The sequence below is a fragment of the Phyllostomus hastatus genome, unplaced genomic scaffold, assembly GCF_019186645.2.
Source record: "Phyllostomus hastatus isolate PE091 unplaced genomic scaffold, TTU_PhHast_1.1 phas_scaffold_501, whole genome shotgun sequence".
In the NCBI taxonomy this organism is placed as follows: Eukaryota; Metazoa; Chordata; class Mammalia; order Chiroptera; family Phyllostomidae; genus Phyllostomus; species Phyllostomus hastatus.
Window position 1 is genome coordinate 59,547,376 of NW_025334033.1, and position 72,089 is coordinate 59,619,464.

Genomic DNA, 72,089 nt, shown 5'->3' on the forward strand with positions numbered 1-72,089 from the left:
GCACACTATACCCAGAGTGCAGTGGCGAAGGAGGAAATGAAAAGTCAACTGCGTTTGCATTTCTGCTCTGTGCTGTCTGGAAGCTGTCCGGGACCATTGTGTTGGTGACGGCACTTCAGAATTTCTTGGTTTCATGCTTTAGAAACACTCTGGTTTATGGTTCATTGAACAAAGTACATCCTCTCTGACCACAATGGTGTGTGGTAAAGCCTTTCTCCAGTGGAGTCTACTGTTCATTTGCATTGGCTAATCCCTTTAATTTACCATCTGTTACGTGTTCTATTTACATATCTTTTAAAGCTTCTCTATTTTCCTCACTGCTGGATAAGAATTTCCTCTGGCTATCAACATTCTTTTTCTTTTTAGTGCCGCATATTACAGATTACCACGTTAGAGTTTCCAGTAAGGGTGCAGAGGTTGTAATGCGGAGTCTCCCAAACACTTGTGGTCAAAGGACCACCTGGAGTGAGGTGAAAATGCAGATTATTTGAATTTGTTCCAGAGACCTGAGTCAAAATTTTCCTTGGGAAGTGATTGGAAATCTATGTTTAGAAGACACAACCAAATTTATTCCTATGGTTATTTAAAGATGAGGTTTATTTAGTTGATTCAATTCAGAACAAATGTCCATAAAGAATGTGAGCACAGAGTTCAACTGATAGATTAAAAAATACTAAAGGTGAATATTGTTCGTCCTTGGGAATGGAGTAACAGAATGAACTTTTCTTTCAAATTGTGGTAAGTTTTAAAAAGAAATGACCAACAGATAACATAATAATTCACCTTTTAAATTTTATTTTATTTCCTATGAGAGAACACTTCTTGTTAGAGTGAGAAATCACCAAGTTGTCAACAGCTCTGAATTTGTTAACTAGATATCCAGGTTTTATAAAAAAGGGTGAAAGATGTAAGATTCATTAGTTAGCAACTATGTTAGCTGTCTAAATTCGGGTGGCTCGAAATGATAAGATTTTTATCATCTCACAAATTACCTGCATCAGAATTTCAGCGTATTTTAGCTGGGTGCTTCACTCAGAGTCGTAGAAAGCTGGATCCAAGTCGTCAGGCATTGGACTACTCACCTGGAATCCCGACTTGGGCTCCCTCAGGTTGTCTGCAAGATTCGCTTCCCTGCGGTCAGAGACTACCGTCCCTTCTGCCTTGTTGGCTATGAGCTAAGGGGATGCTCTCAGCTCTTAAAGGCTATGCACAAGTGCCTGCTCTGTGGTCTGTCTCAACAACAGGGAATTTCCTTCAGGCCCAATCCTTTTTGCCCTTCAAATCTCTCTGATTCCCTTGTGCTACCGTCGCAAGAAAACTACTTTTAAAGGGCTCATGTGATTATATCACTCCCACCCACGTAATCCCACTCATTTAAAGGCAATCGATTTGGGACTTCACACCTGCGGAATTCTGTCACATCGTTATCCAGAGTAGTATTTGACATCTTGGGATGTCATCTTAAATTTCTGTCTACCACAAATGTTCATACAGTGAAGCATTTTTCCCACATGCAATGATTTAAAACTATATCGCAAAGTTTGGCTCCAGCTTCGTACTGGACTTCCACAGTTTGTGCTAGAGTCAAAAGGAAGGGAACAATAGTTCCTAAGAATATTCAAGGACCAGTGTATGATTTTAGATGAAGAAATGTTTCTACACTGACATCATAGAGTTTCTGGTCAATAATCCCTTTGAGAATCTTATGGAAGATTGGAATCTATTCCCCACTTTCCCCAAATGTATGCATACATTTCAGGGCTTTCTAGAATCCCAAATTTAGGGTTTTTGATGTAAGTAGAAGAGAAAAAAAATGAAATTAATCAATATCTGTGTGTGCCTCTGATCAATGATCAAAACAGAAGTTGTGCAGAAAAGAGTAATTGTAGAAGAATAGAAAAATAGAAGAAAAAATGAAAATGGGAAGAAAATACAAAAGATAGGGATATTAATAGCCCTTTAAAGAGTGCTTTCAGTCACCAATTCATGATCTACTACCAGACGTTGCATTTCACTGCTTCAGTACAGAAGAGAATTTAAACATGAGATAGTTTAATATGTGTAGTTAGAAGGATGTTGGTGACATAGTATTTTGTCTGTTATAATATGATATAATGAGATATTTTGTTATTATATATCACAATGTCCTAGGGCTTTCAAGTCTAGTTTTGAGTTCATTTTTCTGTATATTAAAAAAAACTCTATAAAAAGACTACATCAAAACCTAAATGGCCCATTTTGTAGTGCTTTTTGAGGGTTAGGAAAATGGCTTCCTGAGCACACGATATTAAAGCCTGGACAACCTCCGTTCAGACAACTATTCCATCATGTTTTGCCTGCATGACCTCAGGCAATTTAAGTCTACTTTCTCTGTGTCTCACTCTTCTTATCCAAAAAAATGAGATCTACTTTCAGAGCCTCCTGTGATAACTGAATGATTAAATGTCCAGTATGCTGTCTGGTTCATTGGAGGTGCTTTGAAAATGTGTCTTGTCTTTGATTTTCTCAAGAGGATGACAGCCAGTTAGTCCTGGAATTTTAATAATTTCCACAGAGTTTGCTCTGAGTTTGATGCATGATATATACAAGCTTGCTAATTAAATATCTCAAAGTTATATCCAACTAATGTACCAATAATAACTCACATCTCATTTTGAAGGAGTTTCTTTAAATTCCTTTAAGAGCTAGGAAGAGGTAGAAGAGTTTATATGTGCAACTAGGTAAAGGAGAAAGAGGAAGCTGTGACAAAGAATTCAGGCTAGAGAAACTTGTGGAACTCTAGCAGTGGGCCGCCTGGCTGAATTGGAAGGAAGGTCACTGAGGGCACGTAGAGGTAGCTCGTAATTGAGCCCAGGGCCTTCCCTACTTGCTTTGGTCTAAATGCAATTACTTGTATGACTTACTCCTTTTCTCAATTGTACTTTGAATATTTTCAACAATTCCAAAGTGCATTTTTACTATGCCTTCTATTGTAAAAAAAAGAACAACAAAAATAAATAGGCAAAAGAGATGAAGCTATATCTTCAGAATCAGGGTTAGAAAACGTTGAACAATTTAAAGTTAAGACTGAATTCACTGGAGACACTATTTGTAGTTAAACATATATTTTAATCTAGCTCTCTTAGAGAACTTTCTTTTGGCAATAAAGCAAATAAGTTCTCTAAAACAAAAAAAAATATTGGCATACAGAAGACTACTAGAATCTATCTGCCATTCAACAACAACTATGACACCCTTTGGTATAGATGTTATACCCAGCTAAATCTGTATTCACAAATACTTTTGAAGGGAGGAAACAAATGACTGAATTAAGTCTGGCTAACAAGACACCAGTTATTAAGGGAGAAAAATGAATTAAATCATTCTTTGTTTGCCAACAGGTTTATGTATCCACTGGAAGAATCCCATTCTGTGCTGTCCCTACTTTACCAGTTCACGTGCAGCTGTGATTCAGCACACCCTCGTGACCCAGAGGAATTAGGACACTTTGAAAAGTACCTGAACTAGACCTGAGAGACAGTTTATTCATCTGACAGAATCCCGGGATCTGATTTTGTTAGTAAAACACTTGGGTTCTAAGAGCTAAGTTTTCTCATTATGACCAAATGAAATAAAATAAAATAGAATACCATGTGGAATAAAAGCAGGGTAATTTTGCTGGAGAAATAGATAAGATATCTCCAGTATATGACTACTGGCTGTCACCTTCAAGATTTTTTGAAGGAAGATTTTATTTCTTTCTTTCGAGACTCAAAGTGGTTAAGTTCAGGATGTGTGTCAATGAGTAACAGTGATTATCTTAGTTCATTGCTCTGCAAAAAAATGCATGCCTGGTGTGCAGAAAGTTTAAAATTAAATACAGACATCAGAAGGATAGGGCAAAAGGGATTTGTTAGGTGTTTGCGCTGAGATGCTAAAGAACTCCCATTAAGTTACATGTTGCAATAATTAAAATGTCGTTTTGCTTTGAATTGGTTTCAAAACTTAAGCAGATCCAGAGAAACTAGAGAGGGAATTAAGAACTAATTACAGTAAAGTACTAAAGATCAATTTTTCATGGATTGGTAGCTTCATGTTATTGTTTCTTTAAAACAGTGAAGGTGAATATTATGAGGAACCACCGAGGGATGATTGTCCAGGGCTCTGCATTAGTCATCAGTATTATGCAGTTTTATAATAGACTTTGAGTTAACTTTATGTTAGTGATGCATGTGGTACCCACTCTGAAGTTTCCTGCTCTTTTTAGCAACAACAGCAACCAATGACATGCCCAAAGAGATTTACTTACTTATTTCTTAAAATGTCAGTTTGGAATGCTGAAAGTCTGGATGTCAAACCAGTATTTCTTCCAGCTCTGAACTGATGGTATTCATCATATGATCTGAACAATATAATCAAATCTACTCAGCGTTATTTTGTTCTTTTCTTTCTTTTTCTAAAGAGTAACACTGGCATTGATCAGATCAACCATGCCGTGAACCCATGCTTCAAAATGAACAGAACTTTCAGCCAATTTCCTTGTGCTTCTGGGTCAGTTCAGTGGCCTCTTGCGTTCTCTCCCACTGGGAACGGTGAGGGCACGAGTGGGAGCGGGCTGATCCCCACGTGGGGTGTCCGTTACCATTCATTTTGCGACATTATTCCGTGTCTTTGTCATGCTACAGAATTCTATCCTGTTGGTCTCGACGCTTCCCCTAAAAGATCGACCCTACTTGGTTACGTATGAGAGAGTAAGGGCAAAGGGTTTTCTAGAACGTGCTGTGGCAACCGTGAGAATGCATCCCGAAGGCTGTCAGACAAAATGTATGTGATGGACGGAGGGTACCAGCTGCATCTACATTGAACAAAAAACTCATCGTCACATTGACCAGAATCATGTTATATACTGATATTTTTTGTAAAGCAGAGAGGAAAGAATAGAAGTGTTTTCAGAATTTTTTATAGAATCTCAGAATATTCACAGTATTTCATATCTGAATAAACCCAACTGGACCTAATGATGAGAGTGAGACTGAGAACACTTGGTTCCATCCTCGAGTGCCAGGTCCCTGTTGTAACAGCAAATTTTAAATTATAGAAGTGTTTCTTCTCTACTTACTGGATTTTATTACACTGTATCTTTTAGGTTAAATAAACATACTTTTTAGTGTGTGTAATGAAGTATTGAATTTAAAGTGTATATCTGAGTTTACAGAAAGGCAACAGATGAGTTGAGTTCTATTACATGTTCAGTTTATGACAGCTGTTACATGATGTGACTCTTCTTTTTGCTTATCTTCAGCTCATCAGCCAATCCTCACCGAACTGAAGGCAACAGAAGCCACTGACGTGAAGATGCAACCGTCCCTAATCTAATGGGCTGTACCGACACCCCCCTCTTCTTCCTTCCGGAAGTGCTTCTTCAGAGTTAAGCTGAAAACATATGTTCTCCTGCTACAGGCTATGTGAAATGGTTAGAAGAAGGAAAAAAATTAAACTTATTTTAAGAACAGAGCCCCATTTACAAATAAACCTCATAATTTTAACTCTCAACAGTTGTTTAAGTAAACTGACGTACATATTAGATAATTCAAACTGACAAAGAGAATTTCTATTCTATTTGTTAATGGACAGTTTAGTGAATTAAGTTCAATATTTGCTGGATATACATATAAATTCTGGTATATGTTACTTTTTGTATCATTTCTAATTATGTTGTGTTTAAGTTATACAAAATTTAGTTATGGTTAAGTTATATTTGAATCAAATTTTAGTGGAATCCTGACGTCTATATGTTGAAACAAGGACATCAGACTTTGAAATCCAAAGAATATAGATTATCCTTTTGTTATATGCAAATATAACACACACATATAAAATGTTTATAGATAACAAATGTTTATGATTGCTTATTACAAATGTCCTTGAATACTTATTTTATTTTGGAAAAATGTGCTTAAGAATGTGCTTCCAAAAAGAAAAATAAAGCCTAAACTTAATTAAAATGGGAACTGGGATGAGGCACAATAATTCAAAGAGATGTTTTGTGTATATTTTTCCAAACAAATTATCTCTAGATTAAATTATCATTGCATATTTATTATATGCATGTAAATACTACATTAAAATTTGCTAAATCTTACCTTTCTCACTGAATTAACTCAATTTCACAGAATTGTGGACACAGTTCTGACTCTGTTTTAGTGCTTTTCCACGTGGTGTCTTTTCAGGCTGGGTCACTTCGCTTCGAAAAGACAGACTGCAGAGGGTCACAGCGACCTCCCTAATTGCATACATCTTTAATTAGTACAATTGCCTTTGGTATTTAACATTTATTTATATATAGAGTTTGATCCCCAACATACACACATGTGTGTGTGCATGCCCGTGGTCTTTAGTTCCAAAGACAGTGCTGCAACAGTGGGTTTGGTCAATATGTGGCTGTGGCTGGGAAAGTGCATGCATCATTAACAATGCTTCCCACACTGAACATGCTACATTTGTAGCTTTAGGAGCTATTTGAAAAGCCTGTTGTGATTTGCTCTTGTCTTTCTCTGATTGGTGGGAACTCTTCCCCCAGAAAGAACTAATCTATATTAAGGCCAAGGCTACCTCTAATAAGAAATTCTGTCCTCTCACGATGTAGTAGGGCCTGTGAGCTGCAGGAGATACAGAGAGACGTCTGGCAGAGTTGTTCTGTTACTGTCGATGCACCACTTAGAGTACAGCAGGATTTACTGGTAGAATTGATAACTCCATGCAAAAAAAATGTTGCTGAAGTATATCCCACGGGCAGACAGAAGTGGACATTGATTGGAAGGGGAAAGAGAGCATGGTGCCCTCACACTTTGTGGAAATGAAAGATAGTAAAAACTCACAATTCTTTAGTGATTAAACTATGTGTCCAGTGAACTGCACAATAAACATCAGATGCAGTGTTGATGTCGTGTTGCATGGATTCCATTTTGGAGTCTCTCGAATTTCTTAGCCAATAGTGAGAGACAGTGAAAATACTGCTATTTACTAGTGCTTTTTGGGAATGACTCGAAGCTGCTTCCACCTTCTCAGCCCTCACAACTACACGGTGAAGATTTACATTTATAACAAGCATGGAACCCTGGAGGGAGGGCTGTAGCTATGAAATTTACCTCTTAGCATATCTTTGGCAAGGAAATAAGTGACATTAGATTTCCCCCCAAACTCTCCTCACCTTTGAGAAAAATAATGTTCTTAATTCTACCAAAGCACTAGAAATGCTAGGACCAAGCCAAGAATCTGCCAAGAGGGAAAACTACCAGGTGTTTAAATGGCAAACATCCATGGGACACAGTTGAATGAATAAAGATGAATGGGGATGCAACATTTAGTTTGAAATGAATTCAAGTGAAAATTAAGCCAGACTATGACTGAAATATAATTTAATCTGTTCATTTTGCTCTAGTTAACCCCCACACACAAAAATATGCACTGAGAAAACAGGAACATGGTATAATATATATTGTAAAAACATATGGTAAGTGTCCAAAGAGAAGTGTCAACCTCAAAACCAAGCAAACATAGTGCTCTCCCTGGACACAAATTAAACCCGGGAAGCCTGTTAAGTGCATAGCTAGGAAAAAAAATATGACATACACAATAGGAAATGGGAGAGATAAAGAAAATAGGGAAAGATAGAACATAAAGCTGCCAAACCCCACCAGACATTTTACCAGCGTGGGCCCCGTTCTTTCACAGATAGGTAATGACATTTGTAATAGAAAACTACAAACTTGGGATTGGCATGGTGAACGGACTCTTTTGTTTTCATTCCTTTGCCATTTGTAAGAAAACAAACAATTAATAGAAGCATAATTGGAAGTGAGATGGGATAAAGGATGGTGGTCATGGCAGTAGAGACATTTTTCCTTTGTTCCTAGTGGAAACTTCAGGTGCTGTTTATCTTGGATTTTCTGAGAGTTCTAATTGCAAATATTGTCCTCTGTTTTAGACCCTGTGTCAGAGTTTAAGTTCAGTACAGTAGAAAAATCAGCTTATTTTATTCACTGAGAGATTGTATATTAGTTAGGGTTCTCCAGTGGAATAGCACTGGTAAGAGGTATGCATTTGTGTATGATCTACATATACGTATGTAACATAGATAAGATGTATATCTGTATATATTTAGAGGAGCAGAAATAGAGAAAGAGAGAGAGAGAATGGGGGTTAGTTTTTGAATAATTGGTTTTGGCAAGAATTGATTTAAAGTCTTAAGTTGAAGGAAGGCTGATAGCAGAATCCCTTTCTCTTTAGGGGAACTCAATCTTTTCTTCGAAGGCTTCCAAAATTGTCTGGATGAAATCCACACATATAATGGAGAAAATCGATTTATTCAAAGTCTACCGATTTAAGTGTTATATCTAACATACTCCTTCACAGTAACATCTAGGCCGGTGTTTGACCAAATAACTGGGTACCATAGCCCAACCAAACGGATACATAAAGTTGACCATCATAGTTAGATAAGAGTCAGATTTAACACTGTAAACGGGCATCACTTGAAAAACTAACCACCACTGTGATCTTGGCACCCCAAAGCCAGAGAATGAAACTAGAAAGAACAGGTTATTTGGCAGTAAGAATTAATATTTGGCAAATATCTATTTTCTCCTTGTGACTCTAAGTTTCCCAGACAGTTAGGTTGGGACAGGCTACTGATACTGGCCAATAGATTGTATGTTTGCCACCTCTAGACTGAAAGTATTAAGAGCTGGTGCATATTCTTCTGTTTTGCTATTATGAGATGGAGGGTGGGGTGTCAGACCCGCAGTGAAAATTACATAGGAGAAAGGAAACCTGTATTTTTTATAAGCCACACAGACATCAGGAGTTTTCTGTTATGTTAGCCCGGTTAACATAGCAGCATATATTTTGTATCAAAAATCATTCATCTCATTAAAAAAGAGATATCTTTTGTTGAAATTAAAAAAAAAATATATATATATATAAAGAAGAAAATTAAGGTTAGATGAGCATCACTTATACCTTACAGCACTTTCTTCCAACATTTGGGTCAATATACTAAATTAAAAATTGAGTTGTTCTTAACTGTGAATCACAACCAGACACACATATGCAATAAAAACACACACACGTTTTGTCCTTACATTCAAAGACATAGCATACTGTGTTTGATTTCTTGTATTATGATTCTTCAAATGTAATTCGATTATCATGATAGATATTCCTAAAAAAGTATGGATATGAAATCTAATTATTTTATATTTACGTGGGTTCCAACATTATCCTAATTGTAAAATTATCTGAAGTAATCATGCATATCATGACAAAATTGTATGACAAGTCACCCTCTAAATATTCGGGATGTTACCAGCGCTCTGCTCATGTTAGCCAGTTTCCTAACTTTATCTGAATAATTGTGTGTATGTGTACTCCACACGTGGAAAATTGATAAATGAGTTCCACATGTTTATTACTATTTAATGGTTTTGAATATGTTTTATGACGGAATGGCTTAGAAGCAATGTTTTAAAGTTTAAGGTTATTCATACTCTTTTTAAAGACTGAAACATGAGGATTTATTTCATATTAATAGCCAGGTTTCCTGCAGTTGTTAAGATCCACGTAACAATGTTTTGGTCATAATGGAGCAAATATATAATGGTGGTATCTTGGGGTTATAATACAGCTGAAAATTCGCTATCACCGAGTGACACTGCAGTCATCATGATGTCCCAGGGCAAGGCGCTACTCATGTGTTTCTGGTGATGCTGCTGTAAACAAACCTGCTATGCTGCGCGTAGCATAAAAGTAGAGCATATACAACTCTGTAGAGTACATACTACTTGCTAATGATAATATATGATTATGTTACTGACTTACGTATTTACTATATGTTGATCCTATCCTAAGTTATTTTTGAAGGTAGTCTATCTATTCGTAAAAAAAATGTTTGTTGTAAAACAGTGTGCCATTATCCTGCCAGCAGCCTCAGGCACTTTCATGCTTACCATGTTTTGGATTGCATCATTTTCCCTTGGGCTTGATTTCATTTCATGTTTGTTCATCGTGGCCCCTAGGCATACAGAATCCACTGCTAATGTATCAGTAAAAAGCCACTTAGAATAAGGACCTGGAAATAAATTACATGTGATTAAAGGCTACAAAGGTGGAAAATCAGTGATGGTTATGGCTCACCAATCAGGCATGGCCTGTTCCGCCATAGCTGTGATCTGGAAGAGCAAGAGAAAAACAATTGAAGTGCTTAAAGGATCTGCTTTGTTGAAAGCAATGAGACCAAGGAACATTTGGGAAGGACCTATGTCAGACATGGAGAAATTTCTAACGGCCTGGATTAGGGACCAGACCCAGAAGCATGTCTCTGTCAGCACCATGATGATTGTGACCAAAGCAAAAAGCTTGTTTGCAAAGTTGAAAGAAAAGACTGGTCCCAACTGCAGTGGCGAATTTGCTGCTAGCTCTTGGTAATTGATTCAAGGCTCATTATTCATTCATTACCTAATGTTAAAGTGAGTGGTGAGTCTGCAAGTGCTGATGTGAAGGCAGCTGAATAATTTTGGGAAATTACGTGCCAGAACAAATATTCAGTATTGATGAAACCTCTCTATCCTGGAAATGTATGCCTGAGAGAACTTTCACCCATAAGGAGGGCCAGTCAATGCTAAGTTTAAAAACTCTCAGGACAGAATAATGGTCTTGCTTGGAGGTGATGTTGCAGCTACAAATGTGAAACCCTTTGTGATCTGGTGCAAAGAGAATCTCTAGGCCTCAAGCACATCACCAAGTACACAACCACCAGTGTACTACAAGAGCAATAAAAGCCATGGATGCCCCAGGTCCTTTCCCAAGATGCTCTCCTGGACTGTTACATCAGTGAAATGAAGAAATACTGTCTGAAGAATGACACATCTTTCAAGACTTTGTTTGGTGATTGTAGGGGGGCAGAGGAGGTAGGTGGAGGTAGACGATGTTTTGGAGAGATAAATGGTAATGAATAAAAAACAATAAAATTTTTTTTAAATTGTTCATCTTTGACAAGGCTCCCATACATCCTCCTTTCATTGATGATTATTCTACTATTAAACTGGTGTTTCTACCTGTAAATATCATCTTTTTGATCCAGCCCATATGTCAAACAGTTACAGAAGCTTTTAAAGACTACTCCCTGAGAAGGACTTCTGCTCAGGCTGCTGCTGAAACCAAGGAAGATGCTGAGAAACACGGGTGCAGCTCTGGAAGGATGACAGCTTCTACCTCTGCATCAAGAACCTTGCTTGGAAAGGGCTGATGTCACCAAGGAGTGTATGAATGGTATCTGGAAGAAGACATTTGAAAGTTTGGGCCATGACTTAAAAAGATTTAACAAGGATGAGAAGTTTGCAAAAATCAATAAGGCCATGGTTGAGATGGCAAACAACTTCAACCCCGTGAGGATGAGGATGGCAATGAGGAACTTCTAGAAGTGGTGACTGAACAACTGACTAAGGACGTGTAGTTAGAACTGGAACAGGAACAGGAACACACAGCTAGAGAAAACATGAAGGGAATGGAAAGTGAAGGAGGAGAGCAAAAAGAACCCCTAAGTAAAGTCACAGTAAAGTATTTAGCAGAAGCTTTTGCAGACCTCAACATGCTCTTCAAAAAGTTTGAAAACATGGACCCCACCCCAGAAGGTTTCTATTAATAAAGCAGAATGTTCATGGTTAATTATCTGCTTACAAGGAAATCCGAGATGAATAAAAGGAACAAACAGAACAAACCATCCTGCACATACTCCTGAAAAGAGTGACACCTCCTTAAGGGGAACCTCAGGCTGGTCCTGTAGGAGGTGTTCTGGAAGAAGGCATTGTTTCCATAAGAGATGACAGCCCCAGGAGTGTTGTTGACCCCGAAGACCCTCCAGTGGGACAAGGTGTGGAGTGGAAGATGGTGATACTGGTGATCCGGACCTTGTGTAGACCTAGGCTAATGCATGTTTGTATCTTAATTTTTTAATGAGGTTTAAAAAGTAAAAAAAAAAAAGAAACAAAGAAAGAAAAAATTAAAAATAGGAAAAAGCTGATTAAATATAAAGAAAATAATTTTGCACAGCTGTACAATGTGTTTGTGCTTTAAGCTAAGTGTTAATGCAGAGAGCTGAAAATTTAAAAAAATAAAGTTTAAAACAAAATATTTATAGTAGGCTAAGGTTAAGTTTATTATTAAAGAAAGAATGCATTTTGATATATATTAGTATAGCCTAAATGTACAGTTTTCTAAACTCTATAATAGTGTATGATAACGTCTCAGGCCTTCCCACTCACACCACTCACTCACTGACTCACTCAGAACAATTCCTCGTTCTGCAAGCTCCACTCATGTCAACATGTGATACCATTTTACCTTGTATATGACAAAATTGCACACAACTTGATTCACAGCTGATGGATTGTCATATCTGCTTCAGGTTTAATCATTTTGATTTCACATGTGTAGTATATGTCAAATGTGGTATATGTAGTATATGCAAGTTGGTTGCAAATATAATAACAGAATTATCATTTGATACATCTTATGTTTTTCTCCTATAGGGAGTAATTTAAGATTTCTTTACATTATAAAATTACTAAAATTAAAAAGCTCACTTAATATTCTATACATCAGTCATTTTAGAATTTATTTATACATAGATTACCAAAGCAATTTAAGTCAATAAACTATTAGGTAAAAAAATAATTTCAGCCGACCATATATTTGTCCCCCACATTGAATCTCCAGTATAATGAGCTCTGTTACTGTCACGTGGCTCTTACCCTCCCTTAGGCCTTGGATACGGTGTTTCAGCCTCCATCAGCCACGGAAGGAATCATCTTGCCCTTTCTGATTTTTAATTTTAAGTTGAAATAACCCACTTATTCTGACGTTTCTCCTTCTGTAGACTTCTTCTCACCCCCAAATGGGTATGACTTTGACTTAGGAACACATGTACTAGAAGTCTCTTCATTATTTGATTCAGATGAAAAGCAGGGCGATTTCAGGTGAAACATTGATGAACAGATTTCAAAATGACCACCAGGCAGACCTTTGAACCATAAATGATACTCTCACCAAGAACTCATGCCTCTAAATCTCAAGTGTCCTTTCTCAGAGCAGCATGCGATGGCATCTCTTTAAAACTGTTGTGATTTGTGCATTCACTGACACTAAAAATTTGATATACAGAATTTTGGGGAGTACTTTCATTTATCATTTTATTTTTTTCATTGCAGTGTATATTCAATATTAGATATCCAATTTTGTACATAATTAGATATCTACTGGCCTTGACTATTGACTAATAAAGCACAGGCATCTTAAACCGTTACAAGTAAGGACACTTTGAAGGTCATTCCTTTAGCCTTGTGTCATGGAGATGCTGAATATGTACACCCCTGTACAGGTGGTGAAAATACACGTATATAATTTTCCAAGAATAGGCTATTGAGGTAACTTACATTTTACTAGGTGAGAGACATGAAACACTGTATAAGTAGATGAATAGATATGTAGCGAAGTGAATATAATATATATAGAGAGGGACGTTCAGTAAATGGACTCAGAAAAGAATACCTCATCTGTATGCCAGCTCTACCATTCTTAACTAATCTTTTTATAAAAATGGGACTGTAAAACTTATGAGATTATGGATGCAAACGTAATCTAATACTGCTAAATCAAATGGCACATCCTTGTTTAAATAACGCTAATGCAGTCTGGCACATCCTTTAAAACAAATGGACTCCCGGTTGTAGCAAGAAGGTATTTGTCTATCCCTCTAACTATCTTTTCTTAAGATAAAAAACTGAATTTGACCCACCCTTCTGAATAGTTGCTCCAATATTTTAATGCATCTTTTATATGTATTTTTCTTTAAAGGGCTATATTCTTCTCTTGAAGCTTTAGGAGCATTATCAAAGAGTTCTGAAACTGGAGAAGGAAAATCCAGGTTTGCGAGTCCCCGTTCTAACACTTTTCAGCTGCCTGCTTTTGGGCAAGTCTATGACACTGGGTTTCCTCACCTCCCAATTCTGTTGTCAAGACAAAACAAGGCACTATATGTGATAGCTGCATGGGACCGTAAGCTCTATTCAAGTATGAATTGTTTTCATCATGTTCTTATAAAAAAACTTTTAATTATGTAATATATTTTTAATTAACAAATTGTGAATTATACTACAATGTATACTAGCCTTTGGCCATTCTGTGTGGGTTTTTCTGTGTGGGTTTTTCTTTTCCCTAATTAACCAGTAACTGTCATGTGAGAGGTTGAAGGGGAAAAGAAACCTACATTTTCACATTTAAGAGGTAAGAATTGTTTCAGGTCCTAGTGTCCTTGGCTTTTCACAGTATAATGTAGTTTCTTTTAAGCTTTGCATCATGGAGAGTGTTATTGATCTTAACACATTGTTTTGATTCTTATATGAAACTGATCTATGACATAAAGAGCTGCTTTTATAATAAAACAAAAAGAAAAAGAAACAAGGAAGAAAGAGACAAAGGAAGGAATGCAAAACAAAGAAAAGGTAAAGTGTAGAACCTTAAACCCTGATCCTTGACCCTATACTAGAAAAGAAACATAAACTAAGAATCAAGCAATGCTGTTGTTACCTCTGCCTGCGCACTGCTGTAAGGGCCAGCAAACGGAAGCATGGAAACGACCGACATGCAAACAACAACAACACACACACATCTACACATTGCACAGGCCATGACTGAGAGAGAAAAACAACTCCCAAACAGATGTTTCTTTTTCCCCTTTTGAACAAACATTTTATTGAAATTCTTCACACCAGACTTGACTAATTAATCTGGAAAAAGGAGTGACGGGTGCTGCTGATGCTAATCACAGGAAGCAGACAGCAAACTGCAGTCCATTTGTCCCGTCCCTGACAGCAGCATCTGGCTGCTTGGCAGGCTCTGTCAACCTTCGAGTTGACGTCCTAGGAGCTGCCTCGGGTATGTCAGGTTCCTGGGTTGTCGCCGCTGGGCTGAGGCTCACCACAATCATTTTAGTTCATTGTTGGTCACACCGGATCTCGCAAAGTATTCTCCCTTCTGTTTCTGCAATCACAGAAATAGTATAGACAAAGTCGACCCAACAATACTTTTCTGTAATCCTGAAAAATCCACATAGGTGTTTTACTCTTTTTTTTTTTAAGATTTTATTTATTTGCTTTTAGAGAAGGAAGGGAGGGAGAAAGAGAGAGAGAGAGAAACATCAATGTGCAGTTGCTGGGGGCTGTGGCCTGCAACCCAGGCATGTGCCCTGACTGGGAATCGAACCTACGACACTTTGGTTCACAGTCCAAGCTCAATCCACTGAGCTACGCCAGCCAGGTGGTGTTTTACTCTTTAAGGTTGAATTGCATCTGAGATGTACTTTGAATTTCAGCCCAGAAGGAATGGCCAAATGGAGGAGAGTCAAACATTTCTTAGAAGAAATCAAGGAATTATTTAGAGGACCCTAGGAGCTTATCGTGACAACACTGATACAAAACGAAGCCAAGGAAGATTAGGAGGAAATGGAGGAAGTACCCCCAGAGTGAGTCTTATTGCTGGATGGTTTTGTTTAAAAAGAAGAGGAAAACCCAAAATGAATCAGACAATCAATCGAGAATTAAAAATGTAGTGCAGAGGAGAAATGGGAATACAGAGGGATTTCTCTTCTCAATTTCAAACTTTATGAATTATAATTACATTTAATGTAATTGTGTAATCATGGAATATGCCAAGTGGAAAGCTTTGTGTCTCAAGTTAGGCTGCAAGATATTAGTAGCAATCATCTTGAGAGGCTTGTGTTTGTTGTGTATTTTATATCATATATTTAATTTCCATAACTTATTTAATGATTACAGCCCTGCTGGGACTTTCTGGTAAGAAAAATAGCATGATTTAAAGGAAAACCAGTTACTAAAAATCTGAATATTCTTACTTCAAAATGTGGAAATGTTTACAAAAGAGATTATTTTAGCCTTTTTAACACCAAAATGCATATGTTTTACATTATAAAATATTTAAACTGAATAGAAAAAATCAAAATAAAGTATCCACATAATCTTGTCACCACACTGTCCTCTCTGAAGAGATGTCCCTATTAGAGACTTTGACAGTCCTTTCTATGCATCTGCATGGCTGTGTTTTATATAAATAACTTTAAAAACCATAAACTGGATCATGTTTTGTGTGTTCTAAGACTTATTTTATATTGAACAATATGTTCTGGACACATTTTAATGTCAATTCATATACTTCATTATTTTAATGGTTACATCATATTTCATATTATGAAGATTTTATTTATTTTTTAATTGTCTTTTGAAAGCATTTTATTTTATTTTATTTTTAAAGTTTTATTTATTTATTTTTAGAGAGGGAAGGGAAGGAGAAAGAGAGAGAGAGAGAAATATCAATGTGCGGTTGCTGGGGGCTGTGGCGTGCAACCCAACCATGTGCCCTGACTGGGAATTGAACCTGCGACACTTTGGTTCGCAGCCCATGCACAATCCACTGAACTATGCCAGCCAGGGCATATTATGAAGATTTTAAAATATATAATATAAAATTCCCCTTTTGATGAGCATTTAGGTTATCTCCAATGTTTCATAATTACGAGACCATATTATAATAAGTCTTTTATTTATATTATTTTAACATGTGAAAACAGTAATGAAGATAGCATTATAGAAATGAAAACTCTGCATTTAAGAATAGAGCCATTTAAATGTTGGGCATATATACCAGGTTGGCTCATTAACTTTTGCTAATATACAGTTATCAACAGTGAAGGGGAATTCTCATTTTCCAACACCATTTTTCAACTCTTTAAAAGTTTTATCCATCTAAAGCACTATCTCCCTTTGGTTTTTAATATGCATTTCTCTGATACATCTTATATGCATTTTCTGTTGGAGCATATATAATTTCTGAGTTATATATGTATTGTATATTCTGTACATTATGTTTTAAATACAGTACAGATGTTTTTCAAAGTGTAATTTATATTGTATTTATTTTAATAGAGTTAACATAATGAAAATTTAAATTTGACATGTTCAAATTTGTAGGCTTGTCTTTCATGGCTTTTGGTTTTGGCTTTTTCTAGGTAAAATTTACATAATTCAAAGTGGCCAAAACTTTTATTTGATATTTTTAAAATATTTTGGTTTTTAGTTCTTTAAACTATTACATGTTTATTGTTATATATGATAGGGAATATGATCATAACCCAATTTTTTTCTTTCACTATAGACAATTTCCCACTAATTATTGACTAAGCAATGATTTTCAAAATTATTTAAAATTCTCCATTTTCTTAAATCCCTTGAAACATGGTGATTGTTTTATTTCATTCTGGTTCATTTGTTGGTTTTGATATTGCTCCACCCAAAAATGATAAGTACTATAATTTTGTAATGGTACCTGGTGTATAAATGATATAAATAAAATATTGTTTTTTTCATAATTAACTATTCACTTAACTTTTTATTAAATTAAAATGAGAAGAGCCCTGGCTGGCGTAGCTCAGTGGATTGAGTGCGGGCTGAGAACCAAAGTGCCGCAGGTTCGATTCCCAGTCAGGGCGCATGCTTGGGTTACAGGCCAGGACCCCCAGCAACCGCACATTGATGTTTCTTTCTCTCTCTCTTTCTCCTTCCCTCCCCTCTATAAAAAAAATAAATAAATAAAATCTTTTAAAAAAATGAGAAGAAAAATAACTAGCTTGTAAAATATCCTATGATTTTTTTAAAGATTTTATTTATTTATTTATTTTTTTAGAGAGGGAAGGGAGAGAGAGAGAGAAACATCAATGTGCGGTTGCTGGGGGTCATGGCCTGCAACCCAGGCATGCACCCTGACTGGGAATCGAACCTGCGATGCTTTGGTTCGCAGCCCGCACTGCATCCACTGAGCTACGCCAGCCAGGGCAAAATACCCTATATTTTTAAATCTTTGAACAAATCATCTGTCTTGAGAGTAGTGCCATGTTTTTAACCAAGATGGGGAAACTAGAGATGGTATAGTAGATACGGAAAAACTCAAATCAGGATATCCTTCCTTTATCAGTAAGCTGAGTCATGTTTAGCATGCCCAGAGAAGTAGGGTTACGTCCTGAGTTAGCCTGTTGGCTTTCCGACATTTTCTGTTCAAGTGGACAGATTTCCTCAATTATTATATTTAAAGCTAAGTACACTAATCAGTTTATTGTTTTTTTGTGTGTGTGAATGATTTACAAGTTACCTCTACAGTTAGAAAACTACTGTCGTTCCATCAGTGATGGAATTTCTTGTAGGATCACTCTTGTCTGAGAAGAAACTTTAGTGGATGTTGACCATACCAGAGAAAGATCCAAAATACATTCTCACTTGCCCCTCTTCATTAATAGTGAAATAAGCACACAGACCATTTAGAATAATTGCTGTATGTTTTTAGTGTACTCTTTTGCAATAATATGTATGTATTGGGGTGATTTTGTTATATTAGTCAAAACTAAGTAGGACTAGTCATGGCAGGGAGAATTGAATTCTTGTTTGTTTGTTTTTTCATTCATTGATGCATTCTTTTGAAACACATTAACTGAACGTCTAACATGAGTGATAATGTATTCAGGCAGTTGCAAGAATGAACAGACACCTGAGCAAATCAAACCTACATGGAGAAGAAGAACTCATAATTAGGTCACTCCTGAGTAGTATGTTTCTTAGGGACTAGGAGGAACTTGGGATACTTAAACTTTCAACATAAGTGTCTGCTCTAAAACCCAAGGGAAATCCTAAAAAAATTATAAGATATGAAGAGATCTGCTCAGAGGACATAGGGCATTTTCTATACCTAGCACCTTAATTTTATGTTTTTTAGAAGTGCATTTAAAGATAAGCACTTTGGTATGCTTCTGTGTACGTTGCAGTAAAAATAAATTCAAATGTAGTGGCTTAAACACACATATTTATTATCTTACAATTCCAGATTTCAGAAGTGCAAAATGGGTCTTATTTGGCTAAAATCATGTCTTCTGGTGGATCTTAGGCAGAATCTGTTTTCCTTCCTTTTCCAGCTTGTGTTCCTTGGCTCAGGGCTCCTTCCTCCACCCCCAAGGCCAGCAATTGTATCGTTCTGACCTGTGCTTTCATCCTCACACCTCCTCTCCCATCTGCTTCTTTCATCACACCTCCTTGTCTAATTCCCACCTTGTTGCCTTTTTCTGTCCTGCCCAGGACCCTGGTGATTACACTGGGTTCCCTGGCCTAATCCAGAATAATCTCCCCATTCAAATCTCAAAATCCTTAATTTACATCTGCAAAGTCCCTTTAGCCATGTAAATTAACATAGTCCCAGAATCTGGGGACTGAGGTTTGGACTTCTCCTGAGGGCCAGTATTCTGCCTGCCAAACCCACCTACTTTGTTGTTACTGCATCCAAAGCCAGATTCAGTGGTTTGCAATCCAGAACAGTAGTTGAAACAGTGGATTCTCAAAAGTGTGCTCAATATCCCCAAAGACTGTCTCAGAACTACTGAGTAGGATTGTTTAAAAGTGGGCAGGTGAATCTACCTTTTTTAGCCAAATAATGTAGATGCAAAATAAATATCTAAGTCTACCATTTTAATGTTTCATTTATATAAGAATAGATATTAGTCCTGTTCTCTTTCAAAAATGTGTCTGCAATTTGTATGCCCAGTTTAAAGCAGAAGAGTTTAGGAGGCAGTGTGGTTTTTAAAAAGCCTGGGCTTTGGGACTAGACTTCGGTTTGAATTTGGGGTCTCCTTTCTTTTTGGCCATAATCCTTCTCAGCTCCATGCGTTCACACTTGAGATTGATAGACTCCCTTTTCCTCAACAGTAGTTTCCTCAAACACAATATGGGGCACTATCGTCTCTCAATAGACTAATATAATGGTAAAATACGATATTTATATAATGAATAATGTGGGGCTAGAACATGATAGGTATACCCCCAAAAAAGTTTCTTATCAAAACCCAGCATATGCGTATATCCATAAAAGAATAATTTCCACACTAACTTATACTCTCCTTAATATTTCTTTCACCTTTCCCAGACTTCTGTATTTCTGACTTTCCCTGAGTCAGCACCGAGCTGTGGAGGTTATTTCAACCCCTCCTTCCCGTCCAGATGTCCTTTCTCTCCACATTCTCCCTCCAACAACTTCCGGATGCAACCTCTGCTGCCTGTTGACTTTTGTTCAGGGTATTTGATTGAGGGTTTGTGGCATGTTAATCTGTAAAATGCATTTCTCTGTGGATTTTTCCAGTCAGCCCCTCTTTCATCTGGACCTCCTTTAGCCTTCAAAGGCGCCATTCTGGGCCAAATCTGAGGTTTAAGGGCTGGAATAAATCACATTGGGAGGCCCCTTCCTTCCTGGTTAAAGGGAGAAAATAGGGGTGATAAGACATAAAGGGAAGGGGTCCCTCAGCTTGAGAAGCGTGACGGCAAAAGCAGCGATGTTCCAGGTGCCCGGCTCCTGGACTCTTTATAGTCTGGGAGATGCTTGTATGTATTTGCTGTTGGGTTCCCTGAGATTCAGAACTGTGACATTGTCAAATATTTCAGTAAATAACCAATTATTATAGTAGGCTTTCTAATTGTATTTCTAGAAAACTTTCAGTACTCTTCATATTTTTTTCCTGCAAAACATTTTATAGTAAATTTCTAAATTATTAGCATGACTAAAAAAGTGACATACACTTTGTGGAGGCATGAGATGAGCTTGTTTTTTATCAAGAGTAACTGAATTATATTAGCACTGAAGAAGAGACTCAACCACAGTGCAATGATAAATCCAGCAAAATAAATAAAACATCTGGTCAAACAGCTGTATTTTGATACATGTAATCCATGAAATTCAGTTGACTAATTTTTATGAATGATTTTTCTTCCTCTGCTTAAAAATATTGATCACAACTCTGTTTGCTTCGGAGAAGATATTTTCTGTTTTCTATGGAATAGTGCATATGGATTTCAGCTTCTGGGTCTGACGGAGGGAATGAGGCTAAGGATACCCCAGCAGGTGGGTTGCTCTAGTGCTCTGCTGATGGTTTCAGGTATCAGATGTATCACAGAAAATGAACTCACCCTACCCTTTGTATAAAAAACCTAATAATTCATTCAAATGATACTAATCAAAATTAATCTCTTTGTTGCTCTAAAAAGTAATCAAAACGAACTTCTAAAAAATTAGGCTACCCTCATTCCCTTAAATATTGCACAGTTAGAATTAGTAGATGCTCTTATTGGTCAGCATTGATAACATGTCAATTTTACATTCTCTAATTAACTATCCATTTCTTCTATCATTATATAGAGCTGAAATACTCACAAAGCAATACCAGTCATTTTAAACTTCATTCCTCAGTGTCTTGCTTTGTGGAAATATGAAACAAATTGTTAGTTTCTTCTTAAAAGAACAACAGGTTCCTTTTACATTTTCTCCCTAAGACCTTTCTAAAAACCGAAAACAGGGCTATTAAACAAATGTAAGCAGATATTAAAATATATGAACTCCTTTCTCCCCCACATCTTTCTTAAATGTAAGGGAGTTAAGGCATTTCCTTAAAAAGCCAATAAATTTTCCCCTCATCTGATATAATTTTGCTTCCTCTTAACTTATTAAATATTAAGCATCTTGCTTATGTCCAAGGTAGTATGGGAGACACACACACAAAGTCATAAACAATTTTCTTGCTCTTGGAAAAATACAAGGTAACAACAAACTGACTACTTTCCTCCCCTCTGGTAGGCATTGACTGCTGTGAAATCACTCGGTAATCGGCCCTACCACAGGCGTAAGGAGCTCATTTCAGACAGAAGAGAGGGGAGTCACTGTTCCTCTTTTCTTACATGTGACACCTCCGAGGGCTGTCACATGTTGTAATTTGCTATTTTCCTGAAACTAATTTTAATCCTGCGCTCCCAGACAAGGTTAGGAAAGATTCACTTTGCTAGCGAATATGAACAAGAGGGTATGATGTGAGTGATGTCTGTTAGAGGGGAAAAAAAGGGGGTTAGAGAAAAAGAAAAAGAGCCTTTAAGGGAAAAACTGTCTCTCCCTTTGTGTTTCACTAAACTGAAACAGGCAGAAATAAGGGGGGTGGGTATTTGCCGTATCCTTTCCCGCTAGAGCTGAAACAAAGGCAGTGCATGAAGTACCATCCTCACGTCGGAGGAGAAACACATTAAAGAGGAAGTTGGGACCATCGGCCAAGCTGCAGCTGGTTCACTGATTTGGAGTGAAGGTAGCAGATGTGGGCAGCTCCGTTGGACTGGCCAGGGGCTGAAGGGGAGTGAACTGCAGAATGACAGGCCTCAGGGGAGGGGGGCTGAGCAAGAAGAAGGTCTGACAACAAAGATATCAGGGAGAAGACATCTGCATCTCATATGTTTCTGTGTTCTCGGTGCTGCTGCCTTCGAGAGGGATGTGTGCACTTGAAATGGGAGAGTCGCATGTAATTTTATTTCAAACTGCAGGATAGGGTATCCATGAATGTAAGTTTGCACAGATGTCAAGGGTCTATTGAACTAAATTCTATGCCTATCTTTCAAACAGCTTTGATAGGTAGGGACACTCACCCATCGAATAGATTTCTCAGTCTTATTAAAATGCAACCTGCCATTCTTATTACTTTGTAAAATTTATGCAGACACATGCATTTACACTTTTTTTCTGCCACAATCTCAACTGTAGGACACAGAAACGAATTTGCCAACACTTTCTGAGTGAAAAATGAATACAAAATGCATTGCTCATAACACAATAATGAAAAGGAAGTGTGAAGGGAACGGTGGAATAGGAAAGGATGTTGTAACCACAGCTGACAAAGAAAAAGATTAAAATGTTGGAAGAGTCACAGCATACTCCAGATTTGATATCTAAGTGATGAATCCTGCGTTTCCAAGTAGAGGGAACTGTCTTTGTACGAGCAGCAAATAACTGGGCTTTTGACTATTTTGTTGAACAAATCACTGGGAACCGAGGAATCAGAGGCATGCAAAATCATCTCACAGTTGTTCTGCAAAGTTCAGTGCACGGAATGGGTGAAAGCTGTGCCTGGCAAGGAATGAGAGAAATTCAGCAGATTAAAAAAAGCCCGCCACCCACTGCTCCTTATTAAATAAGTATTACAATATTGGCAGTGGCACCTGAGTTGTACTCAGGGTGAGGAAGAGAAAACTGGAACTTGGCAAATTAAAGCAACGATCATGCTGAAAATATAAATGCACATGCAGAGATACACACACACACAAACAAGCAGATACACTCAGTGTGTAATTTTTTTCATTTGTTTCTCTTCAGGCAAAATAAAGGGTGGACTTCCCAGCTAATTACCCTTATCCTGACTCCCAGATTGTTGACCGTTTCACAATAACTTACAGGTGACTTTTCATCCTTTTCAGTTGTGCTCTGTGTTTAAACTGAAAAGGCAGATAGCCCGTTTGTATCAAATTATGCCTGACAGTTTGGGGAGTGTGTTAGCTGCTTCTCTGAGAGGCACAAAAAAAACTAAAGTGATTGTATTTCATTACCAACACCACTTCCACTTCCGGAGGAAAGGGGCTTTTGTATTTTTTTAAAGGTAATTATTTTTTTTACCTTGTGAAAGCTTCAGAGAAATTTGCCACAGAAAAGTTTAAAGAGATTGTAAAAAGTATACCTTCCAAATGTGCTATCTGTCCCTTAAATTTAGAGAAATGGAAAAGCAAAGGACAAAACAAAACAAGGAAAACCATAGTATGTGAAACAACTTTAGTCATTCTGCAAATGATATAACTGTTTTTTCTCCACAATCAGCGGGTCTTTTTGATTGCCCTGTGAGGTTATAGGTAGTAGAATTAACTAGTGTCATTGGGATCTTCTTTGGGAGTTGAATACATTCCAGTTGACTCTTGAATAACATGGCTGTTGAGGGCACCAAACCCCATACAGTTGGAAATCCATGCATAACTTTTGACTCCAAAAAATACATAACTATAGTTTTCCTTTGATAGCCATGGTGAATTGGTTCCAGGCCCCACAGGTGCCAAAATCCACAGATGCTCAAGTCCCTTACATAAAATGGTATGGCACAACAGTGGTTAATCCATGGATTCCCAACCTCAGATCAAAAGTACTGTTTTCAGTTAGCAATTGGTTGAATCTGAGGATGCAAAATATATGGAAAGCCATGTATTTATGGAAGAATATCAGTATATTAAGTGGACTGCTCAGTTCAAACCCACATTGTTGAAGGGCCGACTGTACTACCTTGTTTATGGGCGTGCGGACTTTGACCAGGTTGGTGGGAGAGCTCCCAGTTCATCGATACCTTAGGCTACTTGGTAATATATATATGGGGCCTCCACCACAGACAGAACTTTGTTTCAAAAGGAAAATGTATGTGCCTAAGAGAGAATGGTTTTGCCCCATAATCTTCAAAACTTTACGGAACATTTATTCAGCATTTGTATCTCTTATAGAATGTAGGCTGGTTCATAAAGGTCAAGGACAGGAGCTGCTTGTACTTTGGCTAAGACCTACATCAGATGCTTTTCTGGTCCTGAGTGACACCCGTAGTTGACATCATTTTGGTTACTTGGTAAATGTGACAACTGGCCACCCCAAAATGGTACCTGTTGGCTTCAAAATCAAGAGGTTGTTACATACCAAGAAGAACTGCAAGATGTAGCTCTGTGCCTAATGAGTTCTCTACCTCCCAGTTGATGTTCTAATATCCCAGATCAACTGATCCTCAGAATTTCAGAGACAGCAGGTTCCATTATATTCATGAATTTTATTTGTCACCCTCCTGAATGTATTTAAGACTTCTGCTTCTTCTTGCTCTCCAAATCCATTTCTATGATGTGGACCTGTAGGCAGTTCTAGGGATTATAAAATGGGCAGATTTTCTTCCACCTAAAATCTTAGAGCAAGAAGGCTGAGACAATCCTGAGGCAAAACAATGAAAGTGTATGTTTATTCAAAATGACAGCAAAGTAGATGTAGAGAAAAGAGCACACCTCAGATCAATAGGTGCATGGCAGCTATCGAGGTTTTACTTATTTGCAGCATCAGCTACAATTGAAGTCTTTATTTGATTATGTTCATTGATAGTCCCCTGCTTGTGTCCAAAACCTACTTCTGCCCTAGCTGAGTTGGATAGCCAGAAGAGACGTGACCAGAATCACTGTCTTTGCAAAGTTCACATCTTTGATAATAGCAGTAATGTCTGTGGTTCCACTAGGAATGCAATTATTCTTCTTTATGTTGACATGTGAAGGAAGTTCCATAGACTTCTATCTGGCCTTTCGTATCAAAACAGCCTCTGCCCCAGGAAGCTCAAGTAGAAGTCTGGCGGTAACCAAGGACAGATTTCAACTATTCTCTCAAAACTGGGAAAATGGCATGTGACATTTTTGAAGTTTTACAGGATCTATTACTATACAGATAAATATTAACAAGTACCATTAATTTCTATACCTTATAAGCTGTATTCTGGACTACAGAGGTTTCCTACATACCCAGGAGTTAATAGAAGCTCCGAGCCATAGGCAGGAAAAAAATTCCACAGTTTTATGAATATTTCCCCAACTTCTTCCTTATAGAAGGTTTACAGAACTATCACTATTTCCAATTCTAGCAGTTACATTTTCATCAGGTTTCTTCTTCATTTAAGGGTCTGTGATTCCATGGAGTAATTTAAGAATAGAAATTGCATGAGGTGCCACAAGTCTCTACAATAGTTGGATATGGAAATCAAGTAAATTCTCATTGAAGTTCCCATGTATATTTTTGCTCTACAGCTTTTGGGATCACTCATGCACTGTCAAATAGCTCTGTAGCTCCCACCATTCACATTACTACAGTATCCTCATACCTCTGCTGGCCCGACCCTCAACTTACCCTGAAAGTTTTACCACTCTGTAGCTTCTGCAACTTCATTGTCCTCTCATTCTTATTGTGGCAAGGAGACCATTTCAACCTCTCCTTCTTCCTCCAGCTACTAAAATACTTTTTAGAAATGCTTGCACTGTTCTCACCAATGTGTTTCATAAGGACTTGGTGTAGAGGGTACCTTTCTGGTCTTTCATAGGATCATAATTTGATTGAGTGGATGATAGACAAACAGTGAAATTTCACTCATTATTCTCATCTGGCATAATCTTTTAATTTCCTCTTCTATTATCTTTCAAATGGCTTTTGTCACTTTACTGATGTCATGGGGTACTATGGAGTCCAGGTTTTAGCTGCCAAATGAACCAACCCATCAGATCTAGAATTTCAGTTAAGTGCGCCCACATCACAAAAGTCAACTTGATCTAAAAATTACATTCTTTCCTCCTGCATCAAGTGCTCTTAGGCTCTATTTATCAATATTCAGCAGAATATTTCAAATTAAATTAACAGAGTCCCTAATTGTTTTGTTATGTATACTTTTGTTTTCAGGATAAACTGGGAGCTGTTTCTACTTATAGAAATAGAGATGAAGGAGTAGCAGTGAGAGGAGTGGTCATGAGGAAGAGTCTATTCTTATTGGAGCGTGACTCCATCAGCTGAGGAAGTAGGAACATCTTCAAGGAAGGCTGGAGAGTTTTGAGTGACAAAGCCGTCTGTCTGGTGATGATTGGACATGGGTGTTTCCACACTCCTTGCCTTGAGCCTTGCCGCTCCATCTCCATTTCAGGACCCCACCCTTTTCTGAGCAATGTCTTCACTTTCACAAAAGATGGCAAGAGAGACTTTGACCCATTTTATAATGCAACAACACACAGTCTTGAACTTTGCACTTAGATTTTCATTATCTTAGTTGTGTGGCTGCTAAAAATTAGAATTACTCTTTCATAGCCTTGAAAAATTCCCAGGTTTTAGTTATTATTATCTTACCAAGTATCATGGCTTGGAGAATGTCATTGTCTTTCTCAGCTTGCAGAGTATACACAGCAGCCAGTCTTCAAAGTTTCTTGACCTTCTTACTTTTTTATAGAAACCTTCCCCAAAAACAACACCCAGGCTTAATTCCAGGCTATTACCAGTGAGAAGGAAACTTTCTGTTGCACCTAATACCTCTTTCCTGAATAGTGAATGAATGTTCACTTAGCCAGATAACAGATACCAGATTACCTGATTTCCCTGCAGGTTTCTTGCCTGCAACCCGCGTCCTGTGCCAATTTCTATACCAGTCAGGGGCCAGTAATGCAGAAATCAAAAACAGACCCCTGCTAATTTCAACAGGGAAGGGCTTTTTGAAGTAGGTCACAGAATCCCTGGGAGGAACATACCTCAAATACTGAGAAAGAAACCGGAGAAGCTAGATGTTGGGTGACAAACTCATTCTGGTTTCCTGGATGCTCCCAGTTTATGCCTTGAAAGTCCCACATCTTTTGAAGCTCTCTGTTCTGGGCAGACTGTGACAAGCAGTCACCCCAGCTCCAGGACTGGATTATCAACTCAGGTCATATCCCAGGAATCTCCGGGTTGTTTGCACTGTCACCATTCCTGGTTCTCAGAAACTGCCACTGATTCCACGAAGACCACTGTCTCTTGAAATTAGCCCACTGCCAAATGCTAAATAGCCCACCAAAGCTGTGTTAGCTGCTAACTCAGATCCAATATTTATGCCCAGGTCATCTGTTTCAGTCTCTTGCCTGACCCACTAACACAAAAAGGCCAGCATTTGGTGGGTTTTTAGCCTCTCATGTTGGAGGTAGAGGTCTTGGTTTGCAGTAGAACTTTCATGAGGCTTGGTAGGCAAAGACAAAGAGAGGAAAATTCCATTATAACTGTAAGCAAACAATACGATAGGTTAAGGAAGGGAAATAAAAAAGCTGCTCGGCCGGCTCAACCCAGATTACTGACACCATAAGCCGAGTACTTTGGCAGCTAATGGTGCTGTTACTATCTTGAAGCTTTGTATACACCTTTAAGAGAAAGTGGCACGCAAGACTAAAATTAAATTGGAAATAAGGTACCTCGTGTCATTTTTCTGTAACATTGAATTTAAATTTCTGAGGTGTTAGAGGCAATCCTATAAAACAGACAATCAGCTTGAAACACTCCTGTCTCAGTTCCATGAGGACTGTCTGCAACCTGCTGTGTGTGTGTGTTTTTCTCTTCCTTGACATTCAGTCGTCACGTGGTTCTAGAAGCCTGAAAAGGCAAAAATAAAAGCTGTTGAAAGCCTTTTTTATTTTTTTCTGGACTTCTAATGACCTTCCATGGAGCTGTTAAGCTACTGGTCAGGCTGAATAAATTTCAGGTTATGAAAAATAACCTCCCCAAATGGCTTAGCTTTCTTTTACTTCTCAAATTGAAATATAAACAGTAGCTTTGATGTACATATATCCTCAAAAGCTCAGATAAAAACACTTGTGTTCAATCTCCATATATTCCATTTTAGGAATTTTTTAATATTGTTGACTTAAGGGAAAAATGGTGTTAAACATAACTTAACAAAAATGGAATACATGGTTACAACAAAAATCTACACCCACATCTATCTATATCTATATACCTTAATAAAATTGCATTAAGATACAGCATAACATTTATTAAATTTTAACAAAATAAACTTGAAATCCAAATGAATATCAATACAGCAAAGATGACCTAATGACTTTAAAACCTTCTACTTGGTTTTTTTATTATAAGAGTCTGATAACCCCAGCTCAATACTTTCAACTATAGAATCCAGGTGAGAAAAAAGATTGTTCTATAATATTTTTAAATGTTCATGTAGCTGTTTATTAGACCTTTTAGTTGTTATTGTCACTGTGTGATTTCTCGCTAACCTCAAGTTTACATCTGAGAGATGTAGGTGAAATTTTGTTATAAATTGGCTCCAACCTTTGCTTGGGAAGACCAAAGGTGTCTTAAAATAGCTGTTTTTTAGGTGTTTCCTGCACAGATCTCCAGAAGGATGTACATTAAATCACCCATTCATTTTGTGCCTTATGAGGTGAAATAGTGGAGAGAAGTGTAAAACATCACGTATAAGAGGCAGCCACTAATGGCTCAACAGCTTGGGTCATGCTTCCTTTACTTCAAATTCTGAGAGATTTAGTGTCGACTATACCATGCCCTATTTTGGAAGAGCTTCACCTACTCAGGTTGAATCTAAGCTTTCAAATATCAAAGTATAACTCACCAACTGGCAAATGTCCTTCTCAATAAACCAATTAACATGTTGTATTATATGATCATGTCAGCTCTCGCTGGAGTGTTTACCCTTGTTTCAACTAAGAAATCAGCATAGCTCCCAGAGGTGGCAAAAACATTAATAAAGAAGGCAAAAAATGGCCCTGGCTGGAGTAGCTCAATGAATTGAGCTCAAGTTCAATCACAGGGTCGATTCCCAGTCAGGGCACATGCCTGGGTTGCAGGCCATGCCCCCCAGCAACTGCACATTGATGTTTCTCTCTCTCTCGCTATCTCCCTCCCTTCCCTCTCTAAAAGTAAGTAAATAAAATCTTTAAAAAAAGCTTCCCTTTAAAAAGAAAAGAAGGCAAAAATGATATGCTGAATTTTTTCCACCATTCATTCTAAGAAGAGATTTCAATGCATTTTTTTATGTTTTAATTTTTTTAAGATTTATTGACTTATTTTTAGAGAGAGGGAAAGAGAGGGAGAGAGAAACATTAATATGTGGTTGCCTCTTATGTACCCCCTACTGGGGATCTCAGCCCAGGCTTGTGCCCTGACTGGGAATTGAATCGGGGACCCTTTGGTTCACAGGCCAGCACTCAATCCACTGAGCCACAGAAGCCAGGGTTCAATGAATTTTTAAAGCACTCAACATGAGAATGGAGGAATGTTTACTAGACTTCATATTTTAGGTCAATCTTGTTGACTAGTTTTGTTTGCTGAGGAAATACAGATCCATTTTACTTTCATATATGTGAGTGGGAAAAATATACAAAAATACAAACTGTAGGTATGAAAGGTAGTGGCTGGGTCTGTTTTGGTTTAGCAAGCTTAGCTTAAGAAAGAGGTAAACTCAGAGAAGGTGAGAATTTGCTCATAAGCTTCAGTTCTTGAGATCAGAATAATAATAGAGATTAACTTTCTTTCCATGAATTTACAGTTTGATACCTTAATTTTAATGACATGTTCTTCTTGGGGCATCTTGTAGACTGAAGTGTGTAAGTCTGCCTACTCCACATTTTTCAAAATTCCCAGTGAAATATCAAAATGACTGCATAAAAAGAGACATTGAGAGCAAGGCTGGAAGCTAGGAAAAGATGACATCTCTATGCTGGAAAGCCTGAATCAATTTGGGAAAGATATAGTTCAGAGGATATTGTGGTAGAAAAGTCAGCAAACACATGAGTTACAATATGAGAAGAAATTGATTCCAGAGCTTGGAGTTAGTGAGAAGGACAAGGCTGGAAATGCAGAGACAGAAGAGAAGGTGATTTTCAACCCTGGCTGCACATGAAATCACCTGAGAAGGTTTTTTTAAAAAATAGTCATGTTTAAACTTCATCCCCAAACAAGTAAATGATAGTCTTAGCGGAGGAGAGAGGTTGTAGCAGTTTTCTGTATAAACTTCCCAGGTACTTCTCTCTTTATGGTCTTGGAAGCAAACAACACACATACCTGTGTTTCCTGGGAAATACAAACCTGCCACCACACAAAGCCCAGCTGTCACTCTCACGCTCAGTTTGTACTTGACGTTGGTAGCAAAGTAAAGCTGAAGTCACTGATATAATAGTATGTCTGTGAGGGAAGGCGGGGGAGGTAAGGCAAGGCTGGGCATCGACCTCTCAAGTATTTCTTATAAAACTGGTGTCTTTGGAACAAGTACTTGAGGAGGAAAAAGAAAATGACAAAATATTAAATATATCAGGCAAAATAATAAGTATAAATGGATTAAAAGTTCTCATAATAAAACTTGTATAAGGATGCATAACAATAATGCCGTGCTATTTATAGAAATGAGAGAGAATTATAGGCAAATGAAATCATCGTACAAGGAAATTTACAGGCAAAAGATAACATAAAATACTACATCACTAATCACTGATAGTTGTAATGCATGAGGCAGATGAAAACATAACATCACTATCACGAAGTGTTGCAATGCAATGTCAATGCCAGGTACAATGAAATTCAAAGTAAATAAATACTGAAAGACACAATGATTAGTAATGTTAAATTGATAAAGGATGGAATATACAAAGAACTGTTAAAACACTGGGACATCCTGAATAAATTCACTTCATTACAAAAAAAAGGCATAAGAAAAACAAAAAGGCCCTCTCATTTGAGTGAAATATAAAATAATAGTGATTTAAATACTTCTGCCACTCTTTATATTCTTGATAGACTTTTTAAAAGAAAATGCAAATTCCAGATATCTGCAATTAATTTGACTGTTGTATTCATTAATCTAACACCCCAGACTTATGTGTTTACAAAGCAAACAACATTGATCAGAACAAAAAGCATAAACTTAGTTGTTGAAGTGGATTCTTCACGTGCAAAATCTTAGTGAGTTATATACTTAAGACAGTAGAATTAAGTAATTTATCAAACAAAACATTCTGCTCTCTTAAACTTGTGTTTTCCAAACAACTTATACCTTAAAATTTGTATTTTAAATATAAAAATGCAAAATTTTAAATGCATTAATTCACTATCTACTTGTAAGACTGTAAAAATCTGTCACTACAGAACTAGATACTGTAAGTCATATACATCATGTAATGACTGTTAAAATGCATACAGTCATCAAGACAAAAAATATTTAACCTAAATTTTCAAAATATTTAAAATATTTTTAAGAGTATTTAAGAGTATTTTTCAAAACCTTCTGTTTTGACCTTTATAATTATCATTTATGATAAGAAAACAATTATAAGGGAATTATTTTATAAAGAAAAACTATAAAAGAATAGTTGCAAGTACTTGGACACCTAAGAAATGGCTGGCTTTCTAGTCAGTTCCCTCCTGAGGAAAGCCATGGGTGGTAAGTATCAGCGTTGTCCCTGCGTGGTCTCAGGAGGACTGGAAGCCTCTCAAAGATCTTGATATTCACCAAAGCCCCAGAGCCATATGACATCTTGGTGGTAAATGAGCCTCTAGGGCATCTAGGTGAAGAGGCTGAAAGAAGTAATGCATAACTTAACCTTCTATGAGGAAACTATAGCCAAGAATTTCCTGAAACCATGGGGCTGTTGGAAATGCTGGGGGGAGGAGGGAGCATGGTGTCAAAAACACTGGGCCTAAGAAAACACAGAAGACATGGATATCACGTCTACTGGGAAGCCGCAGCAGGGACCACAGCCGTCAGTACCTGATGCGAGCACAGGTGCTCCAAGACCAGCCAGGAGGAGTCCTCCTTCTATTGCTGCCAGCACAGGGCCTCCAACAGAATAAGTACAAGGCAGCAGAGGCTAGAAAGAACATAGGATAAAATAATATCGTACAGTGCAATATGTTTTCACAAGTATTTGCACTCAGTACCACAATCAAGGTATAGAATATTTCCAGCCCCAAGAAATGTGCCTTGTACCATTTTTAGTGTTTATATATAGTTTTCACTAACATAAAGACTAGACCAGTTCAGCAGTGCAGAAGGAAAAGAACACACAAGAATGATAAAAAATGGAGACACTAGAAAATAGAAGGCATATAGTTTGTTAAAGGGCAGCCTGTTGATAATGTAAACTCTTTTAATAACAGAGACAACTGTACTTGAACAACAATAAAAGGTTTTTTTATAAATGTAATCTTTTTTATTATGTTTGAATATGAAACCTATTGGTTCAACTCTTTCTGACATAACACTGAAGCACCATGCTCTTTGGTAAGGCAGCAACACTAGTTCTTGAATTAGAGCCATCCCGTCCATTTTACCTAAACGCCGTCACCATCACTGGAAGAAACCCAGTGTACTCCTAGAGTGGCAGAGTGGAAACTGAGGGTCGAGACTCATGATTGTCTGTGTATCAGTTCCTACTGCAGTGCCCTGGTCATCACTCCAGCTGCTTTCTTCACTATCCCAAGTGACCTTAAGGAATCAGTTCAATTCACAAGGAGTTTGCTTCATACCTGTGCTATAGGATCTTTGAGTACTAGAAAGATTTGATTCCTTTGGTGTCAGGAAACGAAATAAAAATGTAAGAGGATTTAAGTTACAAACAGATTATAATTATAGAAGTAAGAATGTGTGACATCTTTGCAATGAGCTCTTGAAAACGGAATGCTGAAGAATTAGTCTGCCTACCTTATTCATACGATGGGTGTGTTGCTTTGTTTGTTTTGATTTTCCACTTTTAGAGTTTCCCTCTACTAGTATTATTTTAAATTTCAGCTCTGATAAACTAAAATTGGTCCCTAGAGATACAAGTGTTATTTTTAAGAACAAATAATATCTGGCACTTAAATCAAGGTCATGTGAGATATAATTGTATCCACTTAGTCCAGAAAGGGACCTTTTTTGCCCCACCTCCCATTTTAAAAGAAAGCTCTCAAGGCAAATGTTGGAGGATGTCATAGAGGAGATGTCACTGCCAGTTGGCCGGCAAGCTGGAGGGGAGCAATTGCACAGTCTGAGGCTCCTCCCCCCATCCCCTGTCCTTGGGATGTGCGTTCTGCCTTCAGTTTTCACGGCCAGCAGTTCCAAGGACACAGGCTTCAGAGAGGAAAGTTCTGCTGAGACCATCTGGACTGTGTACATGATGAACCTGGTCAGGATTTCTACATAGAATTTTAAGATTCTGATGTGGAGATGTGGAGATCTACTCATCTTGTGGCTAAGATTAGCTTCCTGTGCTGGTTCCCTTGTTTCCTAATCCTGTTACCTACTCACCTGGATGGTCTTCTTCTGTCTCTGATCTCTCCCTTCTGTGTACCAGGGACAGTTTCTGAACCAATAGCGCATTTGGAATTATAATTTGTTATCATGTTTATTTTCATAATCAATTAATGTCAAAATGTATGATGAGATTTTTTTCCAGGGGACAGTATTTTGATTTAGCAAAAATGATTTTTTCCTATAAATCTATTTCAAAAGCACAAGATTTTATAAATGTTAAGGATTAAATTATCCACTCAAATAGTTGTATATCCCATAAAATTAATTTTAGTGATATGTATAGATATAAAAATCTCATAAGAATCATGTGAAGTGGGCAATATAAAATATTTTATTTTTTGTGTGAAGGAATGAGTTATACTTTCATCAATCTATAACATCAATTTATTTTTTCATTTACTTATATATTAAATTCTTACTCTGAGAGAGATAATGTTGGTGTAAAAGCAAAATAACACATAATTTTTGTTTTTGCTCTACCCTTAGAAATACAGGGAAGTAAAAATGAAGTTCTACTTGGTTAAACAGCAATTCATGAGGTCAATTAAACTCAACACGACACAAGGATTGGGAGAAGGGAAGTCACAATTAAGAGTTGAATAACCCTTAGACAGTGCAGTAAGGGTCAGGGAGAAATTTATAAGGATTGGAATACACTCAAAATGTTACATATGGAGGAGAATGGGTTTGAGCTGCATCTTAAAAAACATATCACTTTGATAAGTATCAGAATTGTCATTTTTAAGTAAAATATAGGATTCAAAGTTTTCTAACAAAAACTGTGCATCAACATGTGTTTCCTAATATACCATGTAGTTAGTACATGGCAGTCATTATCCTCATTTTGTCAGAAAGGAAGTTAAGGCTCATTGAGGGCAATTACATCGCCCAAGCCCCAGCTGCTGGCTTGTGCCAGGGTCACTTCTGGCCTTTATGGCAAAGCCTCCTCCTGTTGTAGTTATGGCCACCGCAGTACCCTGGGGTGACCTAGTGAAGGAAGAGATGGGTCTGGACTGCAGAACTCTATATTTGATTGACCTACAATTTTACGCTTAGAGTCTGATATAAGCAATTTTTAGGCAAAGGGGTGTCTTTCAGAAGACTGACTATCTTTATATGAGGCACATTTACACCCTGGACCACTTTTCTTACTCACCACTCACTTCCTCTGCTTCTGAGGTCCAGAATCCCCTATCAGCTTTGCGCAGGGAGGACCCCCTTCAGGCTTTCAGCTTTGTCCTGTGAGGGTTCTCTCAGAAGTTCATGGACCTTTAATAGGCTGAGACATAGATCACTGGTCAGACAGTCCCGTGGACTTCTGATGTTGCTGTATCTCCTCAGTTGTATAGGTGGCAATATCTGGTGTCATCAATAAGAACGTAGAGTCCCTTATGTAATAAAGAATAATAGGCTACGGAACAGTTGTTGGGCTTTGCATCCTTAATCCTTCCTCACTTTCTGTGTGACCTTGAGTTAGGTTCTTAACCTCTCTGTGTTTCAGTTTCTAAATCAGTCCCTATCTGAAAGGTTTATTATACAGAGTACATGTTACCATGAATTTGTGGCATCTTTTATAGCTCCTACTGCACACTAAATGCTCAATAACTAGTAATTATTTTTACCTGTACTATTAACAAGTATACAAAGCCCTGGATGGTTAGCTCAGTTGGTTAGAGTGTTGTTCCAATAAGCCAGGCTTGCAGGTTTAATCTCCAGTCAGGGCATATACAAGAATCGGTGAAAGAATGCATAAATGAGTGGAACAACAAATCGATGCTTCTCTCTCTCTCTCTCCCCCTTTCTCTCTGTCTTCAAAATCAATAAAAAATAAGTATGTGAAGATTAAAAGGAAAGCTAGATGTCTAAGAAATATAAGATGACTGATTAATATTATTCATCATAAGACAGGGAGGAATGGTGATCCTAGCTAAGAAACACTTACTTGCACTCGAATAATCTCTAGAAAATATTACTAATTCCAACAGCTGCCTTTTAATGAGTGATTATACAATGCCAAGCACAGACTAAGCTTTTTATAGATAACATACAAAAAATGGTTATCTCTGTGTGGTACTGTTATGAATATTTTTTCTTGCATCACAGTTGTATTTTAGAATGAATATGCATTTGTTTAAAAGACGGTTTACACAGAATCATTCTAACCAGTGAGGGGTACACGACACTGGTGAGCTGTAACTCATATTGCCCTTTCCTCTGTGACACAGTACTGAATACCTGTTATGTTTTCAGCCCCAGATGTTATCATTCAATGATGTTTAAAAGGACCTCTCTTCATAAATTCTGTAAAGTACATAAAGGTCCTTTCATAGGAGATGCAGTTCTGTGTTACTCCCTATAATGGGTGTGAATGTACACATCTGTTTTTGTTGGGAAACTGAATGTTTTTCAAAGATGTGTGAATTCATAATTTATTATGTGGATGAATGATGCTTGTACATTATATTCTTTTTCTCTCTAAAATTTACTGAAGGACAAAAAATAAATCCCAGCTCAAATCATTGTTGAGTACTAGAATGTAAAATTATGGCATTTTTGAATGGGGCTTATTGTATGTGAAAAAGATGGAAATAGAAATATATTCACGGGAAGTTAACCAACATAAGACAGAGATAAAACAATTTCCGACCTGGAAGTGTCCTGGGCTCGGTGGTTAGGGATAGGTGGGGTGGAGTCGGGGTATAAAATTAAGACATAAGTTGAGAAAATCAGACATTCTTATTACAAACAAGGCATGGAAAATGAGTTATAAAATGAAACCTGGAGTCAGAATATCAGTTTACTCACCATCAGAATAAAGAACCAATATTCCACTTGAAATAATTTTCACTGCTAGACTCTCCTCTAGATTCTTTTGTATGTATCTGTGCAGCAAAAGGCAGCTGAAGTCTCTAAAACTATAAATAAAGAGACAGGAAATTTGAAGTCAGTGATACTTATTATTTATTTAGGCTATAGCTGGAGAAATAAAAAATGAAATAAAAATAACATATGCTTCTGCATTTTAGGTAATTTCTCATATCATTAATCTGTAAAAGTTCTGGTTCATTAAAAAGCTCATCAGTTCACTGTAGTAGAAAGCAAAATCAATTTAATGTACTAAATCCTAGAAAACACACTTAATATGAAATATATTTTGATGCATACTATTTATAAAGTTTTATTAAATATATATTATATGAATAGAGTTAGATATATCATTTTTAGTATATGTAAAGATAAATGAATAAGTATGACTACATATATGTACATGTATATGTATCTGTTTATATATGCATATATACATAAGATTGTACACATAATAATAATTTAAATGTATATTATTATGTACAATATGTGAGTTCTAATTTTAAAAAGAATGAAAATATCTTGAATTTAGTTTTCAGCTCAAATGGCACATTTTGACAGAGGAGTTTAGTAAACATTCTATTACAGTCCTATCCTGTCATTCTTTGCCAATTTACCTCACTTAATTTTCTTCAAAGTGCCAATCACTACCTAAAAGGTTTTTTTCTTCATTTATATGTTTACTTGTTTGTTCTCTAACGCCAACAAAAATGTGAGCTTCCTGATAATCTTTTACTGTAGAAAATCGTCAGATCCCAGAGCAGCTCTGGAAACTCACGCTCTATAAATCTGTGTTCAATTAGTAAATAATAATCAGTGATTGAATATCAATGTATAAACCGTAATTCTCAAGCCTATGTTCTAATTCCTATTTTGTCATCCTTTTAATCCATAAGGTATATCAGAGAATTGTTCATTACCCAATATACTTATCATTAAGGAAAATAGTAATGAGAATACTGCACTACCTGAATTATTCCTCACCTCATCCTAAGGGATGAGATGAGTATTGTGTGCCATTCATTTTAAACACAATGATACCCTGGCCAGTGTGGCTCATTTGGTGGGGTCATCATTCTGTAAACGGAAGGTCACCGGTTTGATTCTGGGTCAGGACGCATGACTGGGTTGCAGGTTCAGTCCTGGTTGGGGTTCATTCGAGGCAACCAATCGATATTTCTCTCTGACATTGATATTTCTCCCCCTTCCCCTACGTCTAAAATAAGTAAGTAAATAAATAATACAATGAGAGGAATTTTGAATAGATCCAGCCCAGAAAGCTTAATATGTGTCTTGTGGAGCATGGGGACAGTGGATCAAGAAACATGAAAGATGAGAGGCTGCCTGAAGCCTGTCTGTGTTAGCGGGGAGAAAATTGTGGTTTGAGATGTAAGTGAGCTCTTATTTATAAAGCATCCCAGGTCCCGCTTTGGATATTACTAATTTGGTATGTTCAAAGAAGATCCTCAGGATTGTAGAGCTTAAAATAAGAGTGAAGACAAGGAGGCTGGGTTCATAGAAGATGAGGTGAGACTTGCTGAGATTTTGGCTTTTATACTGAGTGGAGAGGCAGCGATGAAAGGACTTTGAGCCAATGAGTGGTCTTACCAATTTTTTTTTGAAATAGATCACCCTTGGCTTCTCTGTTGAGAATAAGAAGTAGGAGAAAGTAGTGGAGGGGGAAAGACTAGTATAAGAAATAGTTCTGGAGATACTTATGGTATGTGGTCAAAGATAGCAAGCACTATCATCTTTCCCCTTGGATTATTACAAATACGTCCTGCTCCTTTTAATTGGCTTTTCTATCCTCTTCTCTCAAACTGATGAGGTTGGGAACAACACAAAGCAGGAGAAAGAATGAAGGCAGTCACAGAGTTTTAGGTCAAGGAATCAGCCCAGGAAGGACCTCACCAATAGTGGAAAAGAACTTCAGTATAAGAGAAGGCAGATTATTTGAATTACGGAATTGAATGTGGGTGAATCAATAACTGAACTGAGACTGTTCTTATGAGTATAATTGACCAGGTGCCTTTTATTTCCCAACCAATACTTCATCTAAGGTATAAACATAAGGTATAAAACCCAACCAATGCTTCATCTAAGGGCTGGGGAAAAACTAGCTTCTCTAGTGTTTAAACAGGAGTGAGGAGGGAAAAAGTGTTTTTCGTGCCCCTACGCATTTTTCTTATGAACAGACTCACTGAAAGGGGGCTGTTTATATCCTCCATTTTGTGGTGCTGTTTTTTTTCTTCAAAAAAAAATGCTGTAAGATGTCTAAGCTGGAAAATTAAAAGTTCTAGGAAACCCTTTAGTATAAAGCCTTATTTTCCCCTGTGTTTTCCAAAAATCTGAATGTAAGTCCCAGGCTTATTATTATTAGATAAATAAAGTGAAATGAGTAAAATCTTTTGAAATAGATAGTGAGCATTGGATTATCTTTCTGCTTTGCCAGTGCCAAGCAGATCACTTACTGCCTTAGCTACATGCTTTTATTACCTGTAAATGGCAGTTCATAGTTCTGTTACAGATATTTTTGAGGGGAAGAGTCCAAGATATAATATATGTTAACTGCCCAGTTCAGTAACTAAGAATAAAGTAGGTGACTAACAGACATTATTCATTTAATATTAAATGTAAACAAAAATTATTACTTTTTCTTTTTCACTTGGACCTTCATCATGCTTTCTTGAGATAATTCTATGTCTCATTTTCTAGAAAATTATCATCACTGGTGTATGCAAGGTCCATATGTTGATTAACTGAGTTTTTTCTTCCCTTTCAATTGCATCATCCAATATTTACTTTTCAAAAGTATTTTTTGTATATGGTTTTGCAAAATGTCTCTTTTTCAGTGGTACATATTATTTTAATTTACACATATGGTACTACATTGTAGTTTTAATTTATCCCTTACTTTTTTCTCTGCATTGTTTTTTTTTTCTTTAGATCCATCCATGTCACTATACGAGGACTGTTTAGTGCCTTTGGTGAATTATTTTCTATGGTATGCATCAACAACAATTACTAATATGCTTTCCCAGTCATAGACAATTACATCACTTCCAACATTACATCTCCAAAAAGTAATCTGTGGTCAACCTCTACACACACATCCTCAGAAGAACCTATATGAAACTTTCTTTGGGATATATGCCCAAAGGGATACAGTTGTAAACAACTATATATTAAAATTGACCTAATCTTTTTCCATAGTTGTCTGGAATGACTGTACCCAACAGTAATGCAGGAATGTTGTTTTTTCACTCCCATGTTTTCTTTAAGTATATTTTATTGATTATACTATTACAGTTGTCTCAATTGTCCCCCTTTGCCTTCCTTCCACCGGGCAATCCCCCCTTAGTTCACGTGCATGAGTCATGAATATAAGTTCTTTGGCTTCTCCATTTCCTATACTATTAATATCCCCTTGTCTATTTTATACCTATCAATCATGCTTCTGGATCCCTGTACCTTTTCCCCCATTCTTCCCCTTCCCCCTCCAAATTATCTCCATATCTATGATTCCTGTTCTGGTCATTTGTTTAGTTTGTTTTTATTTTTGTTTTTTAGATTCAGTTGTTGATAGTTTTGAATTTGTTGTCATTTTAATATTCATAGTTTTGATCTTTTTTTTTAAATAAGTCCCTTTAACATTTCATGTGATGATGGCTTGGTAATTATGAATTCCTTTAGCTTTTTACCTTGTCTGGTAAAACGCCCTTCTGCCCTTCCATTTGAAATCATAGCTTTGATGGTTAGAGTAACCTTGGTTACTTACTTTGGGCCTTACTTTTCATTACTTTGAATACTTTTGCCAGTCTCTTCTTGTCTGCAAAGTTTCTTTTGAGAAATCAGCTGAAAGTCTCATGGAAACTCCTTTATAGGCAACTCTCTGCCTTTCTCTTGCTGCTTTTAAGATTCTCTCTTTATCTTTAACCTTTAGTGTTTTAATTATGATGTATCTTGGTGTGGCCCTCCTTGGGCCCACTTGTTTGGGACTCTGTGCTTCCTGAATTGTATGTCTATTTCCTTCACCAAATTAGGAAAATATTCTTTCATTACTTTTTCAAATAATTTTTCAATTTATTGCTCTTCCTCTTCTACTTCTGGCATCTCTATGATTTGGATGTTGGCACATTTGGAAATGTCCCAGGGTATTCTTATACTGACCTCATTTTTTCAAATTCTTGTTTCTTCTTTCTGTTGTGGTTGAATGTTTCTTCCTTATGTTCCAAATCATTGATTTGAATCCTGGCTTCCTTCCCTTCACTGTCGATTCCATGTGAATTTTTTCTTTATTTCACTTAGTGTACACTTCATTTCTTCCCTTATGTTTTTGCCTTACTTGATGAATTCTCTGATCATCCTGATGAGCAGTCTTTGGAACTCTGCACTTGATAGGCTGGCTATCTCTGTTTCATTTAGTTCTTTTTCTCTTTCCATGTTTATGTTTTCTCACTTGGGCCATATTTCTCTCTCTCTCCTCAATTTGGCAGCCTCCCTGTGTTTGTTTCTGTGTAGTAGGTAGAGCTGCTTTGACTCTCTATCTTAGTGCACCTGTTAAGTTGTATGCGGTGGAACCTTAGGTATTCACCAAGGCAGGGCTCTCTGTGGTGAGTGGAGTCCGAAAGGGAACAATGTCCCTGCCTGGCTTCTGGAGGTTTGCCTGGCACTTGCCCTCTTTCTAGTCACTTCACCCACTTCCTGTATGTGACAGGCTCCCTTCTAGCTCTTGCCCTGGTGGTCATTCCCAGAGTTGGTAGGTTTGTGTGTGTTCTAAATCCAGGCGAGTCTGTTATATGGACTCTCCTGAGAAACCAGCAGTTTCCTCCACCACCATATCCCCCACTGGTTTTGTGAGACTTCATCTTCCGGGCACTGGGACCCTGGGCTATGCAGTCTGGCCTGGGGCTAAGACTGTTTGCTCCCACAGTATCCCTCCCGATTTTTATCCAGCATGTGTGAATATGGGACTGCCTGCTCCACTGCACGGCCACCTCTCTGTGCCCCACTGTGTCCTCTCCAACCCAACTCTGCATGTCCTCCCCTCCTGACTGTCTGGATGAATGTAGCTTCTTTAAATCCTTGGTTGTCAGACTTCCACATAGTTCAATTTTCTGGCAGGTCTGGAGGTTTTCTGTTTTGAGGTTAGTTGTAATTCTTCTCATGGTTGCACGAGGAGGTGAATCCTGTCTGCCTATGCCTCCATCTTGACTGGAAGTCAGTAAGGTTTTTATATTTCCACAAGCCCTTCAACTAGACTTACCCAGATTTCTAAACTTTGAGAGCTTAAGAAGTCTAAAGAGATATTTTCTTCTTTTGTTAATTTACATTTCTCTGTTAAATAATATGATTTAGAATCTATTGTTTTGATGGTTGCTGTTTTATAAATTACTTTAACATAACCTTTTTTCCTTTGGGGTATTAGTTTTTCTTGTTGATGAAGATTTGCAAAAGTTCTTTGTATATTTATATAGTCATCCCTTAATGTTTTTTAATTGATGTAACAACAGTATATGACATTATATAAACTTCAGATGTACAACATTATAATTTGACATATGTATACACTACAGTCTGGTTATAGATTTTTGAAATTGAAAATATTTCTCCCATCAATCAAGGGGACATGGTGTATATCATTATGATAAAGAACATGAACTCTTCATTTAATTATCCAGATGATACTGGACAGTTATTTACATTTTTTTGTTGTTGCTGCTGTTGTTTTTGATTCATCAACAAAATAGGCATAATAATAAAAGGTTTCTGGCACACAGTTGCTATTTTTAGATGTTAGCTATTATCATGCTTCTTGTCTTTATTTATGGGGTCCTTTGTTTAAGAGAAATCCTTTATTTTGAACTGTAATTGAATGCTGCATAGTTCAATGTTTTGCTTAGAAAGCCTCTCTCCACTCCTGTATCACATAGGTCACATGGTATACTTTCTTCTATTAAATGTATCATTTGATTCTTTACTTGGGGACTTTTAATCTACTAAATCTATCAGGATTTCACCACTGAGTGCAATATTAGATAAGGATCCAGTTTTCTTTTTTTCAGGCTGAGTCAGTTTTGACAATCTCAACTGCTAAGCCCTATTGATTTGTGGGGGCACCAGACCTTTATCTTCTAAAAATGTAAGAAAGCAAACAAAACTGTAAACTGGGATTAGGACAGTAGCTTTTATGTTAGTTTTGAAATGGAGAATAAAACTTAAAAATAATCATGGAAAAGTCTCTGAGTTTATGGGCTAAGCCTCTTCTAGAAATCAAGGTTTTTGTGACCTGCATTTCCTGGTTCTTTTATTTCAAATAATCATTTGACCCCAATAAAGTAATCCTGTCTCTTTGCAAAGGAGGCTTGATTAAATGTCAAGTAAGTAGATGTATTTGGTTGTGGGATTGCTATTGAGATACTGTGCTTTATTTTTTAAGCTTTTTCTTCCTTCTTTTTATTCTAACCCCAATATAATCTCATTCAGTTATTGATTAATGGGATTTTATTCTATGAAGGAAAGATAAAGAGTGTCTCATTCACAATCACTAAAATTATCATTTAAGGTATAATTTTCATTAGGGTTAGAGGAAGAACAGAATGGGAAGCAAAGTAATGAGGGGTTAAAAGGGGCATTAGCTTCGAAAACAGATGCTTTTGGGATGTGAATCTTGGCTCCTTGATTCTCAATTTACTTACCTGCTCTGATTCTCAATTTGCTCATCTCTAGTGCTTATATTCATCTTGTCATTTAAATGAGTGAACATATCTCCAAAGTTCTAGGCAGATGGTTGATAATATAATAGTCAATATATGTAAATCCCCCTTTTTCTTTCCTAAATATAAAATTAGAAAGTCAATTTATAATAAAAAATGCAGTTTTTTATAAAACTAAAGTTTTAACTGCCTTCCACTTTGTTTTATAGACTTGCACCATTTATATTTTTAAGTCATCAAGAAGGGAAAAACTGATTAACATGAAGTCTTTGCACATCTCCTAATGCGAGACTAGCTGAATCCAAGAACAGAAATACTTTGAATTGTGTATTGAATACTAAACAAGCTTTCACACATTGGCTTCTTTGGTGCCAGGTAATTAGAATTTGTAATTTGGTCTTAATTAAATTACAGACTACCCAAAGGCCTTGAGCAGTGGCTTTTTGGCTGCCTCCACCCTATTTGGAGGGGAAAAAAATCAGACTGTAACAATATACCTACTTAATTCTCCTTCATATGCCCAACTCTACCCAACCCCATTAGACATATACAAGCTTACATTGCACACAATGTCAATATACATCAAATGTGTCAATTAAAATCAGAGCTCCTGGCAAATATCAAGCTTTTTTTTTTAACTTCAGCAACAAAGGTTGTGGCTGGACAGCATCAATTATACCATTGACCTCCCAACAACTTCAGCTTGATTTTCAAAAGTCTTTCAGGTAGTACTTTTTTTTTTGGGCTTTTGTCTATTCTTACTTCCTTCCATCTTTTCTTCCCTGGTTTTTGATGCTTTTTAGTTTGGTTGGAGTGTTTCTGATCAGCATAAAAACAACCCATAAGGTTTCCTGTCTTACAAAGTTAGTTAATAGGATTGTTGTTGCCTGTAGATTCTAAAAGGGGACTCTTTAATTTATTGGGTAAAGTTAAAGTTAAAATAAAAAAAAAGAGAGAGAGAAAATTTGTATTTCCATTTAAACTCCGTGCGTCAGTTAAAAAAGCAGTGGAATTCTGTTTGGTTGTCTGAAAAGGAACTTAACTCTAAAGATAATTAACTGTGTCACTCTGCATTTACCAGTTTCCTTATCTATAATATGAGGATAGCAACAACTGCTTACCTCACAAGATACAGATAAAACTAAACTAAAAGTGCAGGAAAGGGAAAAGCCCATTTCGTCTTTAGGAATGACAAACCAAAACAGATTTTTACATTCCTTGCCTTTGTTAAAAATGGCTTCACATATATTATTAGCTCATTAAATCCTTCTTATTGTCCATGGTGATTAATAGATTATTATCATTCCCTAATAATCCAGGTCTTATAAATTAAAGGTAAGTTTAGATTTTTAATTAAAATTAGCACAAGTGATGTATTCTGAGTTGCTAGAGGTTACACAAGTTATACTAGTATACTATGTTCAATAATGGCTAGAATAAGAAGATAGGAATTTACACCTTTTAAGTTAAGTTTTGGAAATTATATACATGAATAATTATTTTGTAAAGGTAAAATAATTAATAACCTATATAAGAATGAAAGTAACTCAAATATTTTCATGTTTATATTCAGATTAAAGAATTAAGTATTATGACTAAAACATGAGATTGTTTACTTCTTTTCAATTTTAAAAAAGAAATATATCTAAATTGTTAGTGTTTTGCTTATTAAAAAATAATCAAATATTTATTCAAAACCATCAGTTGTACATTATTTTTAAAATTCTTATTTAATGATGGGCTGCAATTGTTTTATTAGAATATTAATGTCTATCTTTGTGGCTCATTGCATTGATAATAAACAGTGTTCCTCTGTCAAATGTACAGTTCCTGGCTATGGCTGGTGGGATATATATTCAGTACCTTATATCAGTTCTAATACCTGTATTTTGAACATATTTCTCAGCACCTAAAATTTCAATGCTGTGTATTGTTTCTCTGAATTTTGTAATTTACCATTGTTGTCTTCTGAAATTTGTCATTATATATAATTGCATTTGGTTTAAATCTAGTTTCATGTTTTTGATTAAAGTTCTTTTTTTAAAGAGTTTATTTACTTTTTAGAGAGAGGGGAAGGGAAGGAAGAAGAGAGGGAGAGAAACATCAGTGTGTGGTTGCCTCTCATTTGCCCCCCACTGGGGACCTGGGCCCACAACCCAGGCATATGCTCTGACTGGGAATCGAACTGGAAGCACTTTGGTTCACAGGCCCATAGTCAATCCACTGAGCTAAACCAGCCAGGGTTTGACTATAGTTCTTTAAGATAAACTTCATTTCAGACTTCAAGGCATTTACAAAAATAAATAAGGTGTACACACAGTTACAAATTTATAAAGCCCTTGCCTATTTTAAGACCATCGGGGCAAAATAAAGATGCATATTATAATTCCTAGAGTAATCACAAAAAAAAACTATAACAGCATAACTAGAAAATTAATATAGTGGAATACCAAAAACAGGTGATTAACAAAAAAAGGCAGGAAATGTAAGACATGAAACACAACAAGAAAAATAAAATGAGAGAAATGGAAAACCAATAATAAGTAGGAAGACCTAAATAAACCACATTCATAATTATTTCAGAAAGAAATTTTCAAACTGGGTTTGAAAAAAACAGGGCCAAACTTTATGCTATCTACAAGAAATGTAATTTAAATGCATACAAGTGAAAGGACTAGAAGTAAAAGAATGGGAAACGATATACAGAGGTATGTCTAGAAAGTATCCAGCCACACAATATGTAAGAGACATTTATTGAAGAAGATACAAGATACAAGAAACAGTGTGCATAGGACAATGATGTCTCAAGCCCCTTCAAAGTAGGCACCTTGCAACATCACCCAGTTCTACCAATTATCATCAGCTGTTCTATGGTATTTTCCTGAATCTCATCTATGGTCTGAAATCTCTTCCCTTTCAAAGGTGATTTTAGTTTTGGGAAATGCCAGAAATCACAGGGCACCAAATCTGAGCTGTAGTGAGGCTGAGTCACCTGGGTGATTTGATGTTTTACCAAAAATCTCTGCACAAGACATGATGCATAAGTGGGCATGTTGTCATGACGAAGCTGCCAATCACCGGTTGCCCATAGCTGTGGCCTTTTGAATTATCAGAATAATTTTCATGGGGAATGTTCAAGCTTAATGCAAAACCTGATGCAGACTTCTTGTTCTGCTCACTCAGTCATTTTGCATGTGATGGTCACACAGTACACATTCTCACTCAACAGCATCTACTGCCCTGCCCCCACTGACTAGTACAGTGAAATTGTCATCGTTCATGCATGTGCGTTTCAGTACCCTCCCCGAGGCTGCCAAGTAAGTACACTGATGTCGTACCAACTGTTCTCATTATTTAACAATGGCTGGATTTTCTCCAGACAGATCCCATAAAATGCAAAGAACAGTAGACTTGAGAAAGTATAATAACTATGTTAATATTAGAGAAAATTGACTTCAAGACAAGAAGCATTACAGGAGAAAAGGTGGATTCTTCATAATGATAAAAGAATCAATATCTCTTGAAAGTTTAACAATTATAAATGTATATAAGCTGTATAAAAAAGCCTCAAAAAAAATAAAGCCAGAATTGTCAGAAATAAAAAGAAATATATACAAATTCACAATTATATTTGGAGACTGCCTGCCCTCACTCAGTAATTAATAGGTTAAGTAGAAAAAGAATCTACATTTATAAAAAATGTGAATGGCACTATCAGCTTCTTGAACCTAATCTGCATTTGAGATCATTGCATGCAGTAACTGCAGAAAAAACATTTCTGTGAAGCTCCTATAAAAAGTTCACCAAGATAGACCATTTGATGATCTATAAAATGTCTTAATAGATTCCAAAAGATTAAAATGTTATAGTATGTTTTTAACAACAAAATTATCTTAGAAAACATAAACTATGAAATATTTTGAGATGAACCAAATATGTAGGAATTAACTCATTTTTAAACAACTTATGGTCAATTAGCAAATATTTTTGAACTGCATAATTGTCAGCATTAGAAGGATGCAGCTAAAACAGTGTATTAGAAGGAAATGTATGGCTTTAAAATCTTGTGTTATACAGAATAATAATAATCTAAAGCTGAAGATATAAACTCTTCATCTTTGGAAGCTAAAATTAAAAGAACAAATTAAACTCAAGCAAAAGGAGGAAAAGAATTAAGAGCTGAAATAAATGAAATAAAAAATAGAAAAAAATCAATGAAGTTTTTTTGGAAAAAATTTAAAATATTTGTATAAAATTATAGTTACACTATTCCAGAAAGGAGAATACAAAATGCCAATACTATAGATGAAGAAAAGAACACAACTAATAATTTATAGTCGCTAAAAACTAATAAATAAATATTATAAACAGATTTATGCCGATGAATTTGACAAGCAAAATGAAATGAAAGATTGCAGGAAAATATAACTACCAGAACTCACACAGGAAGGGATAGGAGACATCAAGAACTCTTCCATTAGTTTCCTATTGCTGGGGACAAATTACCACAAACTCAGGGACTTCAAACAACAAATTTAGCCTTGGTTGGTGTGGCTCAGTGGATTGAATGCCAGCCTGTGAACCAAAGGGTCACTAGTTCAGTTCCCAGTCAGGGCACATGCCTAGGTTGCAGGGCAGGTCCCCAGTTAGGGGTACATGAGAGGCAACCATACACTGATGTTTCTCTCCCTCTCTTCCTCCCTCTCTTCCCCTCTGTTTAAAAATGAATAAAATAAAATCTTAAAAAAGCAACAACCAATTTATTTTCTTTTATTTCTGGAGGTCACAAGTTCAAAATGGGTCCACGTGGGCCCATTTCTATCCGACTATCTGTCTTCTGGAGTCTCTCAGGCAGAAACCTTTCCTGTGCTTTCAGTGTTCTAGAAAGCACGTGAATTCCTTGGCTCATGGCCTCTTCATCTATTCAATGCCAGCAATAGCCAGTTGAGTCTGTCCCAATTGTATCAACTCTGATCCTGGCTTTTGTGGTCGCCCCATCTGACTGTAAAGACCCACGAGATTACATTCAGTCTAAAGGCATAATCCAGGGTAATCTTCCTAATTTAAAGTCCTCTGATTAATAAATGCTATCTAATTCTCCTTGGAAATGTGAAGTAAAATATTCACTGATTCCAGGGATTAGAGTGTGTATATCTTTGAGCTCAGATTTTAATAAACAAATTAAATTAAACCTCAAAGTATCCTAAAACCAAATGTTTTCATTGGTAAACCTATTGAACATTCACAGGAGAACTAATCTTAATCTTACAAAAAAAAATGTAAGTCAGAACAAAGTAATCCTTTTCAACTCATTTATGATGTCAGTGTTTTTCTAATACCAAGATTAGATCAAGGCATTACAAGAAAAGATTACTATACACCAATATCTTTCATAAACAGAAACATGTAAATCCTTACTAAATTCTTAGCAAATCATATCCAACACTACATTAAAGGTATCATAACCAAAGGGAATTCATCCTGGAAATTCAAGTTTGTTTAAGATTTAAAAAAATCAATCAATGTTTATTACAAAATTAACAGTCTAAAACTATTGTAAGGCCAAATGTATATGAAACTAAACAAAACTGCATACATTTGGTAACATGGAGAATATAGGAAAATGTAGATTGTAATCCATGTTCTGGCAAACATATTAGTGTATCTTCTAGGCCAGTCACTTTCTTCTCTGTGTTTCTGTTTCTCTCGTGATGTGAAAAAATTAAATCACAGTTTTCAAGTTCTCTCCCTATTTTGATACTTTTGTTTATGCCATCTTGACATCCATGCCACTAAATTTTCCTTCATTTAAATTATTTATTTGTTTGTTTGTTTGTTTGTTTGTTTATTGTTGCCCTCAGTATGGAAAATGACAAATTATTGAGAATGTTAAGATCTTGTTTTACTTTGTCTTAATTGGTGCCACTTAGAGTCAATACTTATGGACAAGCCTTGTTATTCTGCACACACGCTGGGGCTGCAGCCTGTATCCACAACACCAAAGGTTGTCAAGGAGTATTTGACCTAAACCACTGTCCCATGGGGAGACAGATGCAATTCAAATTTTAAGATGCATGATTTTTGTAATCCTTTCACAAGAGAATTCATAGGGATTAAGGAAATCTCACAGATGACTGGAAAAATTAATGCTAACTTTTGAATATTTGGACACCAAATTATCATAAGCCCTACATTGTCAACATCTCCTCTTAACAGATGCTATCACATGGTGGCAAGGGATAGAGTAGACAAAACCCACTCTCTGAGCATGATAAGACAATGGGCAGTGCCCTCTGTCTAGCAGGGCCATGTCTTTGAACGCTACTGATAAACCCATTTAAGGCCATTGAATTAAAAAAAAAATAGAACCAGCATATAGTTGGTCTGATTACCATTGGAAAAACTAAAACTGATTTGAAGCTTTGTTAATATATGCTTTAAAAAAAAACCCTTGCGAACAAAGGAAAAGGAACCTGTTATTTGATGCCACGTAAATGCAAAAATGTAGTAACTCATAGAGGTACAACATTTTATATTGATCAGGACTGCCTTGCAGCCAATGTCGCTGAAGTAATATCCAGTTTTGTAAGCAGACTGTTTCTCTTTGGATTATTTTAATTCATGGAATAAGTCATGGTAATCGTTCATGTATTTCTTACTTTCTTCTTTCCCTCTGCACGTATAAATCTACCTCTTATGTAAAACAAGCTCAAATTCTCATTAAGCTATAAAACTTTCCCAGGTAATTATTCTGAGTTCGAGTAATCTCTCTCTAAGCTTTTAATGATGTTAATAGCCTATGCAGGGGTGTCCAACCTTTTGGTGTCTCTGCACCGCACAGGAAGAAAAGTTGTCTTGGGCCGCACATTAAATAATCGTTACATGTAATCACACACACACACACAAATCTCATAATGTTTTAAGTAAATTTATGATTTTGTGTTGGGCCACATCGTAGCCATCCTGGGCCTCACGTGGCCCACGGGCCATGGGTTCGACACCCCTGGCCTATAGTTTAACTACTTATGATACGTTCTCTTGCTTAACTCCTTCTGTTTCACGAGGATCTATTTTATTTTCCTAAGCAGATTTTAAATTTCTGGCATGCTAATTAACCTCATACTAATGTTGGTTGGCTGGCACGTTATTCATATATCTTTACTATTTATTATACTGAGAGGTTGAGGACTTGGAAGGTAACAATAAATGACATTTCACAGTTGTGCATCTTATATGACTTCAGATGAATAACTGTGGTTAGAGAAGTTGGTTACTTAGAAAGTTTATGAAGATCCTCCAATATTTGCATATTTTTCTAATATTACTAATTCTGACACATTTTTTCTAACTAAAAGACAGCCTAATATGACAACTAAGAGGCTGGTTACTAGAATCAGGTGCTGATGTTCAAATATAATTTCTTCTTTTACTGCCTGTGTGACCAAAGGCAAATAACATCTGTCTGCCCAAATTCTTCATCTGTAAAATGAGGAGAAAAATACTACTTCCCTTATGAAGATTTTATGAGGATTAAACAAATTGAAATAAGTAAAGCACTTAGAAAACTACCTAGATACCAGCAGAAAACAAATAAATAGCTACACAGTGGTACCTTGGTACTTGTTAATTCATTCCAGAACGCATGGTGAGTGCCAAAGCCAATGAGTACTGAACAACGGAGCATTTATCTTATATGGCTGTGTTGTGACTCGCACAAGTTCTAGCAAGTGCAATGAGACCAAGCAAGTGCAGAGTGCTGAGCATTTTTCTCATCAAAATGCCACGAGTACAGGGTTTGATGAGCTCTGAAGCTGACAAGTACTGAGGTATTACAGTAATTGCCACATGCTATATTGGGATTTGAAACATGAAATATTCTCATGGTTTTCAGAAGCGTGAAAATCATGCAATGCAAAAATTGGGGCTTTAGTTTTTACATGAATCCTGTGGAACCTCGCAAACATCTTCTATAGCTGTGACCACCTGAGTCTCATCTCCAGCTGTGAGCTGGTAAGGGTGCTCCGGGTGGAGGTGATTCTGCTCTTGTCCCCGTACAGCTTTCTTCATTTACCAGTTCCTTTATTCTTACACAAGTTGCATGGGGTGTTGTTACTCTCACTGCTTCAAGACGGTCCCTATTTACGAGAATTTTACTGCTCAGCCTGCAAATCTTTATAAATGTCGTTTTAACAATCTCTGTTTCCTGTGTTATTTTACTGGAACATTTCACTTCATTCTTCAGAGAAGGTAATTTATTTTTGTTTTACAATGATGCTTTCCTGTCCTGCTGGGTGTCTCACTCCTTCCCTGATGGCATAATTTCCTGTGCTTGAACTTTAAATTGTTCCTCTGACACATGTGCCCTGTGTACTTTCTGTGGATGCCCATCCCATCGTGACATTTGCTCTGCTTAAATCATTCCATCATTCAACAAATACTTATTAAATCGTGTTATATGCCAGGACATGTGCTTGGAATGTTGGATATGGTGATGAGTAAGAGGCAGTCCCTGCCTTTTCAGTTTAATGTGGAGGGGAAAGAAACAGATAAACAAATAAATGTATACATAAATGTGCATTTAAAGAAAAAAAACGCAAGACCATAGGAAACTATAATGGGGAACTCTAATTTAGATAGAATTTTGTGTGGTCAATGCAGAATGTTCTAAGACAGTCTTTGGTTTGAGGTATCTCTGAGACTGTCCATTTGTGATGTCAGGGGCAATTGGATATCATCCTGAGGATTCTGAAGAGAATACTTACTACCACATCATTTAATGCAATGACTTTGAGAGAAGGCTCAGAGTGAGGACAAGGCCCAGAGTTTAGCCCTGAGGGATTCTGATATGAAAAGGTTGGATGGAGAAAGAAGAGCCACTAAAGGAGACTGAAATTAACAAAATAGATGTATTCATACCTGGGGAGGATATTGTTCTACAAGTCACACAAGAAGCTCTCCCGGGATAGAGCTGATTATCAAGTCTCTCGTATTTCCTGAGAACACTGGTTGAGCAAAGAGAGAAAGGGTATGTATAGTACTTGACAGATCACTGATGACATTTGCAACAAGTTTTAATGGAGAAATGGAGGTGGACTCTAAATAGGAGAGAAGAAAAGAGAGTTGGGGGGAAGAAGCAAAAACTGGGTTTAGAGAAGTGTGGGAGAGAACCTTCCTATCTCCTCTTCCTCCTTAGATATCAATCCCCTAAATTTCACACATCCCATAGATATTCAACATATAAATTACATTGTCCATTGCCTTTTTCAGCTTTGTAACTAACACCTGGGCCTTGAGTTTTAAAAGGACATGTTGGGTGGGTATGACATCTTCATATAAAAGCAGTCACTGATGTCCTCCTCCTTTGTCTTGTCTTCCTTCCTGTCACCTGGAATGAAGCCCAGCGGCTGTAGCTTCAGAGGCTAATTTTGGCCACCTGATGAGGGTTACACCCTGTTGATGTCACTGCAGTCAATTAGAAGAACATGGTTCCTTAACAAGTTCACTGAGCTATAATACTAGTCCTGGATCATCAGCTTTTAGATTTCATTGCAAAGGATATTAATAGGTTCCGTTTCTGGGAATTTATCCGAAGAAACCTGAAGCACTAAGTCAAAGGAATATAAGCACCCCTGTGTTCACTGCAGCACTGTTTACAATCACCAAGTTATGGAAGGAGCCCAGGTGCCCATTGTGTGACACGATGGAAGACTGCTCTGCTGTAAAAAAGACAACGTTACCCTCTAGAACAGCATGAAGAACATTATGTTAAGTGCAATAAGCCAGTCAAAGAAAAGACCAAATGTCATACAATTTGACTCATATGTGGAATCTAATGAACAAACTGAATTAAGAAGCAAAATAGAGACAGATAGCAGGCTGGCAGCTATGGAGGTAAGGTTTTGACTGAAGAGGATAAAGGACTCATGGCCGTGGCAGTGTGGTGATTGTGGGAGAGAGGGGGATATAAGCGGGATGAAGGGTAATGGAAAAAATACAATAAAAATACATTTTAAAAAATATAACAATAGACCCTGGCTGGGTAGCTTATTTGGTTAGAGGATTGTCTCCGAACACCAAGGTTGTGGGTTTCGTTCCAGTCAGGGCACACGCAAGAATCAACCGCTGAATGCATAAATGAGTGAAACAAAAACTCATTGTTTCTCTCTCTCTTTTCTGTCTGTCTAAAATCAATCAATCAATAATAATAAAAGATACTAATAAATGTATATCTGGTAAAACACTCTTATATGGGTTTTCTGTTCTAGAAACCTCCATTAAATTGTGACTGAGAGAGGATGCCTGGCTGTAAAGAGGAGCAAAGGAATTGTTCAATAAAGTTTTAAACTGTTTGAAATGCAGAGCTAAGGCGCAAAGGAAGAATTAAGAGATAAAGAGGAGCCGTGGCTGGTATAGCTCACTGGATCGAGTGCCAGCCTGTGAACCAAAGGGTTGCCCATTCAGTTCCCAGTCAGGGCCCTCTCCTGCATTGTGGGCCAGGTCCCTGGTGGCAGGCGCACACAAGGCGACCACACATTGATGTTTCTCCCCCTCTCTTTCTCCCTCCCTTCCCCTTTCTTCAAAAATAAATAAATAAAATATTTTTAGAAACAGAGATAAAGGGGAACATATGAATTAAAAATAGATGACAGATGAATAGATGATAACAGATTGATAGGTAGGTAGATGGACAGAGAGATGAATAGACAAATAGGTGGACACTGGGATCCGGAAAACGGATGTATGGATTATCTTAGAAAGAGACAGATACAGTTTCTTAAGGGTAATAAAAGAAAGGGATATTTTGGTTTCGAAACAAGCAGGTTTCTAAATTTGATGGTTAGAACATGAGGGAGTTCGACTGATAATCTTCTATCCTTTTAACGAAGGTGCTCACCTGGTTGGTATAGGGAAAGAAAATTTTGGTGAGAATGAAGAACACGGAATTGTTACTGCAAGTCCATTCTTAAACATGTGTACAGATGCAAGACTTTCAAGGACGGGAGGGGAATGGGAATACTCAATGACAAGCACTGTTTTAACTCCCTGGTCTACGAATTTCCAGTGGGATTATCTGTTAAAAGATTCTCCACTGTTTGTGAGGTATTTTTGATCAGAAAATTGGTCAGTTTAAAGGAAAGTCTGAATTCCTTGAAGATCATTACCCCAAGAAACAAGAGACTTTCCTCTCATACTTGCTGGTACCTTTACTTTCCAAACAATATTAATGGGTCAGTTGCTTCCTGTGACAGCAGGGATCAAAAGGATACATTTATCTGCTTTTGTTTATTTCTTTACTTCCCATTACATGTAGATAAAGCCCAAGCTATATTTTGAATGGCTACTGGAATGCCAGTAGAATTGTATTTCTTCAGATGAAATTAATCATGTTCCAAATATAAAACCATGGAAAAATTAGAAAATAAATGATATTCAGAAATGAGGGAAGTATCATATAACCTCGCTATGTGATCTTTGATAATGAAAAAATATAATAAATACCTTGGCTGCCTTTCAGTTGGCAATGCTACATGACAGTAAGTGGCTCATCGGCTGAGGCAGTGGCTTCTATTTCCCGTGAACGGAATCATTCCTTAGGCCTCAGACATATTCTCTGTGTATACTGTTCCTGAATTATTCTCAATAATGTCAGAACCCTCTGCAATATTAAGAGTTTGACTCATAAGAAGGGTGAGGGAAAATGAAATAGGTTGGTCATAATGTTCTCTTTAAGCCAATAATTAATATAAATTGTGAACAGGTGCTTTAATTTTTAGAGTTAAGGTCAATTTACTCTCAGTAGGAGAATGTTTCCAACTACTGAAGTTAAAAAATATTATGTAGCAGAGTAAGGAAAAATATTCTAATAAGTTGTCACTTACAGAAGACTCTTTGGCACCTACACCATTTTCAGTGCCAGAATTTTAGAAGAAAAACTAAAATAATGTGAAGATTTCATATTTCAAAAGATTTTACTCTGGAGTTTTCAGTCTACCTGGGTTTAGTTTTTCCAGGTAGTGTTAGAGTGGTCTTCACCTTGCAGGTCTTGAAAATAATTGTATCAGTTTAGTCAAAGGTGATAAGCTCCAAATAATTAAGTGAGCCAATTCATCCTAATAAGAGACTCTTTAATAAGATGCCAAATAGTACGGGATTATGAAGCATATAGATTTCCCTAAACAGTTACCATCATGAGGAGGCAAATACTGGCAAACATGACTTGTCTTTTGTGGCAAAATTATGGTTTTCTGAGCAAAAAAAGGACATTTTAAAAAATAGTGAGTAGTTATGTCTTTACAGTTTTGGCAAGCCGTTGGGCCAAAGTCTATTTATGCTAATGTCTCTGTATCAACCCTTACACTATCCTCTTGACCTATTAGATTAGACAGCCCACCAGCTTTCCAGACCATTCCCATGCATTGAGCATTTTTTTTTATATACAAAACACTGCCTATGTCCTGGGGACTGTGCAAAATTAGACAGCAATACTACATAAAATGACAGATGCCTCATTAACAATAATTGCTCCAGAATTTCAAAGGACAAATTGATTTTCTTGAGTGGAAATAGTCAGGGAAGTCTCTTCATTAACTCATTTAACAACCAATATTGAGGACCTATTATACCTCAAGCGCTATACTAAATCTTGAGGTAACATAACAGGACAAGATGGGCAATTGGGAAGAATTTTCAGTTGCTTTTTATTACAGAGATCTTGCAAATCAATAGACCTGGTGCATAGTGGCCTGGCCCTATGTTCGGATTTGATATTGATTGAATAAATTAATGAATGTCTGATAGTCAGTCGTGTTGAAACTGATCCCACAGCCATGATTTTTATCTAAGCCTAAGGATGTGGTCCAATATTTGTATCTTTGAAAAGAAATACATGACTTGTGTAAAGTAAGTAGTCAGCACCTGTCATTTAAATGGAACTCATATTCATGTCCTTCTTTTTTCATAATAAATGCAATAGAAATAGTCCATATGTATTAAACGTTATGAACTTGGTTAAAGATAAGGAAGGGAGTACTTGAAAATATACTGTGGAAGTATAAAGTGTGATGAAAATGTCCAGTGATCACATAATTTCCGTTCTGTATTCTTCCTGCAACTCATTGCCTGACCCCCAGACCTCCAGCCTTTTGTGCTGCTTTTCCCCGACATACTGTCTGCACTTCGGTTACAGGGAGGATTTAAATCCTTCTGTACACCCTGTTCTTGTCATACGGTGCTTTTTTCCATGTTATTATCTCTGTTTGGAGATTATATGAATTGATAAAAATGATTATGAGAGACAGTGGCATCTACTTGAGCCAAAGAGAAATATGTAAAAAGATGCAGATAAAACAGAATTATTGAGGAAGATACAAAGCACATTCAAAGCTACTCTTTTTGCAGAAGTTCTTCAAAATACACCAGAGATCTGGCCACCAAGGGAGCCATTGCTTCTGCCCTAGGAGGAGAGCTACAGTGTGGGAAGCTGATGCCACAGCTGCTGGCCCAGAGGCACATTACCTCTGGTGTGATCTGGGCCTGCACCATGAGATACAAGCTCTGCTTCTGTCCCGTAAGCAGTTCAGTGGCAAAGTGGCAAATAGGGCATCTGATAGGCAGAACCTACATCTCAGCTGGAACCTCAGCTCCAATGGAATCTGAGAATTACAGTTCTCAGATTCTCCAACATGGCACCTTTGTCAGTCTTTGGACTGCATGTTAGTGAGCCAATTTAAAATACATATTTTGACCTTGAGTTTCATTCCTTGCTTCTCCAGATCACACCTGCAGATTTACTCATTTGTTTATCCATTCATTATCCAGTCATTCATTATACTACTATTTACTGAGCACATAATATATTTCTGGCTGCACTGAGGAACTTTCATAATGCAGTACAGGGTTTTCTCAGTTACCATTTAGACTATGAATATTTCTTTCAGAGATTCTTGAACAGATTATTGTAATCATCTGCTTAATTATCTGCCTCCCATTGCTCCATAGAATCAGCCAGAGTCATACAGGAAAACAGATATCACTCATTATTTCAAACTGAAAATAGAAATATAGTGAATTAGGAACTTACACAACAGTGAAAGGTCCAGGGCAATATAAGCCAAGGAAGATGCAGCTGAAGTCACAGAGTCATGAAAACTGGAAGTGCCAGAGTTGTAGGGAAGACTTCGAGGATGACCTCAGCTGCCTGTAGCACAGAACCAGGGAATTGGCAGGCACTTGCAGGGAAGCATCTGTAAAGCTCAGAAATCCCAGGGGAGTTGCCCCTAGAGTTCTTAGCTTCCTATAGCTTTGGTTCAGGAGTTCACAGGCTTTGCATGAGTCTCCACATGTCTTACATCTTTCCTGAACTGCAACCAGAGAATAAGGAATCCTCTTCTCTTCCACCTTTCAAATGTTGCTCAAGAACCAATTATTGTTAGCATAATTACAATAACACTGGAAAAAAAGTACTGGAAAATAAATTGCTGACTTTCCTCTCAAGTACTTTTTTCCAGTGTTATTGTAAGGATGAATAGATAAATGTAAGGGAAAACAGGTATCATTTTGAGGTGATAACAGATGACATAGTATGTCCCACAATAACATAGTATGGCCTGCCCATTTGTTAACACAAATATCCCCTTTTACCAAATTAAACTTGCAAACCAATAACAACAATATTATTCCTCCCATTATTATGATGAAACTATCCTTATATTTTTCTGAAAAAGTGCTCATTCTTTTTCCCAAAATATTGCCTATTTTTAGAGATGGTCATTCCTTTTCTGACACAACCTTCCCTAATGACCTGCAATAATACTTTAAAATTACAAATGCACATATAATTAAATAATAAGTTCTCATTATAAATTTAAATATAATGAACAAAACCTGCTTGAAAGTAGAGATCACTGACTAATGTAGTATATACATACATAATACAATATATATACAACAAATCAAGAAAAATATTTGTATTTTTGTTTTCCTTACTCCTGCAGTTGATCCTTGGGTTGTAGTTGCTATTTTTTGCTTCCGTCTTCACTATCTGCTCTCTGTTGACTTTTCTGTAAGCCAGCACCTCAACTGGTTGTGGTCATTACCTGATCAATTGATTCAAAACTTCTGAAAAATTCTGAGTCCTTACTGATTCCCCTGATATTAAGTTACTATCATTTTCAATTGACATGTACTACTTGTGATCAAAGTATTAAAAGGCATCCTAGAGAGTTCCCTCGTATCCAAATACAGTTTTGTGTCCCTTTATCAGGATCAGTCACCCTCAGATCCATGGACCCTAGGGTAGTCGGGTAGCTGACTTAAGCTCTGAGTCATTAGAACTATTATTTTTTTCTCTTGCGGAAGTTTACCTTTGTGCAGTAAAAATTCTAACATAATAGAAACCAAAGTCGAGAACACAGGTAGCAAAACCTTTTGGTTTCTGGGTCTCTGTATTAGGTAATGGACCATCTAGAGAATCCTGGATAATTTTCTTCTGTTGATATTTTTAATTTACTTATACCTTCAAATTCTCTTTTGCCATATAAAGTAGCAGTCACACACTCTGGGGTTACGTTGACATATTTGGAAGCCCACCACAACAGGTTAGCACTAAGAGATGGTAGTACCCAGCCTTGATGAGAAGAAGGACATGCTTTTGAGCCCATGGCAAGTTTTTACCTTTGCTACCAATATAACTTTATAAGTGTGTAGCTTAAGCATGGGGCGGGTGTGCGGGATAGCAGCAGTGAAGGAAGTACTGATGTGCACATCAGTAGAATGAGTTCTCTGGACCACCATTTACACAGTGAATGGCTATTGGGATGACTTTTTGCAGGAAATTAGAACAGGACACTAGATTCTCACACTCAATACAGGGTGTCCATTTATGTGCATTTCCCCTAGAACATCTTTTTATGAGCATTTCTTCTTGTTCTTGACACTTCACTGATCTTCCAGGCAAACATTATTCACTATTATGAATCAGAGTAGAAGCCATCTCTGGCAATTTCTCTTTTCAAAGTGAGGAAATTTCTAATTATGTTGTTTAAATTCTCCCACTGGTTTCTCTTCAACAGTATATGGTTATTAAGTTGAGTAGACCTTTTGGAAGATAATAGAATATCATCTGTAGTTTTTATTAGTTATATTTTTTCTTTCATTAGTCAACTTATCATAAGGAACTCTCCAAGATTACATTAGATATGGATTAAAAGTGTGGCAGTTTTTCCTGTCTTAGAACCATAAGAGTCTGAGGAAATAACTAATGCAACTTATTTGTACTTCAGACTCTGATGGAACACATTATTATTATATTTTATTATTATTTATATTTTATTTATATATTATAAAAAATATAAAAATATAAATATATATATATTTAAAATATATATATAATATATATATTATAAAATATATATATATTTTATAATATAAAATATAAAAATATAAAAATATAAATATTTTATATTATTATTTATATATTTTATTATTATATTATTATTATTATTTATACTTTATTGAGAGATAAAAGTATAAATAATATATAATATGTATACTATTATATATAATATGTATATTAATAATATATCAATCAATGATATATATAATATAATATTGATTGATTCAGTTGCTGTAACTATATCTATAGTGTATTGGACCAGGCAACACTCCATTCATGATGGGCAACTCAGTCCTCATAATTGTTTAGTGTTTCCTAAACATTCAGTCCTAACCAGTACCAGCAGTAAGCCAGTTGTTGTTTATGAAAAGTTCTTGCTGTATAATTATCCTCAGAAGAAGTAGAGTGTGCTGTGTCCCCTATTGTGGCTTGAGAGAAATGTCTATCACTGCTGGAAACATTTGACCATCAGTAAATCAGTTGGATTATAAAGTCTAAATAAAACTCATTTGTATTGGTCTTGAACCTGCTTCATTCTTCTTCTGCTTTTCATACTGTGATTTGTTACTCAGAATACCAAAATATAGCATATTTGGTCATTGAACATACATTAAAAGCATCAAGTGTTGTTATAGAGTTTGGAAAATGCAACATTCTGTCCTTGATTTTGAAGACTCTATCTTTGCTGTGTTTTCATTTACTATTATTTTTTTTAAGATTCAGTTGTTGATACAGAGAATATTTTGTTGGTTGCCAGATGGGAGGTGAGTTGAAGGGTTGGATGAGAAAGGTAAAGGATTAAGAAGTTCAAATTGGTAGTTACAAAATAGTCATGGGGAGGTAAAGTACAGCATAGGAAATATAGTCTATAATATTCTAATGATTATGTATGTTGTCAGATGGGTATGGAATTTATTGGGATAATCTCTGTTGTTAGCCTTTAGTATGTACACCCAAGAACAAATGAATAAATGAATGAATGATTGCCTAGGTCAGTATGTTCATAGTGAGACTTAACCTTTAAATATTCTTGGAGACAAACAGAGTTGCTTTTTCAGGTTATCTTTGTAGAAACTCCTCTACAGCTTTTGAGTCAGTGATTTATCCTAGTGTTCACCAGTGTAAATGACTCAAGTTCGTGACAGCTCGGGGCCTATGAGAAAACCAAGACGATGTGACTGTCATTTTGACATTTTTTCAGTATCTGTGAATCCAAGGCATCTGGGCAGCAGTTGAGTTGCAGACTTATTCTCTACATTCACCTTAATCGAAGAATTCGATTGCTGTTACCTTATCATGTTTTGACAGGTTGAAGTGGACTTTGACTAAAAATTTTAGGTTGCATTTGACAACATTGCTAATTTTATCATGTCAGCAAATCTCTACAAATTTCTGGAATTTGGGAACCTGTTATTTATCAGTTCCTTATTTAACTATTTATTCTGTCTTCCATTTTGCTTCTTTAATACATACTCCAAGAATTCTCTTGTGTTAAAAAAAGCTCATTTCCTGTGAGATGGCTTTTTTTCTATTTATTTGTTTGTTCAATAAATATGTGCTGAGAATCTGCTATGTGTCAGGCATTACTATAAGCAGTTATGAAAACTGAGCTTTCTTCTGTCAGAAAGCTTATATTCTAGTAAGGAGCAATTACACATAAATAAATGAATAATTAGAATGTTAAAAATAACATGCCAGATAACTACACATTCTGTGAAGAGATTTATATTTAGATAATGGGATAGGAAGTAGCCTTATACTGGCTATTGAGAAAAATCTGTATAGGGAAATACATTTTTTGCAAGGAATCTGAATGAAATAATGTAAAAAAACATTATGTTAAGATGAGGGGAAAGAGCATTCAGACAGACTGACCAGGTAGTTCAGGGGTTAGCACACTTTTTCTATAAAAGGCCAAATACCTTAGGCTTCATGGGCCAGGCAGCATCAGTCATAACTTTGCTGTGTGGCACAAAATTGTCCACATAGAAAAGACGAAAAGAATTGGCATTGCTTTGTTCCAATACAACTTTATTTGCACAATGAGGTGATAGGCTGGACTTGGCTCTAAGAATGAAATTTTGCCAACCCCTGAGCTAGTACAAGGGCCCTAATGTGTGAACAAACTGGACATGTTATCAGAACCTGAAGAAGAGCAGCATGATTGTGCTGGTTAGGTGAAAAGCGCTATGAAATATAAAGTGGGAGTTGCAGCAGTGGTGGGGTCTTACAGAGAAGAATCAGAGAGAAGAGATTAGGTCATGCTTAAGTTAATAATAACTAGTGAACTTGACTACAGGTTCTTGTTGTACATGTATCCATGACTCATTTTGTACATTCAGTGTGCTCATCCAATCTGATTTGGGGCTTGAGCAGCTTTTGTGTACCAGGGCTAGTTTTCACGTCTGCTTCAGGAAGGGTTTTTCTTTACAAAAGTTTAGGCGCACTCTGGCTGCTCAACAAAGAATAGATTATAAAGTGACATGAAAGGAAACAGGGTGATGGTTAAGGTTATTCTAGTAGTATAAGAAGGTGATGGTGACTTCGACGTGGGTGATGTTAGTGACTATGAAGATCTGGAATAAGTTTTAGGGGGTAGATTTAACAGAATAGTGTAGAGTGCCCAATATGGGAAGCGAGGAAATAAGAAAACCCTAAGATCATGTATTAATATCCTAACCAATGTGGTAGAATGGTAGTGTTAGACTGTGAGGAGAGGGAAGTCTGAGGATCAAACATCTTTGAAATCACCGATAATCAAGAGATACAGGTTAAGAATAAAATCCTAAGAACACAAATATGCAAAGGGAGGGGACAATAGATGGAATCCAGATAAGAGATGAAGAAGACGTGCCAGAAATGCCACAAAAAACACACATCAGTATGTTGACCTATGCCAGTGGGAGGAGAGAACTGCAAGAAGGGCAGTGTTACCTGACAAAGAGCCCCTTTCGCACCTGATCGTTTCTCGGTTTAAATTTCAGGGGAGTGCTGGGCCTCTGTGCTAGAGAGGTATGCCGAAGTTGGCTGCAAGAACTGACTGTTAACTTGTTCAGAATTTAGCGAGCTATTATCAAAATTAAAAAACTAAATTTTATAAGTTCACAATTAAATACACTTCATTAAAAACAAAAATAATAAATATTGAAAACTTAAAAAAATTTAGTTCTGGCCCATTTCATTTTAATGATCCACATGATACCTAGAACCAAAAAAAAAAGGTTTCTAGTTTCATGGATGATTTAGTCTTTCCTGTTTAAGCACTCATACCTATATCTTTGGAGTCTTACTTCCAGTCACCAAATTTATTCTAATGCCTAGAATAGTCAAGAAAATAACATTAATGTATTATAAAAGGAACAATTAAGAGGGAATGGATCGTGAGGTAACAAATGAAAGACTCCCTTCATTAGGCCTAAAATTTATGGTCATTGTAGGGCTTTACTCCCACCTCTGATCATATTTATCTACCTCACAACCCCTCCTATATCTTAACTAAGTGCATCTGTGGGGAATGAAGATCTTCTTTTCTTTTCAAAAGTCCTTTAGTGGGAAAAGTATTGCCTTTGGAATTGAGAAAGACAGGACTTGAGTCCTGGCCCTACCATTAACTAAGTCAGAGACAGTTCCAGGATTTTTTTTTCATAGCACTTACATATTAGTTCTAGTTATTTAATCTATTTAATGTTATAATCTTTATTCCCTAATAGAATATAAGGTCCATGAGACTGGGGTCATTTATCTTTTTTATCAAAAACCAAGCTTGTAAAAAAGCTTGGCACATAGTATGCAATCAGTAACTGTGAGATTGCAAGTGAATTAATTAGTTAGCCCATCTTCAATAGTGACTATTGAAGCCCTAAACAATAGTTGCTATTATTGTCATTTTTATTATGGTCTTATTTTTTAAGATAGGATCTCTGAATTCCTCAGCAGTCCTCTGCTTTAAATAGAGCGCCAATGGAAAATGTCTTCAAGATGCTTCTCTTCTCTCTACTTATAAAAAATTAGTCCTGATGGCACTGTCTTACCCTCTAACAGATCCAATTAGTCTAGCTAATTGTTTGAACGGCCCACTTTCAACTGCTTCTACAATTAAGCTCCATTAGATGTTTGGGCCTCGGTTTTTATTTTCCTGGAGTTTGCTTTGAAGTCCCTTGTACAACTTCAGGACAAACTTCTACTCATTTACTCCCCTTTCCTTCTTTCCCTTCCTGTCTTCCAGCATTCCTTCCTTCCATCATTTTTTCCATTCTCATGTCCTGCCCTTCTGCCTTTCTGCCTTTAGCCAGCTCCCAGCTAGGCACTGATCTAAGTTCTAGGGGTCGAACAGCAAACAACACAGAAAAAAACCCCTGCACTAGTAGAACTTGCCTTCAAGGATGTAGGAGAGGCAATAAATAAATGAACAAATAAGCAAGGAATCCATGAAGCTCTATGAGTAACGCACATTCTAGGCAGTGGGGAGAGCAAGTGCCAATGCCCTGAGATAGCCCTATGCTTGGCATTATTTATGATGAACAAGGGTGTCAGCTCAGCAAGTGAGGAAGCTGTTGGGAATGACATTTGGAAAGTAGCCAGCAGTCAGACCATACACAGCTCCTATGTTGTACTCTAATTAAATAGTACAGTAATGAAGAGTTTTGACAAAATGATGGCTTAACATGATTTATATGTTGACAGGATTGCTCTGGTCACTGTGTGAACCCCAGACTGTAGGGAGCCAGAAGGTGGAAGCGGGGAAACCAGGCAGGAGGTGACTGTAGTTGTCCAGGTGACGGTGGTTTGTAATGTGAAATAATCATAAAGGAAGTGAGCCTTGGAGACAGATACTCAGTGTAAAGCCAACAGTGTGCTTGTAATTTAGTTATGGGGTATGAGAGAAAAACAAGTCAAGGATATTTCTACAGGTTGTTTTCAGAGCAACATGGTAAATGGCAGTGCTATTTACTTAGAAAGGGAAGAATAATTTTGGATAATGAAATCAGGAGTTCAGTACTGACACATTAAGTTTCAGATACATCATAGATTTGCAGCTCTGTGTGACCTGCAGATGAGGGGAAGGATCGGGATGTGGCTGTGGGTTTAAGAGTCACCTGCATCGGGATGATGATGTTAAAATCCATGGGATTGACTAAAGGTACAAAGGATCTAACAATAGTTGGGAAAAGTCCGAAATATTGATGTGGGGGGCACTCCCCAAATGGATAAGAAAGTGATACTGAATAAAAGTGTCCAAGACGAGAAGCCACTGAGACTGGAGAAAAACCCAGTGTTTTCCTGTCTTGGTAAGGAAATAAAAGTGGAAGGCGAATGTATGAGAAGAGGTTGCTGAAGGGTTTTCTGTCTCACCACATTCTGTGTAGCCGTGCTGTCTGTATCCCTCCTTCTCACCACACAATCACGACGTTTAATTGACCCTATGGTAGATTCCATGTTCACTACCAAAATGAGCTGTCGACAGAGGCCCAATCATCTGACAACTTGATCTGACATAGCTTCTTGTCACACCCCGTATTTGAACATTAGATATAATATTGGACAACTGGATATATTACCTGTTACCTTTTCTGTAAGTTGAGAATCGTATTTATTTATTTTTGTAACAAATCCTATGTTCGCCCCGTGAGATGATGCATTTCAAAGCTCTCGAACATTATAAAGTATGATGTTAAAGCCAAAATTCTTAGCTATTATTTGTAATAGAAGTCAATGGTAGTGAGGAAAGACAAAGAAAAGGAAATGATAAAGTCTGGCTCATTTCCTTTTTGATTTAGAATGAATCACTGAGTGTATTTAGTTTCTGCTCCTTTTTTAAAAAAAAAAACATGAGTTTTCAACTTTGCTACTCATAAGTTTAAGTCTTATAAAGTGTTTCCTGCTGAAATGCCATGCTGACTGGAATTCAGCAGCAAATAAATATTGCTGTCCTCACTAATTTGAAACAGTATGAGTTTTAAACCTCTAGCTGTGGGAGATTTATTAAGATTACAGTTTTCATCACCATCCCTTTAGTCCATCAAGATAGGTCAAACCTGTATAATTTCTTAAAAACTAACAGCAATTTCTATTCTTCTCAGACTATGCCTTTTGAGCCAGCAGTATTGTTAGGAGCACAAGCTTGAGGTAAATGAAACACGTACCTAGATATTCCTGTAAGTATGTTCAACTGAGCCTGGTTTTGGGATGGAATAAAAATTGTTGACTATTTCATTTAATTATAACTCTATACACACTACATATTTCTTGGTAAAAAGGCATACTTACTACACATCAAATTATCTTGTATGCTTTCTTTTTAAAGTGTTCTCTTACAGGAAGTAAGTTAAAATTAAAACGTATGATCCTGTCACTCACTCTGAAATGGTGAATATTGGTAAGGCACTCTTTTTAACTATTGTACTTGCCTAAGTATCATTCCAATGAATTGCCCAATTACTGTATTTATTGATTTAGAGTAATTGGCTTCTGGTAAATGATTAAACAGTCAGTAACATGAATCATCATGCTCTGAGTTCACCAATACTCCTACAAAACGTGTTTCAGAGAAATACTTTAATATCTGTGATGGGTAATGCATAGAAATACTTTGAGAAAAATTCTAAAATGTTGCAAGGAATGTTATTTATGCAAGAACAGGCAGCATTTGCGATGACCCCTCTCTTATTAGATGGATTTAAAATAACACTCAAGTGAACGTTGGTACCTTGCCTAATAGACCAGTCATAATCATGAAATTTTTAGAACAAATTGGATCATTATATAACAAATCCAAATTTAAATGCATTGATTGAGTCTTTTTTTCTAAGATCTTAAAGTAAATACTTTTATAAGGCAAAAAAAAAAATCTCCTTTGGCCCTAGCTGGTGTGGTTCAGTAGACTGGGCACTGACCTGCAAACCAAAGGGTCACAGGTTCAATTCCCAGTCGGGGCACATGTCTGGATTGTGGACCAGGTCCCCAGTAGAGGGCACAAGAGAGGAAACTGCACATTGCTGTTTCTCTTCCTCTCTTTCTCCCTCCCATCCCTCTGTCTAAAATGAAATAAATAAAATTTTTAAAAAATCTTCTTTGAAGCTAATGATAAATTAAATAATCCAGTAATCTTTGATATACATAAGTCTGCAGTAAATATTCAGTGAGTAAGTATCTATTATATAATTCTACATTTTCAGATTAGACTTATTTACTTTAAGTGATATATGCATATTTATGCATGGGAGGGAGCAGTAGATTTCAAGAAAATTACCTCATGTACTTTGTGAAAGGTAATACTTTATTTGTACTAACAAGACTTGGGGGAAAATTATTCATTCATCAAGTTTACTTTATACCCATGTGTTCCTTCCCTCTGGAAAAAGTTAGTTTTTTTTATTATTATTATAATACTTGAGATAGCTTAGGAGAGTAGAAAAAGCACTAATTTATTTTGTCACTTATGATATTAAACAAATCACTTAAATTTTTAATAAATTCTTTGCTGCCTCTGGAAAATGATTAAAATGGTTCAAAATCCATGTGATCAAATCCACCCAACTTATTACACTTTTGCTTACTTTCACAAATTGCTCCATAAATTCAAGATATGAATGTCATAACACAGTTTTTTTCTAAGTAATTGCCAAAGCATTTCTATACCTTATAAGTAGAAATATCTAACTGCCATCTTTATTTGCTCTGTACTTCCTTTAACTGTTCAAGAGCTCTGGGTGTTTACTTGGTCAGAGCTACTTCTGAGGCCAGGCAGGCAGCAAAGCAGAGATTAGATCCATCCCCACTCTTTCTCACTGTCACGGAGAATCAATGCCTTGTCTCATGGACCTTGTCCACCCTTCGGTGGTACTGGGTCTAGAGTACCGTTCGCTCGCTGTGGAATCCACAGACATAGCTCTGAATCAATCCCCCCGCCTTACTCTCTTCACATTCCCAAGGTGTCAGCATTACTTTTCTTCACTGTGGCCCCTTAAGGTGTTGTACTGTGCCTGGGTTATGAGCTCAGTTTTCTTCTTTATTCAACATACTTCAGGATCCTCTCACTGAGCCTTGCTTGAGCTCATCCTGCTTTGATCCAGCTATCTGTCCTGGAAAGCAACGGCCAGCACCTTTGATTTGGGGAGTTCCTGCACTTTGGGGCCAGTTCCGCTATCTCTAAGGTAGGGATCTCAGGCAAACTTATCAAAAATTCCCACAATCAAATTTCAGGATACTAACTTCGTGTCTGTACTGTTACTGGTGAATATTACCTGCACTAAAGGATTTATTTCAAGAAACCCTTAGCTACCACCATGTCCAAGGAAGATGTGGCTTTTAAGTAATCTGCTCTGTAGGTATTTCATTAGACTCTTTTCCTACACAAGTGTGATGAACACTGAACACTGAATTCTAAAACGTGAGATTTACAGAGATAATGAAATTTCTCGGCAGACACATGTTCCCAAGTAGCATGGTTCACGTAAAGAAATGAGTCCTTTAGTCAATAGCCCTCCTCATCTGCAGCTGTGAAGACAGAACCTACGCAAGAGCAGAAAGTTTGTGACCATTGAAGAAATGAGTATACAGCGAATTTTATTCATGTTCTTATTTTTAGCGTTTTAATTGTATTATATTTTGATTTTTTATTCAATAAGATGTGTTTGTAAATTTCAAATAGATGATTTAAAATAATTGTTATCTGAGTATACTGTTTGCTGATTTTTAAATATAAAAAGTACCAGATTATTTTAATAAAACGTTAAAACATTTTGAACCCAAACAAATCAGGACTGTCAATATGCTAACAAATGGCCTTTACAATAAATAACTGAGTTATTTCTTTTCTGTCATAGGGAGGACACTACAATAGAATTATATTTTAATATTATATTTGAAATGTATGGCTCAAAGTTATAAAATACATGTGGTTGAGAGATACTTCTGAAAATAACAGAATAATTAGAATACTAGATATTTCCCTACTTTACATATATGACTTTGTTGCATCACTGTATTGGAATGTCTCTCAAGATTCTATACCTTTATTCTACTTTTCTTGTCTGCAACCTGATTTTCCACTCTTATTAGACTAATTGTTGTTTTTGTACAAAATATGCCCATTACTCTAGTTCTGTATGAAGGTGTACCTACCAATCCTCCTTTAATCCTCTCACTCCATGAACCCTTAAATTCTAGCAATTAAATAAGATTAATTTCTACATACAGATTACATGTCTCTTAAGATGAGGCAAAAGTGGTCCAAGGGGTCCCAAGAGGCTATTTTTTTAGTATGGTATGTGTGTGTGAGTAAATAATTCAAATGATTAGCTGTATCTCTTAGGTTTTCTTGAAAATGATTTATCTTCCTTTGTTTGCTTTCTCTTTTTGTCAAAAGGTTAAAATGTGTTCTTGTTCCTCACACTTCCTTCTTTTATCAGTTATCTAGTATAAAATGTTGCATAGTGTAAAGCACTAAACAAAAGGATTAAAGTTGAATGCACCTTCCATCATACAAAAGGCTCATAACTTTAGTAAGGATTTTGCCTTTAGTCTCATCATCTTACTTGATGTTCCCACTTCCTCATTATATGATGTCATGCAATTGGATGTCACCTCCTCCTTAGTGGATGTTACTACGTTAAATTGTGAAAATTTATATTAAATATCCTGGCTTATGGTGAATGTTTGATGAATCATAGCTGAATATACATAGTTGTTGGTGACCCCATAGTATATAAATAAAGTTGGCTGCATTTGAAAATAAATTGTAGTATGATTTTTGATAGGTTTCTAATCATCATGCTGAATTGTGGGTAACTCAAACAATAATTTATTTATCAACTATTCCTCAAGTGTCTAGTATTTGTAACATTGTGCGAAGTACCATGGCAAAGGGGGCTCAGACTGGAAAAGTAACCATTAAACATCATTCCCTCCAATTGGGTCAGCTTTTCTTCTTTGTGCCAAAAGTGTTTGTGGTTAGTTTTGTTTTCTTAACCATCTGAGCTCAAAGAGTGTATTCCTTTGACTGCTTTCTGCTGCTTTTGCCATGCCACACATTCTCAATAAGTATCAATTAAAATGGGAGATGAGTAAGGCAAGAAAAGTTTAAAGGAATTCCTGACTTAGGATGGATATGTGTGCATGCTTGGCAGTGTTGCTGTGCCTCCAGATCATTTTCCTAAAATGTCTGAAATTCTTTGCATTTTGGCACCTAGGTCTGTCATGCACAACTGAGCATCTTCTTTAACATAAAGTCACCTGAGAGATCATCGAAAGCTACTATTCTTCTCATATCAATATAAACTAAAGATTTTGTACATATTTACTTCCCCAAAGTAATTTGATTTTTCACCAAATAGTTCCACTATTGACTAAGCTTTTGGACAATGTTTATTTTATAGATTATATGCAATGGAATATATGTTTATATCAGTATTTCATGGAATATATTCCATGGAACAGTTGGTCTGGAAAGCACTGCACGCTCTCCTCCTCTGAGATCGTGGTCTCCAGTAATATTAAAAAAAAACCTTGCTCAATACTGAAACAAAAATCATGTATAATATACTTTAACTCGCCATTTTCTAAACTCATTTGATCATGGAACATGTTCCTGTTGCCTTTTGGGTTCTTTAAGAACTTTACTCTCTAACTCATAGTTTAAGAAAATTGGCTTCGACTCCACCATATAAACCATAATGCATAGAAGTCTTGTTCAGAGGAAGGCCTTTTGCTAGTAAAATTACAACTATACTAAATCAGAGAGGACTAAGGAGCTAATAATTCATTCACATTGATATTTCACTGGCATGTAAACAAATCAATTTACATGGCAATAAAATGCTACTCATATGATTAATCTCATCTCTCATTTTTGTGTTATTTTAATTGGCCAAACTATTAATCAATTATTGGGAAACCAATCCTATCTTGGGGAAAATTTGCACATGTATTTCATTTTTAATGCTCTCATAAAAGTAGACCCTAAGTACATCTATCAAAAATATATTCCTTTATCTTCTTAGTATTCACCTTCAATATACATTTTGAATTAGCATTCTCTCCTACTGCTTATTTTGCCTAACATTTTAAGGAATTGACAGTTTTTTTAAAATACATTAAATTTAGACACGTTTTTTCAATGTGTAAATTAATTCCAGTTCTTAACCATGTTTCTTAATCAGTTTTTTCCCTTTAGCCATATATATATTTGCAAAATTTTAAAGATTTTCTCAAAGTACAGTTATTAATGTCTTCATTTAGTATTAAAAGTTATTCTCTTCCAAATTCATGAATTCTTAGAATCAAACGAGCTTGGTGACACTTGCATTGTTTTGTTTATTGTGTCTTGAGGTGGCCCATCACTTATCCTGGGCTCCACACCCTTCGTGCTGGGGTCAACTGTTCTCTCTTCTAATTTGAGTTTCCCAGCTCTTCTTTTACCCCCTCATTTGTTAAAATAAAAACACCATCATTTAAAAATACTTAGATAAGTACTGGATGTATTTTTTCTTTACTTTTGTCTGAATTAATTGTGTACTATGCTGTAAATTCTTTCTAGACCATATTTGGCTGAAACCACTGGAGAATTAATACTTGTTAACAAAGAAACTACGATAGTGATTTTACTAAAAAAAAAAAATGTCCCAGAGCTGTGGTGAATACTTTGAAATAATATTGATGTAAAGGTGGGACCCAAAAGTAACCTGTCCAATAGGAAATAGCTAGAACAGGCAGAGCCCCGCCTGAAACCCCTGCTTCTCTACCACAAAACTTTATTTTAGAGGTAAAATTCTCAGGATGGCTGAGCTTCGTCCTAACCCACCCATGTGCTTCCTGTCATGCTTTTCTGTTTCCCTAACCCTTAACAGAAAACAAAAGTTTTCTGCATCTGAAACAAAACTTAATCTGCATCTGAAATACTATCCTAGTTTCTATGTGTACCTTTTTAATCACTTTGGTTAATAACGATAGACACAGTTTATTGATTTGTGCTTTTGCTTAACACATATTGAGGGATTGATTGATATGGACCAGACACTATTCTATATTGGTGATACACAGCAAAAAGCAATACAAAGATGGTTCTTGATTTTATTTTAAAGGGATCAGAGGACCTACAATAAACTCATAATCAATTTACAGATTTTGAAAAGTGGTATGAAGCTGTCATACTAGAGAGTCATATGTGAGGGTGACATTTAAGCAGAGTCCTGAAGAATGAGAATGAGCTAGTTGTGCAGACTCGTGGAAAACAGTTCAATCAGAAGGAAGGACAGGTGCAAAGCCTTAAGTCAGGAGCCATCTTGGCTGCTTAAAAGGC